Below are 61018 nucleotides of genomic sequence, written 5' to 3'. Positions count from 1 at the left end.
ATAGTTATGGGCTTGTAATTTATGAGTTGTTAATATCTTCTTATTACTGTAAGCTTATAAATAAGAGGTCTTACCAGGATCATGACATATACAAGTTGATTGACACGAATTCTATTGTCTTTTTCTACTTTCCAATTCTCTCTACAATTTTCTCTTAGTTATATAACACGTTATCAGCACGAATACTCTTCAAGCACCAATGAGCTTTGCCAATTCTAATTGAAGGTGACTCCAAGCTTATCATCGATTGCATAAACGACAATCTTGGTGCAGGATATTAGATTGCTTAGTTCCTTTTGTGATGAGTTTTCCTTCTAGCATGTCTTTTGCAAAGCAAACTTCACTGCTGATACTTTAGCTAGTTTAGGTCACAGCTTGAGCCCCTCCCACCTCTGGGATTGGGAGCTCCCTTTAAGTTGCTCTATTCCTTTTTATTTTGATTTATTGGGGCCTGCGTGCCCTTGTTGGTTCGGTTGTAAGGTTCCTTATTTTCCTATTTAAAAAAAATTATATATATGAGCTTGCCAATTATGTACGTGATCAGTGGTACCTAGAAGACACCTAATCGAGATGAATATTGAATTCCAAATAGATAAGTTTCTTATTTGAATTTCTATTACTACGTTGATATGCATATTCTTATCTTACCTAAGTATTGAAATTATATTTTGTTTTTGTTTTTGTAAGAGAATCATCATTTTCGTTAAAATCAAGATTTTGTATTTTGTTACTTATCAATGTGATATGAATTATAGTTTCTAATTCTTTTGACTGCAGAGACAACAATACAAAGAACAATGCAAGGAGAAACCAAGACCTGAAGATCTTGACTCCATCTCTTATACATTGATAGGAGGGTTTGAAGATGTTAAATTCTAATACAATTAATGGAGAACTAGAATTTACTTGGTTCTTATTCAGTCATGTAAGGACCAGAAGATCCTTAGATTTCAATCCTTATAATATAAATGTTTGTGGACTTGAAGTTCTCCAATTCTTAAAAACCAAAAGAAGACTTGAAGCTTTTGGATTCATTTTTCATTGGAACTAGAAGTTTCAACAATTTATTTTATTTCAATATTTTAATTTTTGTTGTATTTTATTTTTACTTAGTTCTTTTCTTTAGTTTCATTTTTATTTTATGCAAGGACCCGAAGTCCCTAAGTTATATAATTAAATAAAGATCCGAAGTCTTTTGGTTCTCAATCCATATAATATCTATATAAGGGCTCTGAGTTCTGCAATTCTCAGAAAGTAAATCAAGACTTGGAGTTCTTTGATTTTTCTCTAACTTGGAACAAGAAGTTCCAACAATTTATTTTATTCCAGTATTTTAATTATTATTTTATTTTTATTGTTTTATTCAGTTATTTATTTTTATTTCAATCATTTATATTTAAGGACCTGAAGTTCCTCATATGACCCGAAGTTCAAATATCTTAGAACCGAAGTTCTTATTATGTCTAATCCAAACTATAAGTTTCGGCCACATGTGCATTAAAATAGGTAAATTCTAGAACCTGAAGTTCTAATTGTGTCAACCTCTAAATCAATATTTCAACAAGTGCATGTGTATTATGATTTTGGGCTAAAAAAAATATACATCATGCTAAAATTATTATTAAACATAATACACCAACGTTATTTACTTTTTTGGTTATTTTTAACTCCAACCAATAACATTGTAGTGTTTAAAACAAATAAAAAACCAACAAAGTTGGCGCTTGCTTCCAAAAAGGACAGTGGGAATAATAGGCAAGAGCATTAGACATATAACCCTGCGAAAATTCTACCATGGGCCTGGTCCATCCATGTGCCCAAATTATGAACCATTGGATGAGTAAGTGGAGATGTGGGTTAAATCCACACCATTAAATGCTGGTAGCCGATTAAAAGGGTTGCTGTAGGTAAAAGTGAATAAAACAAAAATTAAACAATAAAAATAAAAATAAAACAAGAAAAGAAAAATAGAACGATACAAAGGGAGAAGGGCAAAGAAGATCTTGAACGATACATTAAATGTTGTGGCAGCCAACATGACATTTCTGTGAACTTGGTTCAGTATTTGACATACTGAGGGCTCCAGATTTATCCAATTGGGCTGAAATTTGGATATGTTATAATAGACACCCATTGGAACAACTTCTATCAAGGATGTCTCCTCATCCGACCTGGTTAATTTGCTGAAATGAGGCCTCCAAGATGACCTACGAAACTAAACTCACAAGAAGTGTGGCCCAAATTGGGTTTGTCTTTAAGCTCGTATTCCTCTTATGCCACTCAGCCTTTAACAAGCATGGATTGCATCGAATGTGATCTCTTGCTATCTTAACCTACAAAACAAAGAAAAAGAGGTAAGTGACTCAAAATAAAGAGAAACTAAGCAAAGTCACTAAGTAAAGAAGACATACGAATGCATGAAATTATGAACTTATCATCAACTCATATACAATTGCCAAATCGTAAAAACAAATTGCATGAACCCTATATAATTGAATTTTAGTTAGTCATATCGAATAAACTCAAAAAATAACATGTCAACTCATATTCCATTTATCAAACTGATTTTTATTGAACCATATATGAAATTGCATTCTCACCAGTCATATCAAACAAACTCAATTGGACAGTAAACTCATATGCCAATTGACAAACATAAACTAGTAATTGCATGACCCCTATGCAATTGTATTTTCGTGCTCCAATAAATTATCTTATATACATCCAACGAAATTCTCATGTCAAATTGCAATGCTACTAACTTTCATGCAAATTTTATAATTTAGAATAAAGTTACCAACCCAAACAAATTAAATTCAAATTTTGTACAAAACTCAGGTGAGGTTAAGTTTTATCCATAAACATAATTAACTTTAAAAAAGGTGAGGTTAGTTAGGGCTTAGCAAGAGATAAGTGAGATTGCTCAATACTATCCTTAGAAAGCTTCAATCCTAGTGATACCCAGTGCTTTAAACCTTAGTAAACTAATTCCTAAATTCCAGAGAAAGCTTTTGTGAGAATCCATAAATACTAGAGAAAAACATTTACCTGTTGCTTTCGTGAGAATCCCCTTTATCTTAACCTGAAGTGTGGTGAGAATCCCTTAATCTTGACCTGAAGCTGTGGTGAGAATCCCCCTTAATATTGACCTCTTGCTTTCGTGAGAATCTCTCTTAACCTTCACATGTTGCTGTAGTGAGAATTCCTAAATACTAGAGAAAGAAGCCTTAACATTTACCTACTATAGCAGGTTATGTTCCAGTTTGTTTATAAATCAAATAGCATGTGCGTTGCACATCCTCCATTAAAGAAAAAAGGCGCATCCATGCGCCTGGTGCACTATAGAATGTGCCATAACCTAGGATGGTAATTGTCTGATTTTGAATATTTTTTTTACTTTGGGAGATTTTTTTAATACAATTAATTTGTTTCTTTTGTTTTTCTTTTCAACAATTATATATTAGAGTTGTGTACTCTAATTTTTTAACATTGTGCTCCTATTGTTGATTGGCTTTTATATTATAATGTATTTTGAGGTTGACTATAGAAGGAAGCTCGTGGCATGATGGCTGGCCAAAATCCGGTTTCGAAATGCTCTGGTTGGAGTGTTGCTTGTGGTTGGTTAGTGCTCTTGATATGTGCTATAGTGTTGCTCTTGGGATAGTGGTCTAGGCTTTTAGAAATTTAGAATAAGTGGTTGAATTGAATGTTACTAGGCATTTTTTGTTTTTTATCTAGGCTTTTTATCTTCTAGCTACTGGGAGAATAATTGGATTAAATTGAATCCAATATTGTGTGAGCAATCAATGCATGCATAGTAAGAGTGTTTGTTTTGGTCCTTTTTACTAGAATTAATTAATACTATAGATTCTAGGCTTATAAAATGGATCGAGCTGGGCCAGTCCGACCCTAAGAGGTGTGAACCCAAGTTCTAACTTATAATGCCCATTTTCGGCCCTAGGAAGTGAACGGCTCGAGCTGGGCCAGCCCTATATTAAATATGCTAAGCCTATGCCCTACCCATGAGCTAAATATTTTTGGGCTTTTGTTGTGGGCCTATATGGCCATCTTGTTTTTTGTCTTTTTTATACATTACTTTCTCAATATTTTAATCTCAAATTGTTTTAAAAATAATAATAACATTATTATTAAACACAATACACTAACGTTATTGACTTTTTGGGTTTTATTTAATACAAATTTATAAATAAACTCAATCCTAGACATTTATTTATAAAAAAAACCCAAGCACTATTTAAACATAGAAACACACTCAAAATCAAGTCCAAAGTCAACTTTTTGGGTGTGTTTATAAATGAGTTTTGAGTGTGTGTAATGATGAGTTTTGGGTGTGTTTATAAAGTGTTTTGGGTGTTGAGTTTTTTTATAATTTCAACCTCCATTTTGGGTGTTTTAGTGAAACTCCCTTTATTTAACTCCAAGCAATAAAGTTGACGTGTTTAAAACAAATAAAAAATCAATAAAGTTGTCGCTTGCTTCCAATAAGGACAATGAGAATAATGTAGAGCAGGGCATACACATTGGACAGATAACCTAGGATGGTGATTGGCTGCCCTTGGCTTTATTTACAAGCCTAGTCGACAAACAATAGTACCCAATGTGACCAGACTTTTCACACATTATAATTAGTAAATGATGTTGAAAATACCTGAAGGATGATTAAAAGTGCCTAGAGAGGGGTGATTATGCCAATTTAAGATTATAATTAATAAACAAAAAATAAACTTCTTTAGCTGGATTGATATGGCTTATCAATCTTAAAACGTGTTGGGCATAAAATAAAAGAACACGCAGATAATTATTTTACGTGGTAAAACCCCACCTCTAGGGAAAATTCACGGGACTCCTCATTCCAACACAAATCCATTATAAAACGATGATTACAAGAAGTACTCACACACTTATCCTAGACACATTCTAAATAATGTTTATCGACTTCTTCATAACTCAATTTCTGTCACGGGATGATCTTCGACACTCCTTATATTGAACGCAATACTTGTTACGATTGCTTCAAGCTTGCCGGAGGAATACCGCCACCACGGTCTTGGTGCCCTTAACCGTATGAGTCACCGAACAATGCAAATGAATGCAATATGAATGATTAAAGTGTTTGATAAATCACCAAGTAAATATGGAACACTTAATGTGATTTATCTCAAATAAATGCACAGTAACTTTCTTAGGAATTTTATATGCTCAAACAAAATATGGGAAAGCTACACAAATAAAGAAGCACATCATATTCTTATACAAACCGCAATCTCCTTTTTGTAAGAGAAGAGCACCAAGCCACGCGCTCAATCTCTTGCCATTAATCATATTTGATTCACTTAGAATCCTACAACAATTCGTCAGCCCATGCAAACTTCCTATCATGAATATAAGATTTAGATGTCTAGTGAATCACAGACCCAAACTTCCTATAAGGTTCTAAGTACTGATGCCAAATAGGAGACCACAAATTCTATTCAATCATGAATATCATATTTGATCCAATATGGACTTTAAGTGATTGACGCCAAATAGCCACTCTTTTATGAAGAAACAACATCTCCTAAAACAAATTAATTAGACCAAACAAAGATAATATCTTAACTTAAACCAAAATAGAGTCCAACTAGAAAAGTAATCTCAAGAGATAAAATCTAATCCTATTAAAAATAAGATTAACATAAAATACCTGAGTGAAAAAACTCCAACTATAGGAATCCTATAATGAATGCATGATTATGTCATGATTTACCTAAAGTCAAGTTTCTCATATCAATCAAGTCATGTCTCAGATGTATGGGGGTGAATGAGTTGTGCCAAAACGTCCAATAGATAATAATCATACACTAATTCCCAACCTATACTAGAGTCTAGGAAATGACAATACAATTTTCATACTAATAGATCTACTGTGTGAGGTGACTTTGTTAGGTTCAATTCAAAAGTTTCTAATAAAGCATTTAGTCTGTGGGAAAGGGAATTTGAGAATGGAAAATCATTTCCACTTACATATTTTGTAACTTCCATACTTGCGACATCGTAAAAACAAAGAGTGAAAGTAAAAAGGTTTTTACAACTGTGATGTTCTAATAAAATTAAATCCAGCTTGATTTTATTCTTCTATTTTCAGTTACGATGCGGTTAACGAATTTGCACCATATACATGTCGTAATTGAAACTGTTATCATTTTCTAGATCACAATTTAAAGGTCATTTCTGCAAAATGGGGTTTGGAAATGGGAAATCTCATGTTTGGTAAGTCTAAGCATGGGAAATGGTTGCCTGATACATGAAAAAATAGGTGTGAAGATGAAACCCTCCACCCCCATGGGTTTCATTTTCCCTTCCCATGGGAAACTAAAGCCTGCACTAAATGCACATTTTTTTGAATTACAATATAACATTAAATGTATTTTTTTTATATCTAATATGGATATAATTGAAAAATTAAATAAACTTTGTTTTGCATTCTTTCGCAAACCAAACATGGGAAATGAAATATAAAGTATTATTTCCTAGCTATTTTTCTAGGATTACCAAACATGAGAAATAAATCTTTCATTTCCCATTACTTGGGAAAAGACATGAAAAATTATTTCTCATCATTCAAAAGCTATTAACTAGCTTTCGGACTCTTGATACTGACCAAAAGACATGTTGGGACTTAAAATGGTGCTTCATGAGGTTATTATAGCACAATTTGTTTTCGGTTATATGGTTATTTTCATTCAAAAATTGGCCTATTAAAAAAATAATAATAAAGAAATTTAGATATGATGGGCCATAATATGATATATGGGCTGCATGTGATTGGGTTAATGGGTCTGGCCCATAATATAGTTGGGTACACCGGTTGCTTAGAAGCATTCACTTCATTTCTATATTGTTACAAGGCCATGGATCCTCTACAGTTAATCAGTTGTTTTCTCTTTGATTCCTTCTGTTTTCGTCAACTGTTTTCAGTGTCATTTCCTTCCTATATTGATGGTGACCACTGACCACCTTGGAATGACAGATGCCTGAAATCTTTTAAGAGTGGAAGCAAAAAAAAAGTTGCAGAGAAGGTGTTTGATGAAATGGGAAAGTCTAACAAATGTTAAGTTTTACTTCTGGTGTACTCATTCTGCAAACCGTCTTCTTTACAAGGCTTCTATTAGTTACTTCTGGTATAATATTAACAATCTTTTTTCATCAGAGGTCTTCAGGTTGGGAATTTATTGGCTGCATTGATTTGACTTCATAGTGGATGTCAAGAGGAGACAAGGTATGATATTAGTCTTTCACTTTTCTTATCAATGCAGTTGTAGGGTCTTGTAGTGGCTCATGATAAAGTATGGCCTCTGTATGTCCAAGTAAAATGAAGGAAATGAAAACAGAGAGCTCAAACATGAAAACTGAAATGTATTTCACTAATACAAAAGACCCTATAACCTTATTAACTCTCATAGCTAACTACCTCATTTGGACTAATATTTGACATAATCAAGAGCCTTGTTTTTAAAAGAATCTAAAAATCTATTTACTGCCTATAATTATTCATCTGCAATTTTTGTAAAAGTAAAAAAATCATTCTTTGGGATATAAAGAATGCCTAATTTTGAGTAAGAGCTGCATAAAGAAGCACATTCCAAGTATCAGGTACTCCGGCTAAACACCAATGGGTGCAGTCCAAGCCCCTGTGCCCACCAAGGCCGTAGACAGACGGGTGCCCATCTTTTCTAAGTTGTGAAAGAGTTGTAACGTTCAGCAAATGGACCGGCTTTGACATGGTACGTAACACTTTCTCTACTACTTTCTCTGCTGGATGTGCTTCTCCTGGATAGTTTGGACCTGGTAGTGGTTCTGACTGTGCACTGCAGTTATTTGCTTGAGGATCACCCCACTCTCTTCCACTGAGAGACATCAAAGATTGAGTTTAATTAGAAACTATAAGAAACGGAAGTAAGATAGTAGCTTGGCTTAATTAGTAGTATAGATAAGCTGTAAGTATCAACAGATGTCATTGAAGAAGTAATAACAATTAAGCTAAAACGCTTCCTCCGAACTAATATCTGCTTCAGAAACTACAATATCCTTGACGCTGGTGTCTGTTGGTATTGTGTTTGAATGATTTTAAGTTACCTAAATAGCCTTGATGCTTAACCAATGTCTAGGAATCTAAATCTTAACTAGGCACTTGTGTGAAGGCTATTATTATACATTGTTGAGATACTTACTTGCTATGATCTGGAGAAACACCCTGAAAGAAGACCTTGGTTTTGTTAGAGTCCACATTGGAGTCTACCCATGTTGCCCAAGTGTTCAGTGCCTTCTCATATGCAACCAAGCGATCCATGTCCTTATAAGTTTCATTCCCCATTTGAATAAAGTTCCATCTGCACCACATTTAAAAACAAAAGCTCAATCACTTGCAGAACATAGAGATAGTGGCAACCAAAAGCTCTAGGAATGAAACCAAATTGGAGATAGGAAAGTCAAATGGGGTTCCTACGGTTGCTTTCTGCCGGTGTGAACCCACCAATGCCACGTGTTGAAGATCAATACGTCGACTCCCGACCACAGTTTGTCATCTTGAGTTGAGATTGAGTCAAGTTTTAGGATTCGACCATCAGGTGTGCGCACAATGTTCACAATTAAGGCATTGCGGGAGAACAACAGTTTAACATTGTATTCCTGCAAATTGTAAAATAGGTATTCATAATGTAAGTATTTTGTTAAACCTGTCATGTAAAACTAATTAAAAAGTGTTCAAAACTTAAGAAAAGGAGTGGTTGGGTCTCACTTTTTCAATTATCTGATAAATAAATGTGAATTATGTAGGTATTACATTGTTTTTCATGTTTAGTAACCTAACTAGATATGTCCCAGTACTCATTTAGAAATGAGAAGCTACATGATGACCTCATATGTGCCCAATTCATTACTTCATGATTATAAACACTCAATGTTGCATTAAAGTCCAACTTGGAAGAGATCTAGTTTGCTAATCATCATACTAAATAATTTACTAGTTCTATATGGGTAGCAATCATTGTCATATGGACCAAAGTGCAGCAAATATAATGATTTCGCAAGTGAACCGAACAATATCATATGAGAAACTCTCAATTTTATGTCTGAACATTTTCTTCTAAAACTATTATATATATATATATATATATATATATACAGGGAGTTTCAGTTAAGGAATCTCTCAAATAAACTTATTATTTGAGGAACACCCTTATAGGGCCCACTATGTATTGCATTTCACTAACTCAAACCATCTATTTTGTAGATACTCATTCAAAGATCATCTCTACAAAAAATCACTTGAATCTGACATTATTTGGCCACTCAATTGAATTATTAAAATTTTAGTACTTTCTTAAAACACCGTGTTCATTGATTTTGTAGGGCACAGTTGAATATCGAAACGGTTTCCGGTTTGTCTAATTTTTTGCACATATGATCTATGAATGTAGACTCAAAAAATAGATGGTTTTGATCGTTGAAAAAAAATTCACTCCTCAGATAAAATTATTTTAGGGACCCCTCAATAGAAGGGATAAGTCAAGTTGAGAGACAGTGATAATCTCACCGGGAATGTGAATGTGGAGAGTCCTCCAGTCCTGACCGATGTGTATTTGGCCTTTGGAACAGATGTATAAAGCATGCAGGTAAGTGACTGCCATTGATTCAAACTCAACGAGTCCCCAATAAACATGATGCTTTTCCCTCTAAGTTCTGTCAACAAACGACTGCCATTGAATCTGCATCATAAAAGCATTATACACAGATCAATATCATCTTATAAATCAATACCAAAGTTTTATGATGTCTAAAGTAGATGCTAGAATAACAAGATGTGTAAATTGCATGATTTGTATAAATGTATCATCTTATGTCACAAGACTGTGAATCTCAATCAGACATTCAAATTCGCACTTGCCATATGGTCAATTTGGCAACTTAGTATTGAAAAAGGCAATCCTAGAACTAGAAGTTCTTTACACCTTGCATAGAAGTATGCAAGGAACCAAAGTGCATGCCATTTATTAGAATGTGAAATGCTACCCACCAATCTCAAATATGTATGGTAATGATGAAAAAACCAAACCAAAATACCCCACACACAAAATGATACAAAAATATATATATATATATATATATATATAAAATAAAAACAAAGATCCAAACTCGAAGAAAAAATTGACGAAGTTTCATTTGAATGTATAGCCCGCTTTGACACTTTGGTGATAGATATAACATGTATAAATGCATTAAATGTGATGTAGATTAAAGGTATACGTACCTTGGTAAGCTGCAGGCAGAGGGCTGCCATCTATATTTGAGGTAGTCTCTATCAGGGCGACCATTCTTTACGCAGTCAAACACCTTCTCAAGGAAGGGGCAGCTAGGCGCGGCATAAAGAGGATATGAATCATCAAAAACCCAGTTGCCTTGAGAAACATCACAGCCGTCGATATCACTCCCTACAAGTCCTCCATGCACTTCTTGATGCAGAACAGAAAGTACAAGCAGTACTAGCGTAGCACCAACTGCAAAACCATCCATCATATCAGAGAGACTAGAAGGTTGGCCCAACTCACAAGGTAATATACCTATACATACATATATATACGCACAGAGAGAACATGAAATGGAAGAATGTACATGTGTGGTGAATGTCATGGGATTTTTTAATGGGAGTTTCACTAAAACACCCAAAATGGGGGTTGAAATTATAAAAAAACCCAAGCACTATTTAAACATATAAACACACCCAAAACCCATCATTACACGCATTCAAAACCCATTTATAAACACACCCAAAAAGTTGACTTTGAGATTGATTTTGGGTGTGTTTCTATGTTTAAATAGTGCTTGGGTTTTTTTATAAATACATGTCCAGGATTGGGTTTATTTATAAATTTGTATTTTTTAATTTAAGTGCTTGTGGTTGTAATTAAATCTTCCATAATCAGAAAGGAAATTATGGAGATTGGGATTTGGTTTCTTTTCTGGTATTGGTATATATGGATAGAGAAAGAGAAGTGAAGGAAGGAAGTGAAAGGGAGGGAGAAGGAGTTTCAAAATGGGTTGGTGGAATTAGAGAGAATGTGGATATGTAGGAGGGGACATATTGTAGCTGTCATAGGTTGGTTCTGGTGGGGCAACAGTCACCAAAGGGTTAGCCCAAATATTATAGTCAATTAATTAGCTGTCCAATTGTTACACATATTATCATTCCCAAAATGATCTACTATGTGTTTGCGATGTGATAGTATTTTACTTGTTAGAAATAAATGAGTCTTCGAATGAACAAATAAAATATTTTCATAAACTCAAAAATTCTACTATGATATATATATACAGTCCCGATCTCTTGGACTACAGGGGTCAAAGAGATTTGTAGTTACTCACCATTGGATGTAAATTCAACGGTTCACTCACTCTTGCACTCATTTTAAGAAACTTTTTGAATCGTTAGATTAACATCCAACGGTGAGTGACCACAAATCTCTTGGACTCCTGTGATCCAAGAGATCAGGGCTATATATATATATATATATATATATATATATATATTGTGGTTGTTCTTCCATTTTGGCTATGTAAAAAAGAATTTTGAGTATAATATATCTCTCTTTTGATGTCTTAGAAAATTGATTTGGGGACTATTAAGGATAATTGTTTTTTAATGCCATGCAAACAGGTGACCTGTATTCGACCAGAAAAAGAAGATGGGACCTGTAGTAGAAGCCATGACTACTATAACAGAAAAAAGAATTGCCGTGGAAGACACATAACCTTTTTAAAAGGATGGAAAAAGAAAAAAAAGATACGTACTCATACTAATTTCACTAAACGTACGCATTCTTGCAAAGCTTCACTCACTCGATCAATGCACCTTCACCTTCTCAAAAGAAAGGCTCGAAGTCGAAGAACTACTATGGATGATGATATATATGAAAGATGAAAACAATAGCAGCCCCTGCCTGCTTTTATATTAGCCAATTCCAAACTCAAATAGAGTTGTTGTATAAAAGGGTAGGATCAAAAGAACTATGTGCTATGAGTTTTGCACGCATTGATTGAAACATTTTCAAAAATAAAGTAAACCAATCCAATAATTAATTGGATTTACAATACGGCATCCATGTCAATTAGAGAAATTATAGAATACTACAATAGTATGGTCACGTGTTATAATATGGGTGGACGACAAGGTTTATTTTCCTCCTTTTATAAAATAGTATCAATAAATATCCACTTATATTATAACATATGTACAAAATATACCACGTGATCATACTACCGTAGTATTCTACAATGACTTGTCAATAAGGAATCGAATTAACAATCCTACGCCACTAAGGAATCATCTTTCTTTCTAACCTTCATTTTTCTTTTATTATAATGTACGGGGAGATTGAACTCGGTGCAAAAGGACGAGCACAATGTCTCGGCCAACTGGCCTAACTCACATATGTGAGAAATTCTTGTCTTTTAAGTTACTAATAAAATGTGCACAAAACACCAATATGTGCTAAAATCCAAAGTTCGCAAATATATATATTAAAAAAATCTGCAGCGCATTGTTTAAATAATTTATTATAAAACTCTTCGAGCATTTTCTAAGAAATAAAAGTTTAATTCAACAAAAATAAATGCAAATACGAATAATGTGGAAGTGCTTAGCCACCTAAATACATGATGGTGTAAAAGTCTTATAACATTGCAAGCATTATAACAAGGGAGACTTATAAATAAACCCAAAATGGGTACAGTATTTATAAAGAATGACAAAATTAAAGTGGTTGGACCATAATGCCCTTATATCTAAATTTCCTAGGGAATCCTTCTGCTTCTGCTAGCGGGATGAAACCAAAATGTTTCTTCTTTTCATATGTTGCTTTGTACTGGCCGTATGGAGCCAAATAGTTTGGCGACTATTCTGCTGGATGGATTCTTCATGTGGTCTTCATGCATCCATCATGTTATCTATGTTGTGTAGCTCTTCTTCTCCTAAGCTATTCCAGTATAAGTTGTCATTATCTTCTGCTGTAATTTGTTCTGCTATCTGATTGTAGATTTCATCAAAAACTTTTGCTCCTGAGTGCTGATCCTGTATTCATATATATCATCTGGTCTCCTGGATGTGGATTCTGAATACACCTTGATAAATTTGGACTGGTAGAGGGTCAGACGATCATCATTAAATAACTGTTGCTCGGCTATTATTGCTCCTCTGTATTGTTGGATGTCTTGTTTGGTAGGCATTCCTGTTTGTGCTGATTCTCCCGGACTAAGTAATTCATCAAAAGAAATAATAATCCTATGTTGTGCTAAATCTGGGTAAATGCTATCTTTAAACCACTCTAGGGGTATACTAGTGAAATCTAATTTTACATTTTTCCAGAGAGGCAGATAAAAACTTATAATTTCTTTAAATTTTTCGGAGAATGAATCTAAATGCTTACTACTTTCAACATAAAGTTGACCTAGATAACCAAATTTTGCTAAAAATGCTGGAGTAACTATGATTGTTTTTTGTTTATGCTCTAAATGCAATTCTCTATATTCAATCATGTTAATCCTTGCTAAGTAAATAGTGTAATAGGAACAGTTTTTGGTAATAATGGTGATGCCAGGATGTGGATTACTTTTTAAATTGAAAAGAAAAGATTGAATGTACAGTTGAAGAGATGTATTTTGCTCATATTCTAATTCAATTATGTGACTCTTAACATCTACTGGTAAAAACTTATACCTTTCTCTAGCTAGAGTTTGAAGAAAATAGGGATTTTTAGATTTTTGCTCAAGAGAAAATTCACTATTATGCTCAAGTAAGTTGGGCTTATTAGCCTCTTTTTCTTGTAAATTATGCTCAATTACGGTGGGCTTATTAGCCTCTTCTTGTAGAATTTGACATCTTATATTAATAGTTCTAAAATGCCTAACTATTGTATCATATTCTCCTTTTTGCTCTGTATATTTTTCCTGCAAAAAAGAAAGGTGTTGTTTTGCTATTTTATAATCATAATTATATGCTAAAAACTCTTGCTCAAGTGCTCTAATAAGCTTTTCATGCCCTCTTCTCATGCTTTCAGTATTTGTTCTAATATTCCAAAAGTTATCTAAAAGAACTTTTTATATTTTCTGCTAATGATGCTTGAGTACGATACTTTAAAGAAGGATTTCTAACTTCTTGTACTGATATTCCATTATAAAAATAAGTATTTGCTACTGATCGTGCTTGATTACTTATGCTTAATGGATTACCACCAGGTGATGGTATACCATTATTTTTGCTGCCAGATGAGGATGGTCCAAAATACTGCATACCTGTTTAATGAATAATACGAGATAAGATATCGGCTAATGCATTATCCATACCTTTAATATGCTCAAATATCGGCCTAAATCCATTTCCTGTAATAGAATCAACAAAATTCACCCATCTTCGGGCTGCTTGTTTATTAGTAGTAATTTTATTATAATGAGAAACAATATTTTGACAATCTGTTCTAATAGTAAATATTTCATTATGTAAAAATAATGAAAATGCTTCAAGAGAATTAATGACTCATAAAATTTCTAAGTCAGTGGCTGGAAGTCTAGCCTGTATATCATTAAATTTTCCTGATGCATATCTACAAATTTTTTCTTTACTAATTTCTACTAATTCTTCCGTATTATATTTAAAATTTTGTTCTTCTATGTTAATACTATTGTAAGACTCTAATATATTACTTTGATCAGTTGTGGTTATACCTTTCTTAAAAAATGTAATGTCTGGAGGTGTATATAAAAATCCTCCTTGTAAACTTTTTAAGAAATTTAATCCTAAGATAAAGGGATATGATCCTACTGGGGATATAAAGGTTAAGGGTAAATTAAACTGTTGTCTTTCTATCCTAATTGGTATATTATTAATACAATGTGTTAAGTATACAGGTCTTGTATCAAACTGTATGATTCTTACTGGTCTAGCTAATTTTTGCCTATATTGTTCTGGCACTAACTCTTCTTTTATTACATTTTTTGTGCTTCCTGTATCTATCATGGCTGTTGTTTGAATTTTATTTTCTTTTGATAATTCTAACTCACAATTAATTGTTATTAATGAACTAGTCTTCTGTTTTTCTATACTAGGGCAATTATTCTTTTGACTATCTATTTCAACTGTATTTATTTCTATTGGTCTATTATTAAAACAAGGTTTACAATAAACTATTGTCTTAGTGTAATATTTTTCTACTACTATTTTCTTACATTGATTACATTCTTGAGGCCATCCTAAATTAACATATTTAAATTCTTCATGCTCTGTTTGTTCTTCAAACATACACATATGTTCATCTAATTCACTATCGGAATTACTAGAGTAATCTAATTCTGATTTTGAGTCTAAGGCATTAACACTATAAATACTTTCATTATCACTTAAATTGTCATCTATACTATAGATTGATTCTAAGTCCTCATCGTCTTCTAATTGAAATTGCTCAATTAATTGTAATTTTTCTCTAGGTTGTTTTCCTAATTTGGGACACTTAGGTCTAATATGTCCTACTTCACCACAAAGATAACATTTACATGTACTTTTATTAGGTACTTTATACTTTCTAATCCATGGTTTATTTGTTCTTTTCCTAAATTGCTTAGGGATATATTTTCTTCTTCTAAAAGTTTTGGAAGGTTGTATTCTAAAATTTTTATTTTGTTGTTTATAAGGTTTATATTTTCTATAGCTTTTTCTATATGGCTTCTTCTGCCTAAATTTCCTATGACATCCATATTGTTTTGGTAAATCTATATTTTTACATGAGTAAATCTATATTTTTACAACTCATGTAAAACTGTTTTCTAATTTGTCTTTTTGCTTTTATCTGACTACATTCTGATCGTAATATATCATATACATGTTGTATTCTTGTACCTATGGATACATCTAATTTCCTAGGGTGTTTTTGCCATTCATTCCAAATTCTTTCTCCTATTGGTCCTTTAATTTTTGTCATATAAGTATCTAATAGATTAAGATCATCAATTCTACCTGTTCTACCTAAATACTTGAAAAAGTCTGAAGTATATTCACTAATATATTGTAAATCACAAATTTGTAATTGTTCTAAATTTCTTATGGCTGTAATTTGTTCTTGTTCATTTCTACCATCTAATCTATTATGGTCTAAAAATTCATATTTAATTAATTTAACAAAAGCATCTATATTAAACATTTCTTTTGCTGCTTGATGTTCTATTGGATTTTTAGTTTTCCATGCTTGAAAATAATCAAAAACCATTCCATCTAAAGTATGCTCAAAGTAATCTAACATATCTTTATTATTACTAAAATCTAACATTAATGCTGCATGTACACATCCTTTTTCCCATCTTTCTATAGTTTTTTCCCAATCCTGTGGGTCTACATGATCTAAATTTAATATATTTCCTGCTAAACTAATTTGTTCAATTCCTTTATAAGGGATTCTATTTTTTCTTATTCCAAATGCTTCTTGTTGAAAAGCATTTCTACCTATTTCTTCATTATTTTCTCTATATGGTTCATTAGTTTGCCTAAGATTTTGCTGATCTGTTCTACTTGCAGGGGTTACAGATGGTCCGGATGAACTATATTGGTCTTCTACTGGCATGCATTCTACTTCAATTAACATATTTTGATATTCTTTTTCTCCTAAAATATGTTCTAATCCTATATTTAAAATTAAATCTTTCATTTCTTTATCTGATAATCTATGTAATCCTAACTCATAAGTTTTATATTTTGCTATATATTCTTCTTCATCTAAATTATCTATGTCATCGATGAGTTTATCAACTATATTATCAAAATTATGCTCAATCATGTTTATTTCTAAGTTATCAAATGCCATATGTATTTCTTCATCTAATTCACTTTCTAAGTCTTCTATATCATTTATTTGTTTATAATTAGTAAATCTTACTACTGCTTCACCTATATGATTTTCAAAAATTTGTGCCTTATCAGGTTGTTTATTTTTTGCTACTTGTAAATTAGGTAAAATCCATTCTGTTCCTTCTAAAAAACTATTATCTACTGGTTTTGCCTCTATCATATTAACGTGTTTACTACCAAAAGTTTGTACTAAATTTTGGAATTCTACATTAAATTTGTAATTATAAGTATCTGAAATTTTTCCTACATACATAAGACTGGTGCTTAAATTTTTGTACTCACCTTTCATATTATAATTTTTTGTCCTTATGCTAATTTTTATGTGTTTACTAAATTCTCTAATATTCATGACATAATTGGGAATACATCCTATGACTGCTAAGTTTGTGCTAAGATCTACTTCTGCTGTAGCTATAGCGGCTTGCTGATGGTTATCCCATCTGTCATCATAAATGTATACTAGTGCTTTGGTTCCTACTTGTGCTCTTGTGAGTCCAGCTATTCCTATCATAATTGTTCCTATATGGATTTGTTGATAGTGTGATTTTTTAAGGTGTTCTATTGCTGTGTTACTAAGTAAATTAAGAGTTACTTCTTTATCTATACAACTAACTTCATGTTGACTGATACTACTTACAATACGATGCCTATTTTCAAATCTTCCTAGTTGATATAAATTATATTTATTTTTCTGTGATTTTTCAAAGCCTTTTCTAAGAAATTCTTGTGCTTCTTGTTCACTAGGGTATATATCTTCTGTTCTAACTATTTCTTTTCCTTTTCTTCTAAAGAGTTCCATTTACTATTATCAAATGGATTTATTCTACTTTTTCTTTTATGAGGATTATTTCCTAAGGTTAAGTTTTCTAATTTATCAACTAAGTCTTTGGGTAGTGTAGAAGTGGTATTGTGTACTACTTGATTAATTTCTGTTATTTGTTCTTCTAATTGATCTACTTTTTCGGCTAAATTTAAAATTAATTGGATAAGTAAATTATTTTGTCTAATAGGGATATTACTACTTGCTACAGATGTTGTAAATTCTGTGAGACCTACTTGTTCCTTATCTAGTTGACCAACTTCTTCTAATGCCTTTATATATTTATTATTAATTTTAGAAAATGTCATCAAACTAAAAGTCTATCTATTTTACTATGTAACTTTTCTACTTGTTCAGTTAATGTTTTTTGTACTAATTGTATTTTTTGCACTTCTAATTTTAATTGTTCAATAATTTCTAATGACTGGAGTTCTATTTGTTTTGGCTTACTATCTATAAGATCTATGAGGTCTTTTATTTCTTTCTTACTAGGGAATCTTTGGATATTCCTATTATTATCTTCTAACTGGGATGTTATATAGTCTAAGTTTTGTCTAATTGTTTTTAAGGAATTTTTCTAAAAATATTCTAGTAACTGTTGAATTATTCTATTATTTTTGGTATGTTCAAATTTTACACTTTCTGCTTGACTAATCAAAAGGTCAATAATACTATTTTCTAAGGGATTACTACTACTATGTAAAAGATGTTTATGTTCTTTTTGTGGAAAATAACAAACTAATGTATTATTATCTAGAGTTAATTTTTTCTTTTGTTGTTCACTGATTTCTAAATTGAGGTATTCTATCATAAAATTTATCTAAGTCTACCTTTTTCTTTTAAGATGCCTAAATGCTCCTGAAAAGCTTCTATTGATTCTTTACAGACTTCTAAATGATATTGATTTCTTGTTATGCTATTCTGGACTTCTAACTTTCTTCTAGGATAATTATTTACTTCTGGTGATCTTATTAATTCTTCTAGATTCCTAATTTCTTTTTGGTATTCTACTTTCCGTTTCTTTAATTCCTGCAACCTTTCTTTTATTCTAATAGGTGTCCACCAAGGGCCAAACATGCAAATGGTTTACTGTTTTCAACTAGTGATTCTGGTAATTAACAAAATTTTAACAGGTTATAAAACGTTGGTTTTTATCAATTGTGTTGAGTGACTTCTGTCCTCAATTGTGTTGATCTGACTTCTGTCCTCAAGGTACTTTACTGGTATAACTATATTATTAAGGTGCTAAACTAAAGCTCTGATACCATTTTTGAACGGGGTCTCGGTCAAGGTTTTCTAAAGGCCAAAATAACAACCAGACACCATGCCTAGAACATGGAACTAGAACATGGAACTGCAAAGACGCCAACTTAAGGGCTATGGAGCAGAACTCAGAGGTCCTCTGAACTCAGAGGTTCCTTGACAGATATCTAATTATTGTTATGGCAAATATCAAACATGACCAAGTGCTCAAACACAGTACTGATTGTCAGTTTAGCAAGATAATAATATAATTATAAACAACGTTTCCCTATTTTGGACAAGAAGTCTACTAAGAAAACCAAAAATAAAAGAGAAAAAGACTTACTTAATTGCTTATGTTGCTGGAACTACTGTTATCACCGTGTAAATGGTGAGTTATTGATGATGATGGGACAGTATTAATGGTCAAGTATGTAAGTACAATGAATGGAAAAGAGAAAGTATATGAACAAAGGAGTTTTATTAATTGAAGGAGGAAATCGAGATTTTTTCTTCTCTGTGTTACTTCGTTCTTCGGAGTTACAAACTATATACACAAATTACACCGACCTCTACCATGGCTAAGGATGAAAAGAAAAGAAGAAGCTAAGGATGAGAAGAAGAGTTCTTCTCTTTCTGAAACTTTTATCTCTTACTCTCTGAAGTTTCATATGAACTTCACATGCACACACTATACAAGCCAAAGAATTCACATGACGATTGTACAAGCAAACAAAGTTTAAAATTATGGACTGCTACACTGTTGCTGCTGCTGCTGGTACTGTTACTGCTGCTGCTGAAAAAAGACAAGGACTTCACATGTTGCTGTCGTCTTTTGTGGAGAAGAGAGACCTAGGGCTTGCATGTCTTTGTTATTCAAGATAAAGGGCTTTCGTGCCATTTTGAAAATGTTTTGGGTTTTTTTGAAAGCTGCTTGTTTCCTTTGGGTTTTTCTCTAAATTTCGATTATAACAATGGGTCATGGGTATAATGGTCTTTTTATTCAAACTATGGTCATTAGTAGTAGAAAAAATTTCGTTTGATGTGTTATTGTAATACTACCATCTGGTGTTACTAAATCATATCTTATAACATGGGTGTGACAAATTTATATTTTAAAATATAAATATGTTATAAAATTAATGAATTAATAATACAACATGACAATGTTACGGTCATCTAAAACTTTCTTTGGACGAGACCTGTAAACCAGTTGCTTTCTTATCTCTCAAAAGAAAAAAAATCTTCGGACCCATCCATGCATAACCATGTCACTAAAACTGCTACAAGAACATGGATATCCATGTTGTTTGGCCCTAGACTGTTACATAGAAAAGTTTTTATTATTCTACAGTTAGGAATATTTTGTTAAAAAGAAGTTATGATTCAATGAGAACTGAAAGCCAATATGAAATATATTGTAGACTTTTTTTTTATCCATAGGTTTGTTAAAGGATTACGTGATTATGTGTTGAATCAAATGATTGTCCAAAAAGTACAGAATAACATTCATTTCTCTGGGTTCTTGTTTTGTCATAACGGTATAGAAGTAATGCAGCAAACACCAAAACAAACCCAAATTTTTTAGAACCCATCATTTCAATCTTCATTTCTAGACCCACTATGATGATCCCTCAAAGCCCAGCTGGTATTAGGGAGATCCATTTATTTATATTACATCAGTTGTTTTCTCTTTGATGTTCTCATCAAGCGTTTTCAATGTCATTTCGTTCCATGACCAATCTTTTGGTGAACTTGGAATGGCAGATGCCTGAATTAGGTGCGATCCTACCCTAAGGGCAGGGTAGGCAGCCGCCTACTCCATTTTTTGCCAAATCAAAATTACTCAATATCCATTACAATTAAATTTCTTCTTGTCTATTCAAATCCAACCCACCAGGAGTGGTCCTACCCTAAGGGCAGGGTAGGCAGCCGCCTACTCTTTTTTTGCCAAACTAAAAATTACTCAATATTCAATACAATCAAATTTCTTCTGCCTATTGAAACCCAACCCACTAGGGGCGATCCTACCCTAAGGACAAGGTAGGTAGCCGCCTACTCCATTTTTTGCCAAACCAAAAAATTAACCAATACAATCAAATTCCTTCTGCCTACTCAAACTCAACCCACTCAAATTTTCCCTTTAACAAAAACAATAACTCAGCCCACTCAAACTTTCTCCTTTAATAAAAACAATAAAAAGCAATATAAGCATGTGAAAGTTGTATGGAGAATTTTTTCAATGTTGACGAACATTGTGAATTTTGTTAATACTTCTGCTAAGTGCCGTAATGAGTTAATTTAATTCGAAAAACTGAACTCAAAAAGTTGTTGGATTCTGGGGAACTTGAGACAGGTAGATAACTTAATCAATGTCGTAGTTTGAAATGAGTTGGAGCCACTCATTGGGGATCTTACTTTGCCTCTATTACAAGTTTGATGAGTTTATTTAAAGAGACTAAAATACTTCTCCAGGAAATCAGTGATTATGGACCTAACCAACAATTTCGTGGCGATGCAAAGAATAACTATATTGTTATGATGTCTTTTGAGTTTGTGTTTTCATTTCTTTTGATAGATAAAGTTATGGGATTGACCAACTTTCTTTGTCAAGTGTTTCAGACAAAAACTCATGATATTGTAAGTTCTTTAAACTTTGTTGAAAACATAAAATCACAGTTCTAAGATATGAGGGCACATGGCTGAAATAATTTATTCATGAGTGTGGTATCAGTTTCTGAACAACATGGTATTGATGTTCCTGATATGAGTTTCGTTATATAATGGGCACACATCATTTTTGTCAACAAAAAGATTTTATTACAGTTGAATATTACTATCGCGTTGATGTATTTAATAATGTGATAGATTGCATGTTGAGGGAGTTAAATGACAGATTTCCAGAACAAATAGTTGGACTTCTTATTCTTAGCTCAACATTAGATCCTTGTAATTCCTTCAAATCATTCAATATTGGGCATCTATGTAAACTTGCTGAGAAATTCTATCATGCTGATTTCAGCCCAAGTGACTTGAAAGCTTTAGAAATTGAGTTGAGGTATTTTCAAAATGATATGCATCGTCTTCCCTGCTTTAAGGACCTCACCACTCTTCCTCAGTTATGTCAACAATTGGTGAAAACAACTTTGGCAGAAAACTACCATTTGCTTTACAGTTGATTCAGTTAGTGTTGACTCTTCCTGTTTCTACAGCAACAACGGAACAAGTTTTTTCATGTATGAGAATTATTAAGAATAGACTTTAGAGCATCATAACTGATGAATTCCTTGTTGATTGCATGATTATTCTCCATATTGAAAGAGAGTTTGCTAATAATATCGATAATGAAGATATAATTGAGGAATTTAAGATTTCTAAGCCTTGTAGGGTAACGTTTAAAATTTAAATAGTTTAGTTTTGTGTTGCATTGCATTTACTTCTTATTTTTTTGTTAAGTTTTTATTTATGTATAGATATGCATATTTGAGGGTAAGGCTCATTACGTCGCCTCTGACTAGGTGTATCTTTTTATTTTTATGAATAAAATTCACTCGTACCGTCGAGTTTTTAAGGTAAGTTTCACCTACTTGACTTTTGAATCTTGAATTCGCCATTGTCCGAATCCTGTAAGAGAGCCAAAAAAGTTGCAGAGAAGGTGGTTGATGAAATGGGGAAGAGAAGATTTGCCTCTAACAATTAAGTCCTATTTCTAGTTCACACATTCTGCAAAGCCCTTTTTCTTCTTTATAAGTTTCTGAATATAAGTCTTTTTCATGAGATGTCTTCAGGCTGGGAATTTACTGGGTGCTCCTGTTGAAGAATGGACAGTTGGTGGAATTGCATTGATTTGACTTCATAAAGGATGTCAAGAGGAGACCAAGTTATGAAGAAATTAATCATTCACTGTTCTTATTAATGCAGTTGCAGGGTCATAAGTTCAATCTGTACTGTACACGGATGGCACGCTTGCATACGGCCATAAATTCAAGGAGCACGCCAATGAGTTGCTGCAGTTCCTGCGACCGCAACCTTGTTGCAGGCTCACCAGACAGGAAAGCAGTGCACACACTCGGTACCCCGTTGTTAACCTGCAAATAGAAAGTAGAGAAATCTGATCAGTTATATATAGAGATATAATTTGAACGGAGTAAGCAACTGATACAGTATTGGTTCAGAAAAACGGAGTTTTGAGAACAAAGTTCAACCTGAACTGCAACACTGACTTGAAGAATTCCCTGTAGGGTCTGGAAAAGTGGGAGTTGATCCCCTTTCAGAACTGCAAGGCTCTTCAAGTTCATTTTGTAAAGCAGCTGTCCGACTTTCAATCATTCCCAATGGCATTTTCTACTGGGGGAACTCAAGCAATTCCGATTTGGTAACCAAAAGCCTGTTCACGAGACCTAGGAATGAACCTGAAGATTCCACTGGTCTTCCAATCCACCTTGAGTCTTTCCATTTTTCGTAAATGGGGTATCAAACAAGAAACGCTCAAAGACTCGTGCACAAACACTACCGGTGGAAAGAGAAAAGATTCTCTCCCTTCTGCTTCCCAAATCTTCGTCTTCCATGACTGAATCAACAACAGTCATCTGCAGGTGGCAGACACCAGGCTGCAATTCATCTGCCTTTACCTGCCTAGAATCTGGAACAAGTTCCAGAATTCTTGCACAAAAATGAAACAGCTCACCTTGAGGAAATAGCTTATTTCCGAGTTGTAGGTACTTCACAGCAGAGTCAACAGTAAGTTTTGATGCACCATATCCTTCTACCTACCTCAGCTGCAGAAGTCTCAGAGCAGATCTCATTGCTGATCATTGGACAAATTTTACTTAGAGCAGTTATGTAATCTTTAGAGAATAAAAATAGGCTACTAGCTAAAAGTAAACAAGTGGCAACTGTTTTACATCTCAAGTACTGCAGAGAGAGAAAAGATTGGTATAATTATGCATCAAGCCATACACGGAAAGTAATTTCAATTTTACTATACACTCAGAATAGCCAAAATCTAGAAAGTTTTCAACATAATTGCTTTCAAGTTTTTTACATGGCAGCGGGGTTTTGCTCTTCTCATAACTCAGAATAGCCAAAATCTACGCAATTGTTCGAGTTTCCTTACCACCCTCACATCTCACCACGCCAACTGGATCACCGAAAAAGCAAGAAATTGTTTTTACCCAAAATCTCCACATTGAGCAGTTAGCGGGGTTTTGACTACAATTGAACAAAAACTGACGGAAAGGGGTACACATACACGCCCACATGTACATAATTGCCTTTTGATAAATTATTGACTTTTTCAACTTTCACATTCCAATTGACTAAAAACATAAATCTCAATTTAAAATTACCCAACGAAAGTGGAAAAAAAAAAGTCCAAGAATTTGTCCAAATTGCACTAGTGTCAGACCCTAAACACATTTAGTCCTTCACAATCTTTTGAACTACAACTAAGAACAAAGTATGTAGAAGAAGGTAACAAAAACCAAGAAAATATGTCAAAATGGAGAGGGGAGAGAGAAAATTAGATTTGTTAGTTAGAACCAAGGTCTAAAATATCGATGGTTTCAGAAATATCGGTAGTTCAAAAACACGGAAATTTCAATGGACATATCGGGAAATTATCGATATCGATAATATCGGTGAGACCAGTTTATACTGAAAATATAATATTAATAAAATATCCACATATTATAACATAGGTGAATTAGTAATACAACATTATGGTGTTCCCATCATCTAAAGACCTCAAAACAAGTTGCTTTCTTATCTCTTAAAGAAAAAAAATCTTTTATTTCGATCCATCCATACTCCTACGTCACCCCCGAGCTGCTCCAAGAAATTGGGTCTTCATGTTGTTTGGCCCCAGACTACGACATTGAGAAGTTTTTTCTTATTCTACAGTTAGGAATATTTTGTTAAAAAAAGTTATGATTCAATGAGAATTGAGAACCAATATGAAATATATTGAATTATTATTATTATTATCTACAGGTTTGTTAAAGGATTACATGAGTACGTGTAGAATCAAATGATTGTCCAAAAAGTACAGAAACATTCATTATCTGGATTCTTGTTTTGTCATAATGGTATAAAAGTAATGCAGGAAACACCAAAACAAACCCAAAAGTTTTAGAACCCATCATTTCTAGACCCACGTGGTCTTAGGCAGATCCACGTTATATATACCACAGTATATACATAAGTGAAATTTTAACTGCCACAGGCACAACTGAGGAACTTGATTGAAACCAAGAAGAATAACTGTAATTCAATCAATCCTTTTTTTTATTTTTCTTTTGTAGGAATGATTACTTAATCACTGTTGATTTTGTATACATAAGTACATGTTCGAGATGATGAACATCGTTTATAGGTATAATGTCATTTGCTGATCTGATAATGAGAATGCCTTGGCCACCAATGCTTCTCAAAGTTTAGGAACGATAATTTGTAGGAAACCATCCCTGCACCAGTAAAACCTATCAGAATCAGTTTCTTGTGCTTAAAGTCAAAAAAAAAAAACATTAGAATAACTACTACATGAATTTACAATGAGTTGAAGACTCCATGATCTGCATGCATGCTAAAATCATGCCAATATACAAGAAAGCTTCTCGAGGCCATTGATTTGGAAAACTTAAAACGCAACAAAAATGTTTTGCAGATCCTCATATGTATTGAACATTTGAAATCATATAAATCTGCACATTGTTTTATTGACTCGAGGGAGGGGGGAGTTTTAGATGCATGAGTGGGGCAGTGTTTGATTGTCATATGTAATATCCGAATCTAATGGTCGTTTTGAGAGCCGTTAAAACGCCTGAGTATTTCAAACTCCATGGCTAGTGTATGAAGTACTAATCCCTTAAAGCCAGAAAAAACATACATAGCAATTCATATGAATGTGGTCACAACATGGAAATATAAGCATAATATTTTGACATTTGATATCTATCGACAGAAGACATACTGAAAGTAAGTTCTTAAAGGCTCCCCAAGGCAGAGAGTTCAGTTAGAACTTTCCATATTGAACTACTGGTTGACATATCACTAGCATGTAAGAGGAGGTGCCTCTTGGAGTATTAAATATTGCTGATGCAATACAAAAGTCTACTTGTCTCGAACAGCATTTTATGATTTTTCTAATAAGCCTGAACTTCTTGTTACAAATCTAATTTAATAGACCAGACTAAAGAAAAAGTTTTCCATTGAGGGATAACCAGTGCAGCGCATCGAGAAGCAAAAGCATAAAATAAAGAAGGAAATCAAGGAATACGGTTGAATGAAATTCTGACTTACAAAAAATCAGCAGAGACGCTGTCCTTGTTCACATTAGGAGGAAGCGGCCACACAACCTCATAAGGCCCTTGTGAAATCTCTCTTTTATGGTATGTAGGAACAGAATCATTTGAACAACCTGCCACTTTCCAGAACCAGGTGGAGCGTTTACCTTTTACAGTCAACCTGCCACAAATTGGCACTGAGATCAGGTACAATATTCAATTCAAACTTCTAGTGAAATTGTTCAAGGCATCTTACTTTTGATCATCGATCTCCACTCTAATATCTTTGATATTGACACCTGGAATTTCAACTGTTATAACATAGTTGCATTCTGATTCTGCAATATCCATTCTCGGGGACCACTCAATTCCTGAGCCAAAATCAAGAACAAAAAGTTCAAAAAGACTTCTCTAATTCTTGCTTCTTTTTAAGATATAACTCTCCCCCTCCCCTAAAATTCACACCAAAGATATTGCAAGACTGGTTCTTTACAAGCCGCCATACACTGATAAGTGCAAAAATATCTAATGCTTTAAAGAAGATTCTTCCTAGTCTTTAAATCATATTCAATATCAAGACTTGTTCTTTGATATTTGCATGTTGCTACAGGGTTGTATTAGTGAATTGATCAGTACATCACAAGTTCATTTATTCGGACATCAAACTACTAACCATTTGGTTCGGCAGAGTGTACTTTCTTCTTGGAATATAGATGTTTCTCTCCACTTACTGTTCTGCTTGGTCTGGCAAACTTAGGCTCGGGAGCAGTTAATATGCTACCTTGCGCCAGGTTTTGGATCATTTCTGTAGTTGGTAAGTTCGGTCCTATCCTCGAAGGTTGAGAGAACAATGGAGCTTCAGAAGTATTGTAAAAGCTTTCATTTGCAGTAACCTGCCAAAATGTTTTAAAATCAAAGACTGCAACACTGAATCATTACCTAGAGACCTTTATAGACATATGTAATCGAGTGTAGCAAAATACAAGCACCTCTTTAATCGAAGCCTGCCTCATGAACCTAGTTTGAGAAGCAGATGCTTGCCGCGCAAAATACATTTTATTGTCCCGCCTAGCCACAGAGTTTAAACTACTGCTGCAGTTCTGAGACAAAGAAGACAAGTGGACTGATCATTCAAGCCAACTGAAATTTGCAGGAGAAAACAAAAGGAAATGAACTTTTCAGGAAAAGAAAAACGTGTTCTGCAGTTGTCTATCTCTTGAGCATTTGGAAATCCAGATTGATTCTAACCTCTAGGTCTTCCTTCCAAACACAATTCCCTTACACCCTCCTTTTGCCTAGTTGTCCACTAGCTACTGTGTGTACTTATGAAAATCAGCTTTGTGATAAAACCACACATTTCTTATATATGATGTTTAATTTCAAATGCTAAATAGAATTTTTGCAATGTTTCTGTTGCTTAATTATGAAATTCATGCTCATTTGAATTTACCAATTGATTTGCTTTACTTTTGATTGCGAATAAAATTCCATACATAAAAAATAATACTATTCAAACAGTTAGTGTCACAACTAATTTATAAATTTCCCACCAAAAAGGGAACTAACTTCTAAATTTATATACGTACAACGGTACAAGAAACGAAGAAATGCCCATCAACCCAAATCATGACAAGCCAATTGGTGGAATTAGTTCCTGCCGTTTTCTTATTAGATTTTCCCAGGAACCAAACAGAGGGTTGGCCAAGAAACGTGGAAAACTTACCATGGGGAGTACGTGAGTTGCAGATACATCATCAATGGGTGCAAAGTGGGCAGCAATTGTGCTGATTCTGCGCCTTGCAGTTTGAGCCTCCATTGTTGTAGCCTCAGCTCTTGAACTTCGCTAAGCTTTGTGGCGAACAAATTTGGCCGAGGAGATGAATGAATATCAAGTGACTGAGTGAGTCGAAGTGAGATATTCTTGGAGGAAGGGATAACAGGTGGGGTCCTTCAACAAAGATTCATTAGATGCCACGTGGCAGAAGATGCAAAAAACTCATATTCTCAGATTTTTTTTTTATGCTTGATCAGAAACAGACAAGAAGATTTTTTCATTTTGTGTAGGACGAAGGAAGAATTTGATACGACTCCTCGCCGGTATGTGCTAGGGTTTTTATTTTTCTCTTTGTAATTTTGATTACTCAAAAAAATATTTTTTTTTCCTAAGGATTTTACATACTGAAAAGTGTTTTACATACTGAAATATATATATATATCTCATGTCAAAAGACCCCAAAAAAAAGAAAAAAAAAGAAGAAAAAATTAGACGCGTTAAAGTATCGTATACAAATTGATGTTATGTAGTGGTAGTCTAAGAAACTAGTTAAAGTATCTTGTACAAATTGATCACGATTCACGAACAATGCCTCATCCACTTCCAATCTAGTCGATCACATGAATCATATAAAAAAAAAACAACCCGGCGTTCCTCAATATTTTCCATCTTCCAACTTATGTCTGTCTCTGGTCCAATCTTGGTTCTTGTGTAATTTGACCCACCATCCCTTCACCATATTCTTTTCAGCCTCACTGGTACTGCATACATCACCCAATGATTTCTTCTGTTTGCAAAACACATACATCCATGGGCGGAGAATTCTTTTGTTAGATACTCTAATGTTCATCCTAAATATTTAAAAGCCTTGGATAGCCAAAATCTCCAATGAGTTTTGAGCACATGTTGAGATCCAATGATTGCAAACGTATACTGGATATTATATATCTTTATCCTTTTATGGCTTGCTCTTGTTCTAAACTTAATTTGGTTGATTTCTAGGCCTATTTCTTTGCTTCTCCTCTTTTCACTCCTATGGACCAATGCTGGATATCCTCTATATGTTATCTGATGTTTGGATTACTCAGTTTCTAACAAGACCTGCTGGTCATTTTGATTGAATTGGTTTGTTGGCCAGTTTTAATTCCCAAGCTCACGAGTCTTACAATCCACCCCTTTTGGGGCCAGCATCAAACTAATGCTATCTTGCCCAAAAGGCCTCTCTTTGATGCCGGCGATGGTGCATTTTCATCCGACTTACCATTTTCGCTCTTTGTCATCAGTGTGTTTTCTTTAATGTGCTTCGGCTTTTCTCCCATATTGTGCGTAAAGTAGCATGGTTCTTCAAATTTGACTAGCTCCTTTGCCGTTTCAACCGTTTTTGAAACTCTGTACTCCTTCACAAAGTAACGTCCTAAGGCCAATGATCAGTTTATTCTTGTCATGCCCTTCAAGAATGGCAAAATCCTCCTGGTGAATTTTGATGCCAAAATCCTCCTTGTGGTTGTTTTTCCTAAGGGATCAGATTTCCTTTCATCTTTCTTGGGGCCCAGCGTCCTTGCTCACACATTTATGGTCGAGGTACAACTTTGATACCATTCTATCATGACCCAACTCTACTGGCAAGATATTGTCCGCTTTGGGTCTCCCTCTCACGTTTTATTTTTTGGCTCAAACTAGTGTTATCTTGCCCAAAATACCTCTTTTTAGTACCGGTAATGGTGCATTTTCGTCCTACTTCCCATTTTCTCGCTCTTTGTTGTCGGTGGCCCTAACATTATATTTATCTGTTTAATGTCTTCTTTAATGTGCTTCAGCTTTTCTCCAATATTGTGTAAAGCAGCATGGTTCTTCAAATTTGACTATCTCTTTAGTCGTTTCAACTGTTTTTGAAACTCTGTACTCCTTCATAGAGTAACCGATTCCCCCGACCATGATAGCCACCTCCCAGGCACTAAAAAAAATCCCATAGTCCTAAGGCCATTGATAAGTTTATTCTTGTCTATGGGCCTTTCAAGAATGGCAAAATCCTCCGGGTAAATTTTGATGTCAAGCACTCCTTGTGGTTATGTTTCTGATTTCTTTTCATGTACATCTTATATAGGATTTCCTTGTCCCCATTTAAGTAATTTTGTCCTCGTTGTTACAATCAATCAAACATACAAAGTTTATATATAATTTCTCAAAACAGTGAGCTCTTCCCCTTGTCCCCAAGTTCAAATTCCCTTCCCCGTGGATAAGATTAATTTAGAGTAATTTAGATTATCATTTATATCAAAATAACCAAAACAAATTCAAACAATACAAAACAAAGAAAGAAAAGGAAAACTCAAACAAAGATCCTATCTTTAATAGGATTGGGTTGTGATGGATTGTAATTGGAGTGGATAAGAAAGATATGCTCAAAAAAAAGTGTTGAGTTGTGATTAGGAACACCCACAATCCTCATTGACTCATTTGCTCTTAATTTGCAGCCATAATTAAACCAGATAATGTAGTAATAAGTGAAAAGAAAAAAGGAAAAACAAAAAAGGTGTGGTGTGTGTGGAGAAGGAGTATAAAGAGTAAGACTGAAGACCATTTCTCCTCCACTTGTCTTCTCTAAAGTTGAAAGTTGAATGAAAGGCCATGGCAGTCAACGCTGGTTTGCTTTACAGGCATGTACACTAGTTCTCCCCCTGTAATAATAAAATACCAATATTTTCTCCCATTTTTGTCTCCTTTGTTGTCTATACGACCATTCAAACTTCCAAGTCCGTGTCTTTGGAGACTTTCAAACCCAACAAAGAGAGACACTTTGCATATATATATAAAAATGAAACAAATCCCACGCATCGACTCAATATATTTCAAACGCGATGCTTTAGACTGCTTAGAAAATTCAAAGAAAGTGATCCTTTTCCAACTCTCTCTCCGTCTTCTCTCTTGCTTTCTCTGCAAGTTGCGCGTCTAGATTGGGTTAGAAAGTCAAAACTTCTGCACAAACAGAGCCAAAAGTTCCTTCGTCCTTCTCACAATCTCTGGCTGCTTTCCTGTGTTTGCATAATTCAATCATATAATTCACAACCCACTTGCTGGATTGGGCTAAATCTTTCATTTTCTTTGTTTTTTGATTTTTGGTTTCATTTGAGGCAATCCCAGTTTTGGGTTTAGCAGAGGAGAAGCTCTCTTTGATTGGCTTGGAGTTTTGTTGGGTTTTAAATTCCCCCAAAAGCAGATTTGGATGCCAGTTTTGTTTTAAATGAATTTGAGAGATTTCAAACTACATACTCATATTGATAAATTGTGAAAAAGAAAATCCAGCTTTCAAATTCTTTGGATTTGATGCTCTCAGGGTCTACTTGCTATTAGTTGATTGAGTTTGAGGTAATTTCATAACTTTGTCAATCTTGGATTGTAGATACTGCCTTCCAAGGTTTCTGGGTTTTGAAATTCAGGTTCAAAGAGTTCAGCTTTTCACTAACTTCAGCCAGATTGAAGTTGAGGATATTTGATCCAATTGCCAATCCATATAGAATCTGTGGTTTAAAGTTTGTGGGACTTGTGAATTATGGAGGGGACTCAAGGTGGTTCTAATGCACCAGCGCCTTTTCTTACAAAAACATATGACTTGGTGGATGACCCCTCATCCAACCGCGTTGTGTCTTGGAGTGAAACTGGTTGTAGTTTCGTGGTTTGGGATCCCACAGAGTTCGCCAAAGAAATGCTTCCCATGTATTTCAAACACAACAACTTTTCAAGCTTCGTGAGGCAGCTGAATACATATGTGAGTTCTTTAGTGTTTCTTTACTTTTGGAGCTTATTGATTTATTTTCAATTTTCTGTCTTCGTGTCTTGTTTTTTTTTTTTTTCCTTGGGAAATTATCCATTTAGATATAGCATGTCATTTTCTTTTGTGCTTGATTTTTGGTGTCATGGGTTAAACTCAAACAAATGATAGACTAGTCGCATTACAAAATTCAGAAATGATTAGTATTTCTGCAGATTATATGTTTTGTTTGAACTTTCTTGTAAAGTTTTGTGCTTGTACACGCTTTATTGGCTTCCAAGTTCCAACTAGGAATGTTTATTTTGCTTCGTAAATCTATCTGTTTATCTGGTCTGTTGGAGCATTTCTGACTTAACTCCGTTAGCAGTTGCAAGCATGCTAGTGTTGTTTTGGTTTGTTTATAACCAAAATTTCTGGATGCTTGTAGTTGTTTGTCTGTCAGAGCTAATCTTGATTAGCAGGTGGTCCTTAGAACTTGGTGGAGTTCATAGAATCAAAATGGAAAAGCGTTTAGTTTATGAGAAGACTGGAATATGGCCGCCACCATTAGCTCCTCTAGCTCCGAGCCACGAAAACTTTTTCAATATATGCGAAACAGGCAAAAAATTCTTAGATTGGGAACAAGAGTAAATGGGGTCTGAACTGTGAAGCTGACAAATGGACAAACCTTGTCTTGGAGAAGGGCTCTTTGAAGATGATGGAGAATTCCATAAACACTTCATTTGATTGGCAATCGCAAAGCAGTGGTTTTTTATTCGGTACCATTTGGATCAACTGTGATAGTTCATGGCTCTTATTATTGAGGATGCTGTTCAGCCTGAAAGGACATGATTTGAAACTTGATCAATGAGGTTATTTAAAAGGCTTGTATAGCAGTGTTTATTTAGCTTGAAGTGCTGAGAGACATTGAGTAGGTTGGTTTGCAGTTGGCATACATGGTTGGGCCTCACTGGAAAGGTTTTCAAGACATGCTACCATGTTGGGGCTGGATTTCTGAGGTAGATTATAGATTAGGTATCTTTGTGGTTTGTAGGTCCTTGTGTTTCCTATGCTGTGTTACTATTAAAAATTCAGGGGCACAGTCTTATTTTAGAGTCGTATGGTCACCGCTGCTAAGAGGAGTTCAATAATTGGGGTTATTGCCCTGGTTTGCTGAGATTTGTTGGAGGGATTTTCAGGGTGATGGAGAAAGTATACTTAAGCTATAGAAAGATTATACATTCTCTCCCATCCAAAAAGGGAGGTGGGCTGAAGTTGAAGAGTTTGTTGAAATTAGTTTTCCTATACTACCTGAATTTTTCCCTTCAATTCCCAAAACCTGAATTAGATTCTGTCTAAACTTACCTTTATTTTCTATTTAATTAAAGGAAAAAGGGTTTTAGTTGCAATTGATTAGGCTAATGCTACTGTATGGTTGAGAGATTAGAGAGCTTATCCAGGGAGAATTTAAACAATTACTCAAGCGATTTTCGAAGCTTAAAATAGTTTATAATGGTCTTAACCTGTGTGCTTGATTTTATATAAAAGCCAGCCATCTAGTATTGTCTAATCTAGCACCATCGGTTCAGTTTTTTTGGTTTTTCTATGTTGCACCTGCATTTTGTTTTTCGGTTATTAATGTGTGTATGGTTCTTAATTGTTGAAAGTTTGTGTTCTGTACGAGCAGGGGTTTAGGAAGATTGATCCTGAACAGTGGGAGTTTGCAAATGAGGAATTCTTAAGAGGAGGAAGACATCTGCTGAAGAAAATTCACCGCCGCAAGCCAATTCATAGTCATTCCATGCAGAATCATGAGTATTCTTCAGTTCCTTTAAGTGAGACAGAAAGGGAAGAATATGAGAAGAAAATCAATAGACTGAATCATGATAAAAGCTTGCTTGAGTTAGAGCTACAAAGGCATCAAAGAGAGAATCAAGAGTTTGACTATCAAATACAGATATTACAAGAACAACTGCAGAAAATGGAACATCAGCAGAAACAGTATACATCCGTCTTGGCTCAACTACTGCAGAAACCAGGATTAGCTTCTATACTTATGCAAAAATCAGAAATCCATAACAAAAAGAGAAGATTGTTGACATCTAGCCACGTTACTGATGATTTCAAGATGGAAATTTTGAATTTTAATACGCAGAACGAAAACCTGGGTACAATTTCAACTCCCATAATAAAGTTGGACCAGCTTGAGAAGATGGAGTCTTCCTTAAACTTTTGGGAAGATTTTCTACATGGGATCGGGGAAGCAATGCCTGAAGAAGTAAATGATATTGGCTTGTTATCTCAGGCCTCTCCCATCATTGTTACAGAAATACAAGACCCTGGCATGAATAGCAGGCCTTGCTCACCTAGATCGCGTTTATCTTCGCCAAATTCAATGAATGTTTCATCCCCAGAGGTGGTTGGGTCTGCAAATTTTCTTGACATCCTTGCTATAACATCAACATGCCACAATGTTGATTTCAGGCCAAAATCTTCAGGGATTGATATGAACTCTAAGCCCGATACTGCTTCTGCGGCTGAGGCCTTGAAAGAAATGGTACAGGAAATGAAAAATGCCGAGCCTGCTGCGGCAAATGATATGTTTTGGGAACAGTGCCTGACAGAGACCCCTGGTTTAGATGATGCGCAGGAAGTACAGTCAGAAAGAGGGGATAGCGATGGCGGAGTGAGCAATACCAATCCAGCTATTCAGAAAAAGCTTTGGTGGAACACAGATGTAGATAACTTCACAAACCAAATAGGGCGCCTCACTTCAGCTAGTTGACCGGTGAACACTTGACGTTTCAACGTTCAGATTTATACTATATAAACTTTAAGTTGGAATTACTTAGTCCTGTATTTTCTAGATATTCGAATTTTTCTTTAGCTCATTCTTGTGGTGCATATTTATTCTTTCTGATATAGCTTGGACTTAGAGATACAATAAGCTAGAGACACAAACTTCTTCACTATTGTATGTAAATGATATCAGGTTTCCAGGAGTTTCTATTGCTGATATATATACCTTTCCTTCTTTTATGATTTGAATGTAACTTCACATTAGTGCTACATTTAACTGATTTAGACCTTGCTAGCTTGGAATTGGTTTCCATTGACAATTTATGAGGAATGAGGAGGCTTTCTTTAGGCTATGGTTCCGATGAAAAAAGACGATAATTTTTCCATATATGTCGTTCAATGTGGTCATGTTTGACTTAGAATTTTTTTCCTTGTATATATGGTTCAACATTGTCATGTTTAATTTAGAATTTTAGAAGGTTCTTCACTGCATAAGGTTGGTGAGGGTTCTGTGCAGTGCACCATCAGAAGGTAGATGCTCATGACATGCATGCTTACCATGATAAGAACAAAGTGAGAGTAGAGTAGCTAGCTCTTCTAATGGAACATGTGTGGTTAATTACATATAGAATAATCACAACAGAATGAAAATTGTGTTGAAAATATTAATTAATTATACTCGAAATAATAAAATAAATTAAAAAAACAAAGTGATACATCGTGATACTAGTAACAACCATCTCCTCTCATACCATAGTGGGAGAAATCCAATTTGCCCACAACGGTTCCATCCGCAAAGTACTTGAGCGCCATAGCATTTCATATGATCCGTTTGGATTTTCCAAGTTGCAGACACCAAAATATAGAAAAATCAGGTAAAGCATCAAGGGAGTATATGGAATTTGGACGACACCCCGGAAAGTCTGAAGGAGAGACAGACATGGATCCATACAAACACAAGAACAAAGCATCAGTTCCTATACTCTCAATCTCATCTCATTGCCATTGGGATCCTCCATCATGCCCAGAAGCACACCACATCTTATGATCCGGCTCAAAAGATTATGAAGATTCTGAAATGGACCTATCGACGAGCAATAGATCTCCCCGTGACGATTCGACAAGGTAAGGATAAGTGAGTACACATGGTCTTGTAGCTTTGGTACGAATAATAGTCGCAGGATCACTGGCCTTTATGATAAATTACATCCATTATTAACGTGATCGTTAATTTACAATATCAGTGTTGTTAGCCAATAGCCTGTCTCTCTGGGAATTTAGCATGGTATCAAAATGAGGTTATTGTCTAGGCTTGAATTACTAGGCCTTTACCCTTACCCCTTACCTAACATGTGGTGTTCACATGTCGCAATGAATGTTTACCCTTATCCCTTACCCAATACATTGGTATTCACATGTTGGCCTTGAATGTTTGACTCCGATATAGTGGTCCCACATAAAGGGGTGTGTTGAAGAATATAAGTCTCACATCATAAACTTTACTGAATAAAATACAAAATATAATGAATGGTTCCACTACTAATATCACCGAGGCCTTTTTGTGATAAAACCATAAACTTACTGGGCTTTATAGTTGGTTAAATTAGGGACAATATTGATGTTACTAGTAGTGGGTCGTTGTGGCAGTCTCTGCAGCTTTTGTGCACTTTTTAAAGTATCTTAAGTAGCAATCTGAATATCAAAGCCGACAAACCCAATCCAACTAAGCGCTTCAACATTGCCCATCTTCCCTGAAGAGGAGAGTTGGATATGGGTTCATGAAAATACAGTTCCGTCTTCACAAAATTCACATCCATAGTAACCAAAAACTGTTTAGTGGGAGGATGATAGCAACAATGCCCTTTTGATGAGGAGAGTAGCAAATGAAAATGCACCACAAAGCAACCAGGTCAAGTTTATCTCTTTGACTTTTTGTGGAGGTGCACAAACGCCACATAACCAAAGACATGTGGCGGCAAGGTTAAGATGGAGGGCAATGAAATATGCTTCTCCAACTCATCCAATGTGGTCTGAAATGCAAGGACACGAGAAGGCATATGGTTGAAGAGATAAACAACTGCAGAAACTGCACTATCCTAATAACTACGAGAAACACATCAGCCAATAAGAAGAGCATTCGTCATCTCCAGGATGTGGCAATTTTTCCTTTCGGTAACTCCATTTTGTTGTGGTGTATGGGGACATGAAGTCTCATGAAGGATGCCATGCTTTAGAAGGTAAGTCTGAAAATTGTGGTTGACATACTCAGAATCTTAATTTTAGTAGAAAACTAATTCTACACCATCTTAAGAAAGTTCTGGAACATGGCAGAAACTTCACCCTTTGTTCTCATTAATAGAGTTAGGTCATGTGAGTACAGTCATCAGTAAAGGTAACAAATCATTTAAGGCCTGTAAAAATAGTAATTGGAGAAGGGCCTCATACATTGAAATGGATTAATTCAAAAGGAAAACCACTTTTATTGGAACTCAAAGGAAAAGTAACTCTATGACTCTTGACCAGAATGTAATATTACACTGAAAATCTTTATCACTAAAACCATAAAATAAAGACAACATCAAACTCCCCAAATACCCAAAAGAGGGATGACCCAATCTAGAATGCCACAACCAATTACACCTTTTTTTTTCGTCAACAAAGCCCTTGGTAAAATTCTTTCGACCTTGGTTGATGTTGCCATCTCTCCTCACTACTACAAAAAAGGCAAAAGACGATAGAATTCACCGTCGTGTATTAGGTTTTCAAACCGTCGTGAAATCGACTGACATCTATTTGGGTGTCAAATTACGAAAATCGTTGTTTAGAGGTAAAGATCGTTAATTATAGGAGAAAAGACGACTATTTTTAATAAAACTGTCGTGTATTGTATGTAAAGAGGACAATTTTTTATGAAAACCGTCATGGATTGTTTATAAAGACGACGGTTGTTTCTTAAAAATCGTTATCTTTACATTCAATAGATGACCTTTTTAAAAAAGGTCATCTTTACTTAACAATAGACGACCATTTTTTTTAAAAAAAAACCGTCATCTTTACATATAATAGACGATCCTTTTTTAAAAAACCGTCATCTTTACTTATTAATAGATGACGGTTTTTATAAAAACGTCATCTTTACATATAATAGATGACGGTTTTTATAAAAACGTCATCTTTACATATAATAGACGACGGTTTCATTATAAAAAGCGTCATCTTTACATATAATAGACGACGATTTGTATAAAAATCGTCATCTTTACATATAATAGACGACGATTTTTTTTATAGAAAGCGTCATCTTTACATATAACAGACGACGAGTTTTATAAAAAGTGTCATCTTTACATATAATAGACGACGGTTGTTTTATAAAAACCGTCATATTTACATATAATAGACGACGATTTTTTTATAAAACGCGTCATCTTTACTTCATAATAGACGACCATTTTTTAAACAAACCATCATCTTTACATATAATAGACGACACTAGTGGATACCACAAAATCTTATGTTATATTTAACGAAAGTATAAATAAACTCTTAATTGTTAGTGAATATATTGTTTTGATGGCATACGCATTTTAAGAAACTAGTTTCAACGATCCAACCGTCAAACTTGTTTGTTTATACTTTGAGATCATATACGCCAAAAATTGGAAAAAATAAACATTCAGAGATCAATTAACGAGACAAAAAATTTTGACGATTATAAATGAAAAATCATGATTTAACGGTTATTTTAACTCCGATTTTGATGATTTTTTACCACTACACTCCTTGACCCCATATGAATACAAGGACTGAATTTGATCTTCAATTTAAAATATTTACACTAGTGGATACCACAAAATCTTATGTTATATTTAACGAAAGTATAAATAAACTCTTAATTGTTAGTGAATATATATTTTTGATGGTATACGCATTTTAAGAAACTAGTTCAACGATCCAACCGTCAAACTTGTTTGTTTATACTTCGAGATCATATACACCAAAAATCGGAAAAAATAAACATTCAGAGATCAAGTAATGAGACAAAAAATTTCGACGGTTATAAATGAAAAATCATGATTTAACGGTTATTTTAACTCCAATTTTGATGATTTTTTACCGCTACACTCATTGACCCTATATGAATACAATGATTTAATTTGATCTTCAATTTAAAATATTTACACTAGTGGATACCACAAAATCTTATGTTATATTCAACGAAAGTATAAATAAACTCTTAATTGTTAGTGAATATATTGTTTTGATGGCATACACATTCTAAGAAACTAGTTTCAATGATCCAACTGTCAAACTTGTTTGCTTATACTTCGATATCATATACACCAAAAATCGAAAAAAATAAACATTCAGAGATCAAGTAATGGGACAAAAAATTTCGACGGTTATAAATGAAAAATCATGATTTAACAGTTATTTTAACAAACCATCATCTTTACGTATAATAGACGACCCTTTTTATTTATTTATAAAAAGCGTCATTTTTGCATATAATAGATGACCCTTTTTTATAAAAAGCTTCATCTTTATATATAATAGATGACCATTTAAAAAAAAAATCGTCATCTTTTACTTCATAATAGATGACGGTTTTTATAAAAATCGTCATCTTTACATATAATAGACGACGGTTTTATAAAAAGCGTCATCTTTATATATAATAGACGACAGTTTTTATAAAAAAACATTATCTTTACATATAGTAGATGACGGTTTGTATAAAAATCGTCATCTTTACATATAATAGACGACGGTTTGTATAAAAATCGTTATCTTTACATATAATAGACGACGGTTTTTATAAAAAACGTAATCTTTACATATAATAGACGACGGTTTTTTAATAAAAAAGCGTCATCTTTGCATATAATAGAAGACGGTTTTATAAAAAGTGTCATCTTTACGTATAATAGACGACGGTTTGTATAAAAATCGTCATCTTTACATATAATAGACGACGGTTTTATAAAAAGCGTCATCTTTGCATATAATAGACGACGGTTTGTATAAAAATCGTCATCTTTACATATAATAGATGACGGTTTTATAAAAAGCGTCATCTTTACATATAATAGACGACGGTTTGTATAAAAATCGTCATCTTTACATATAATAGACGACCTATTTGTAAAAAAATCGTCATCTTTACTTCATAATAGAGGACCTTTTTTTAAACAAATCATCATCTTTACATAAAATAAATGACCCTTTTTTAAACAAACCATCATCTTTACATATAATAGACGACAGTTCTTTCAAAACAACCATGTCTTTACCAATAAAAGGACACTTGATTTTTAAAAGATGACGCTTGTCATACCTGCTGTAGTTGGTTTTTGGTCAGATTTTAACTCTGAAGAAAACCTTTTTAATAAGACGACGCTTTTTATTTGTGTGCGTTGTTATAAAAAAAATTCAACAGTACCTCCGCTTAGTTGTTTAAGTCACTTATCCACGACGGTTTTTTATTACCGTCGTTTTTTTAAATACAAAGACGGTTTTTTCTTCTACCGTTGTCTTTTTTTGGTCGTCTTTTTCACTTTTTGTAGTAGTGCCTCCTTCGTGAGGATATCTTAGAAAGGAAGAAATATGGATACATTAGTACCAAATAGTTAAGTTGTTCCATTACCTGCTTGACGTGCAATAAATTATTAGAGAGAGAAGGCACAAGTAAGCAATGGTGTAAGGAGAGAGACAATGGTGTAAGGAGAGAGACAGAGTGAGTTCTATGACTGGACTAGAAACATCATTTTCATTGGCTACACTACTTAAATGGGGTGTGGTATGATATTTAAAATCTCCTTGATCAAATGTCATATGATCTATGGCCCCTGAATCAGTGATCCATCCATAATCGGTATGTAAACCAGATGATTGAAATGTTCAACTTGCATTACCTTGGGAACTCAAACTAGAAGGCATACTTTCTTGAGTAGGATTAGATGACATGAAGGAATGATGTGGCTGAACAGTTGTAGCAAAACCAGGTAGTGTATTATATCCGGCTAATGGAGGTGTAGCTATTGCCAGAAGCAGTAGGTGCGGCACCTATAGAAGGGCCATTGGCCTTCAGAATAGTGTCGGTCAGTGCAACATGTCAAACTCTGTCTTGATGCTTCTTCCGATGTTTCAAAGCATCCCACCAATCAGGATACCTATTGAGTTTAAAGCACTTATCTCTGTTATGTTTGGTACTGTTGCAGTGAGTGCAATGGAAAGGAACGAGGTCTGAGGTTTGGGAAGATTTCTAAGGCTTAAGGTATTGATACCATGTAGTAAAATTGGCACCATTCAATTTGATACCAATCGGTGTAGCGGAAGTTTCCCGGTGAACTGTAACAACTGGTGCTACAGTGATCTCTAGATTAATGGCCAAGTCACCCATGGTATGGGGACAAGGTCAAAATGAACGGTGTATGAGTATAGGTAGGCTTGGCAACCCTATGGCACGGATTGTAGCTAGGCAAGGGTAGATGAAGGCACGACAACCCTATAGAACGGGTATGTTTGCGGCACATCCACAACAAATTTTCTAGAAGGAAACCCTAGGATATTCGCTCTGATACCTTGTAGAAAATAATTTTGGGTTAATTTTTGAATATATATTCAATTCTCCAAAAGAAGGTATTTATAGTACAATGGTGTAAACCTTAATAGAGTAAAAAGAAGGAAAGTCAATATTCATAATTATAAGATATATGTACAAAAGGGAAAGAAATAAAATAGAAAAATAATATTCGGGATCGTGGAGCCAAGTTTCTGTCCATTCTATCTTGAGACAAGATCTTCAGAAATGCGAGGGCAAAATTTCTATATGTTTTGTCATGAGACCATTTTCTATCTGTTTTGCTATTATAGTTATATGGATATGAACTCCAATATTTGACAAAAAAAACCCTCCATATTTGATTTTAAAATAAACCCAATATTTCGATTTTTCTATTCTTAACATACTAGTTATCGATAGAAGTTTTGGTGTGACCGTAAAAGTCGGTATTACAAATTTGCTCATATTATAACACATGTTTTGTGATTACACAAAAAAAATCTTTTTTCCCCAAAGTTGGGTCACGTTGGCAAATTGCACCAAACTTAATATAATGTTCAACGTTAGCTTATAACTAAAGCAAGCCTCAAGTCTTTGACCTACCATATTCAATTCAATTAAATTGGCGAAGGACGAAAGGCCACCCGATAAAGCAAAATCGTACCAAAAATATAAATATAAAACCAAGCTGATAATTACATAATTAACTAATCTATTTGTTTTTAATAATTATAATTAACGTTTTTGACAAATTAAGGCAAGCACCAGCTACAACAACAACAACAGACAAAAACACCCAAAACCAAAAACACGGCATTTTCAAAAGCCCTCTGACTCTGTACCTACGAAAACCAAATACAAATCGCAAATAAAATAAATTAAAATCACCAAACAAATCCCAGATTGGATCTCTCTCCTCATTCTCAGCTATAGATCTCTCACTCTCTCTCTGAGCCTATTGTCTCTTTGTGCCCAATTTGAGGTCAGCTTAATGCTCCTTAGCAATCTCTCGTAATCAGTTTCTAACTTTGACATTTCATATCGAATCTGTATGTGCACATTTATCTATACACGTACGTATTTCTGTGTATCTGATAGAATGAAACCAAATATTTTGGCTTTTGAGTGTCTGGGTTTTTCTTATGATCTGGGCTGCCTTGTGTGCGTGTGTGTGTTTTTATATGTATCTATTTATCATTCGTGTTTTATTTGATCTGAACGTTTAAAAGGAACAGACATCAACATTGGTTTTTGGGTTTGGATTCTGTAATGCTGTACGGCAGTTCTTTCATTGGGTTTAACGCTCTGTTCGGTTGCCTAGAAATTGTTTAAGCAATTAACAATTTTCTTGGAAAGACTTAGAAGGCCTCAGCTTAACTAAATCATTTATATGCAGAGTAGTTGATTGTTTTCCTTCAAAATTTTCTTTCCCGATAAGTTGGGTCTTGTTGATTCCAGTTTAGCTTACACTGGACATTTTAAGGTTTTCTTGATGGAAATTTTGAATCTGAATAGGAACTGTTGGAGTCTCCAATCAATGCCAGTATAGTGGAGCGCCTTTTTTTGAGTTCTGAAGCTGTTTCTTTGTATTATTGCTGAAAATTGTAGAAGGGCTACTTAGGAGTGAGTCGCCAAGATTGGAATTTTTTCTGTGTGCTAGATCATGTAGTTCATCCAAGTTGAACAATGCTATTGTCTGATTTTAATAGAACCAAACATATTCAGAGGCCATTGGGTAGATTGGATTGTGTTTTAGGGTATAGATGGCTCTAATTTAGAGTTTAATAGGAGATGGTAGAGAGTGATTTGGACACAGAAAAGGTTGAGTACACGGAAGCCAACTACGCTCAGAGTGGAAGCCAAGAATCAGGTCTTCACAGGGAGCCCTCATTCTCTCGCTGGTGCGATGAAGATGGGACAGTGCATTTTGATCATCAATTAGAAAACACGGATGCTAGTGTAGAAGACGACTCTGACTTTGAATTGCCCATGCTTCAAAGGGGTGAGCTAGAAAACAACATGTTGGATAGGGACAGAAACCATAATAGTAAATCTCAGAAGAGAAATGTGCGGTTGAACGGTGGTGATACCTTGGATGATGATTCTACTCACGTAGGTGGGACTGGAAATGAGGAGTATTTGCCCTTTGATATCGAGAATAGCTCTGAAGGGGAGGTACATGCTATAGATAGTTCTATGCATAACCATAAAGCATTACCGCCCAATTCGAAGAACCCGATTTCTGTTTCCAATGTGCTGAAAATGTTGTTCTTCGTACTAATGTGGTACACTTTCAGCCTGTTTTTGACCTTGTAAGTTCTCTCTACTTGATCAATCATCATATGTATATATTTTGTGAAATATTCAAGTTACTTAATGATGCTAAATTATTTTCTTCTCCGTTTTTTTATTGTTTCTGGTTTGTTTAGGTATAACAAAAGTCTGTTAGGAGATGATTTAGGGAAGTTCCCTGCTCCATTATTGATGAATACTGTTCATTTCTCAATGCAAGCTGTTTTTTCAAAGGGAATCACATGGTATTGGTCTAATAGATTCCAAACTGGTGGTTCTATGTCATGGAGAGATTACTTTGTGAAAGGTAAACTCATCATCCTTTTGCTTTGTTATATGAATTTGGTAATTGTGAAGTGAGTTGAGTTCTTTAAACATTTTTCCAAATAACCTAGTGCTTACAGCTTAAGTTTCAAATGCCGGTTGTTTTACGGTTTTTATTTTATTTTTGTTTGTTAGGATATATGTTTTTTATATTTTGAAATTAAGGTTTAAATAGGAACAATTATTGTGAATAAGATTTCTTCTTCTTGCTCTTCTTTCCAAGATTCAAGTGATATTTTGTTATGAAAAATATATAATCTATTCCATACCATCTTCAACCATCATAGTTGTGGCCTATTGTGATGCCTGTTGGAGTTTATACCTATGTTTCTGAATGGGTAGGAAGATTGTGTTTAAAGCTAGTTTTTAAAGCAATTTTGATTGAACTTGCGCCAATCCACACTGTGCACTAAGTTTTATTCATATCTGAAAGAGCAAAAGATTTAGATTTGTAGATTTTTTAGGGAAACTGTATTGGTCGACCTAGGTCATGAAGCATGGAGCTTCTCTCATAATCTGTGAAGCAACGTCATGAAGACAAGAATGACACAAATAGGTCAGCACATTGAAAAGAGTTGAGCAGAAGACAGTACGTACACATGATCCAGGACACAGAAATTTGATAACTAATTATATTTCGTACTTATTATTGTTTGTATAGGTTCTTATCTTTGATGCCTGATATTAATGTTAAATCAGAATACATTCTGTGGCATTTGATTTATCGTATAACCTCTCTTGGATGCCTGATGTTAATGTTCTTTACAAAATATGCTTCCCTTCTTATAATTTTGTTGTCATATACTTAATACTTCTCTGTTACTTAGTAAATTAACTTTTCTATCAACTAATGCTACAGATGGACTTTGCCTTTCACAGTTGTACCCACGGCTCTTGGAACAGCAATGGATGTTAATCTAAGCAACGCATCCCTTGTTTTTATATCTGTCACATTTGCCACAATGGTTGGTTACTTTCTCCACATATTCACATCCTAACATTTTTCATTTGTTATCAGTCAACTACTTACTGACTTCCTTTTACTTTTGCAGTGTAAATCTGCTGCTCCTATATTTCTTCTTCTATTTGCTTTTGCTTTCAGGTGAATTTCTTGCGAGTAGAGTTCTGTGACCTGTTTCCCTAATCATGGTGCATAGATATCTTTACCAGATGCTATCCAATCTTTGCTATAACTGCTATATCTGTAATCCAGTCTTCTTGTAACTCTATTTGTGTCCAAATGTTTCTTCTCCCTCATTTCTTATAGTTCTAAAATGACTTCTGGGTTAAAATTAGCGTACAAATTAACTATAACTTTATCATACATTTCAGTGTCTAGTCGCCCTGTATCATTGTGCTTACCTTTGGTTAACGTCATTTTCATTTTCTCTCTGATTGTGCCCCTTTTTTTCTTCCGTGCAATGCAAATCTTCTGCTTGGAAGATTGGAGGCACCAAGCGTTAGACTTTCGGGAATCATATTAATTATCTCCATCGGAATACTATTAACAGGTATTAAGCTTTGGCTTATAATCGTTTATTTCATTATGCTCTGATTTTGTTTCTTTTTTTTTTTTTCGTATGTGTATATTTTTTCGATTCTCGTATTAAAAGATTTCCCTTCCTTCCCCTTTCTTTCCTTCCTCTCTCTTGTTTTTCTTTTTATAGTTTAGTAATTGTACATATGTCTGTTTCATTCTCTCTCGTCAATCTTTTAATGTCCTTTTCTTTTAGATTTCATGGGAATGCAGTAATGCTCCCAAAATATGTGCCTAAGACGTAGGATATCTTGCCTGCTCAAAAGGAACTTGAACTGGACATTTTGTACTTCTAATCTTAATGAACTTATCTTTAGGCTTTTCTGCCATCTCTTTGTTGAAGTAACTCTATCCTAAAATCTGGTTTTTCCCTTCTTCATTATAATGTCTGCCATTATTGATGGAAATACCAAAGGGCCTTGACAAGTTCCATATCCTAAGACCGCTTTTTGTTCACATACAGTGAACTTATGTGCATTTTTTAAAATTCATTGTTTTTTTAGTTTAGCAGATTGTTTGCTAATGCTTAAACATATAGTTTTTTGTGATTAAAAGATCACAACTGAAACCTCAATTCAAGTCCTTACCATTGTTGTTGCCTGTTATGCTTCTAGCCCTTGTGGTTATTGCTTTTCTAAGAATTTTTTTTGGAGTGGAACTTTTAAGCGTTTATGATATTTCCAATGTTAATGTTTCCATATCTTCCCATTTTGGATTTTCTGCAGTTGCAAAGGAGACTGAATTTGACTTTTGGGGATTCATTTTTGTCATGCTTGCTGCTGTTATGTCCGGCTTCCGCTGGTGCATGACTCAAATTCTTTTGCAGGTATGCTTTCTGCGTGCTTCTGGTTTTTCTTTCTTTCAATTTTTTGGTTTTTATAACTACATAATCTTACGTATCTTTATTGGTTACTTTGTTATGCATTACGCTCGTGAATGGTTTCCCAAAATCGAAATAAAGAAAGAAGATTATGGTAAGTGCTATATGCTGTAATTGTAATCTCACTTTTGGAATGTTTGAATAGTAAATTTCACATATTTGTCTTCGAAAGAGTTCTTGCACTATGTATATCAGTTGCCACTATGATAACATCATTATATGTTATGTAAACATGTCAATGTGGTCAGTCCCTGCTAGAGTTAGAGCTTCTTATTCAAGTAATTTGTCGTTTTTGGCAAGTGCATGAGTTTTTCATTTTTTTAAATAACTTAAACAAATAGTTTAACTTGTAAATTCTATACTACGAGATTTCATTAGATTTTTCATATTCTATACTATGATATTTTATGAGATTTTTTGCATTAATTTTTTTTTTCCGAAACAAGTGCAATTTGTGAATACTTATAAGTCCTGAAGTATTTCAGTGGTATCATTATTATGTCCTAAAAATATGTGATTTATGGTTTCATGTTTATTTTCTTATGTGAAGATAAGTAATTATATTCACTATCTGTACTTTATTGTATTTGTGGGATAATCCAAGAAGTACTGGTTGAGTTTTGTCTATAATGTAATTATCGGACATGTTGCTTTTTAGCGTTAGTCATCTTAGACTCCAGTAAGATGGCTCAGGTGAAGCCAGCATACAATCTCAAACAGTTATAGTTGATTTAAATTTTGGGAGGCAAGGCAACTCAAATAGATAAATCATGGATATTTTTTAAACCACATTAAAGCACATAAAAGTTATGACTTATACTTCGTGTGAACAAATTCCACCTTAGCTTCCAATGAAGTCACCCAACTGAACTAAACCAAATTTAGAGATTGGCATTGGTGACTGGTATTTAGACAAGGGTTTGGCAACCAGGACTATGATTGTCAGCAAATTTGTGACCTCTGCAACTTTTTTTAGAAGAATCATATTTTATTAAAAAAATCATAATAAAGTACAATAAAAGTGACCAAGGAGTACATATTAGAAAAGGAATTATCCGATGTGTACTCCTTTTTCTAATGTGAAGAACAAGGAGTACTTATGAATAAAGGAGTACACATTGGACACAGCTACAAAAGGTTCAACGAAGAAATTATGATATCACTACCTTTTGCAACTTAGAGATGCAATTCATTACCTGCCTTGAAACAGTATCCCATATCTGGATACGTGTGATTTCGTGGAACCATCAGAGGCCTTGGTACATTTTTGGCTTGTTTAGTAAATATGAATCATGAAATTGATGCTGAAATCTGCATGGGATTAAGGGTAATGGACAAATGGTAATATTCTCTTGTCCTTTCGTTTTCCAGACGCTAAAAGATTAGGTGGTAATCAACTTGTTTCCATCATTTGGGTTGTCTGAAGCATGTTACTGGTGAAGTTATGGCTATGCATCCAGTTCAGTCACATGCAGTTTACACCTGGCTAATTTATTTTTGTCAATTTCATGATGACTAAAATATGAAATTTGATGCCGTAGAAAAGTTATGGTATATAGATGTATATATGAACAATTTTTTCTGAATCAGGACAGTTTCTGACAATCTTATATTTTCAAATATTAGTATATAGATGCTGTAAGTTTGCATAACTTACTCTTACAATAATTCTGTTGAATTGTTCTAGGTTTAAAAAATCCGCTTACTTTGATGAGCTATGTGACCCCAGTGATGGCAGTAGTGACTGCCCTTCTCTCTCTTGTTTTTGATCCGTGGGATGAACTTAGGAGAAACAATTACTTCAATAATCCAGCACATATCATTCGAAGTTGCTTGCTGATGCTGTTTGGTGGAACCCTTGCCTTTTTTATGGTAGGAGAATAGGGGAACTTTTTCTTGTTGCATATTGATTTCTTTCTTACTATTGCATGTTTTATGATAGCTATTGACTTTAAATTAGAGTATTAGGTGAGGGCTGTTGACTTTAAACTACAAGACTAGTTTACTTCAAGTTTTGCTTTTGTTTTAAATACCTTAAGTCTGTGTGTGCGTGTGTGTATATTTGTTCTCTCAGCTATGTATAGGGGATGAGATACATTCAATTTATCTCAGCTATTCATATATGATCGAATGGTTGAAAAACAGGTCCTCATTTAAGGATCTTATGCGATAATAATTATATGCGTGCATACATACACATATATATGCATTTATAAGGAATAATCTTGATTTAAACTGACTAAGATGCCCTTTTGCTGTAGGTATTAACAGAATTCATTCTTGTCTCAGTAACCAGTGCTGTCACAGTAACAATAGCAGGTGTTGTTAAGGAGGCTCTCACTATATTGGTATGTTCGGTTCTTTATGGTTGTCCGTTCTTTTAAATTTTGGGTTGTCTTACGTTCTAGACCTACTTGTTCTCAGCTGTACAATCTCATAGCTATTTACAGTTTGTTTCTTTAAGAATTACATGAGAATAAATAATGACTCACGAGTGCTATTAAATAGAATCATTTAACTATTGTCCATTGATTTCACTCATGTGAATGCTAGTGCTAGAAGTAGGAATTGATCATGAAGTAGCATCTTGTTTCGATATGGGGCATGCTATGTGCCTATTTATGTTAAAAGTTTTGTTGGTTACCTTATTTGTCAAACAAGATAGATTACATTAGAAATCCACTTTCCTGCAGCTACTGGTCTATCTGCTGCCTGCAAAAATTGGCTTGTAAAACAATATTGAAACGTCTACTTATGAGTGTATGTACTCTGGTAATGTCCAAAAAGGCTACATTGGCAGTAGTACACCCGTATTCACTTAGAGAAAGAAATCCTTTTCTGTTTATTTTATTTTTATTGTTCTCTTCTTTTCTGTTCAAAATGTGTCCATGGAACATATAGTTAATACAATACATGATGAGAGGAATGGCAAATCTGGATTTGCTCATCTTTGGTGCATTAATACAATATCTTAATGTTTATACCTCCATATCTTAGATTTCATAAATTATTTGAGGAATTGCATAAACAAGTTGCAGACTTGCGTCACTGCCTGAATTAATTCCCACTTAAGCAGATAAGCTTTGCTATCTATGCCCAAACTCTAGTTCATGATTTGCTAGCTCTAAGCTCTTGTGAGAATTTACACCAAAACAATTTGGTTACTCACATGTCAGATTTTGCTTCTATGCTATGTAAATGTTCTAGTTTGAGCCTCTGTTTCTATTTTGAACTCTGATTTTAGCTTTCTATGGATTTTAATGTATAAACATTGAAAATTATGTTAATTGTGTGGCATTCTTGTCCTGTTGATGCTCATCAGGTTTCTGTACTCGTAATATATATCTATCGCTGAGGCTGTCAAATTATGTATTGATTTCTAAACCTATGATTTTGCATACTCAGGTTGCAGTTATTTACTTCCATGATGAATTTACACGGTTGAAAGGAGCTGGGCTCTTCATAATTATGCTTGGTGTCAGTTTATTCAACTGGTACAAGTAAGTTCTCATTTGGTTGGGGGGAATCATTTGCTTTTTGCTTATGCTGTAGTATGTTTAATAGTGAAACATTCCTTTGAAAATTGTTATAATCCATTAATTTACACTTTATTTAAATACAAATGAGAGTGAGTAAGAAAATAGGCAGGAGGGCCAGAAAATTATGATGGTGGAATTTTTGTTCTCCAGTTTTTTAGTTGGAGAGAAAAGGATAAGATCGGAAGAGTGTTGGGAAGTAGTTTTCTGTGGAAGTAGTAGGACGAAACTGTACAGAACTTGCAAATACGCAAGCCTTGCTCTTGAATATTCACTATACCACATGTATCTCCATTTTAATCAGTTGTATTTTATTTTACAGATACGAAAAGATAAAGAAGGGTCAAACAAGTGAAGATGACATGGAGGAATCAGTCACGACAAATATTGCTGCAAAATATGTTATTCTTGAGGAGACGGATGAGCAAGATGATGGCAGGTGAGAGCTTTAGTAAGTCCATGCATCTCAATTTGAAGGAACCCAATAGTTGTAAATTCTCGATATCGAGCTAATACACAATTCAGTTATCAACTTCATTAAATACACAAAATATGGTTTTGGTTTAAAAATTTACACCAAATGTATGTTAATTGCACTAAATTTTACACGTAATATTGTCACTCCTTTTATCTGTATGAATCTACCTCATCCCTGCTTATGCATTTTTCTTTTTATTATTTATCTTTATATATTTGTTTTAGATGCGGCCATTTGTATTTCTGGTCATAAATTTTTTTAAATGATAGGGCTAAAGTTCCCTTAAGAGCAAAGTGGGGTTGCTACCTGGAACTGGACCTTAGTTTTTTTAATATATACCAATTTATATCCAAAAACTGTAAAGTTTCCTCTTGTGACGGTTGGTATCAGTCATATTCTTATTTGTGGCTGAGTCTCAATGTCAGTGATTCAGTCAATTGCTTGGTAAAATGTTATATTGATTCTGGATCAAAATACTGGTCTCTATTAACTGCTAAGCTTTGTTAAATTCTCATGCAGTCATTTGTATATTAGGCTATTTTGCTAATTTAACTTGACATTACATCAGGTAAATTTTCGCTGGAAAAGTTCATTGTCATGGATCTCGGTGAAGCTTTTAGCAAGAAGCACATTTGCTTGTCTCAATTTTCAGCATCTGTTCGTGTTCCTACTTCTTCAAGCTTTGCCCTTCGCAGAGTTCGCTCTAAATCAATACGAGTCGAGATTTTGCAGCTACGCACCAAGAATCAGAAGGGAAGCTAAATCTTAGCTATTAGTATATACTGAGTGTTATTTGTTAGGATGTGTGAGCGTGGATGTCAAAGTCAATAATGCTTCAGTTTTTTCTTATTATTTTTAAAAATACTTTGTTAAGATAGAGGGGATGGTGTTTGCACCTGCAAGCTACCCAGAGTTTTGTAATTTCCATCATGCTTGATGGATTGTTTCATTGCCCTTGATGTATATTATAAATTGGGCTTTTTTTTTTCTTTTTTTTTTCTCCATTTTTTCTTGGTATCAGAATAAAAATGATTTCTCACAAGAATATGAAATTATGATTTATCACCTATTTGGTGATTGTATTTATGTGCAGAAGCTGGGACTGCATTTGGTTTTATGAGGGCAGTTATCTTCATGGGTTACAACGGCGTTACTTTGGGTGTGCACATAATAGATAAGCGTGGATTTCTATCTGACATCCATAATCTGTTTTTGGACACTCACTTCTGCTGGACCCATCTTCAAATTTTGAACTTTTACAAATTTCTATGAGTAAATAAATTGTAAGTATATCTGAATCCGTTTGCACCATGGTTGAACAATCTTCAACCGAAATCGATCAAAGTGGCATCTGGCAAAGCTCTCAACATGTATGAGTTCTTTCTGAAATCTGTTACCTCTACAGAAATTTGAGATGAAATTGAGACTTTGGAAAAGAACACAGAAGGGAGAAATTTTTTAAAGAAGCCAAAATGGATAAAATTGCCCTTATTTATTTTTGAATTTCTTAAGGAATCTTTTATATTTGTATGTTTTTGGTTTGAAAGTTGAGAGGTTTTTCTGTCTTTTTTGAAATTTTTTTGGCTTTATGCAAAAGTGAAAGTTTTTTTGTGGCTAAAACCTAAATTTACTTTCAAGGTATTTTGGCAATTTATTTTTTGATACAACCAAGAACATGAACATTATAAACTACTCGCATACCATAATGAAGTTTCCTTCGTTCAATGAACTCCAAATTGGATCATGCCCATTACTTCACATATAAATTCATAACTATTGTCGCAAACATGGGTTGAGCCAGTTACTAGGGCAATGAGCCGGTCCATTTGCATCCAAGTTTGAATTTCCTCTTTATTATATTATCGTCTCTCTCAATAGGAAGTGTCCTATAATATATATATATATATATATATATTATCATATATATTATCGCTCCTCTTAATATATATATATATATATTTTAAAGACACTTGTAAGAGGACCTTCGAGTATGAGTGCAGCTACTTCATATGGTTAAGAAATAGAGAATCCTTAAAGAAGACACGCAGCATGAATCAAACTATAAAAAACTGTAACTTTGTTTTTCAACTCTCTTTTTTGTTGTTTGGTCTTGCTTTCAGGTTGAGGTGCTCAGGAATGAAATGAAGGTCTCTGTCTGACAAGACTTGAACAATGTTGACTGACAGGCGTTGTTTTGAAGTGCTCAGTCTCTCGTGAGAATTCAGAACTAACCACTTCCACTGTCCAAATTCCACAAACTGAAATTTGGGATGAGGACTTTTGATTACCTAAAGTTTACAAGAAAGGAAAATGTGCAGATTTGATTCTCCAATTTTATTTCTACCCAAAACTGCAAAGATTGTATCAAAGCAGCTTGTCAATTTTTTTATTTTTTATTTGGTCAAAGCAGCTTGTCATACCTGTAGATTCTTGAAGGACCTCTTCTACTTCATTTGCAGTACATGAAAGGGCACTCCATGACGTTCTTCTGTATTCGTAATGTACGTCTTCCCTGGCATGACCTCTGTCTCATTGAACTTAAACCAACATTAGTAGATTTTGGTCGTGGTTTTAACATGTATACAAATATGTGTACTTGTGTGCACTGGCGGACTCATGAATTTTTTAGCGAATGTGCAATTTTGAAAGGCTAAAACCTTTTTGTGATTGAACATCTAAGGTTTTTTTTACCTAGATTGACCTTAGATTCCTTCATGCATTCATATAATTCATGAAAAATTATTTTATGTAAAAATATTGACTAAGTATGAAAAATTGTTTTTTGGAATAATCATTTTCTCAAGATAATTTTTGGCGGCTTTTATTCCTTACACATCAAATAAGAAAACTTAATTTTATGAGATTTTAGTATGAAGAAGTATATATTGACTTAATGACCCATCATTTTTATCATAAATTGTATTTTGCACTAAAACCGATTTTTTCATATTTTGAGTTGGTGGAAATTTGATTTTCTAGTATTTTTATTTGAATCCAAATGGGAATTACTTCCTTATTTACATTGTAAACTTAAGTAAATGGAGAAATATAAAAATAAATGAAAGTAAAAGAACAAAAACATTTACTTAAATGTTACAAATGGAAATAAGGTAATCTGTACATCAGCTGAGCAAGAGGCAATTTGAAACCTTAATAGGTCCGCCACTACGTGTGTGTAGAAGATTACCATAATCTTATACGGGAACACAAAAGAAAAATAGAAGACATTATTTTTAAAATATAATAAAATGGAATGTCATACCATAGTTATTTGGTAAATCATGATTCTTTTGAACAAAAATCTTCAAAGATTACTGCAATCAAATCAGAAGTAGATACATTTATTTTCTTTGGCGAGAGAATCCACAATACGACTCTCATGCTTGCATAACATCTATTTAAAAATATAAAAATCCAAATTGTTATAACAAACTGCGTACTTATACGATGAAGAAAAATATTAATATAGGATAACTTGGCTATCATATAAGGTAATGAAATAGAGAATTAATATTTCCAAAAGGAAAGAAAGAATAATTCTTTTAGGAAAACCAAGGGTTACACATCAAAGAGGTAATTCCAAAACCCTAGCTTGAAAGGCTCACATGCCTCCTCTCTCTCTGGCTCTCACACCACCCCCATTTTCTTCCTAAGGCCTTCTCCAACCCTGGGGCTAAACCCAAAAAAATCTCAAAATTTGGCCCCATTTCATCTCCAACGCATGTATAGGGAGGAGAATTTTAGGCAGACTGAAATCTTGGGCGCTATTTGGCCCAGCTTTCCAGTCCAGGCGGAACTGCTGTGGGGCCCAACTCGCATCAAACCAAGCAGCCACGTGAAGACCCCAGCTACATGGACCACTTGTTGCCAACTTACCCATGCTGCTTGCGCCACTTGTCAAGCCCTGAACAATTATATGTTTCAATCCAATGGCTGAATTAAGTTGCTGTGTCAAATTTTTTTTTTTTTGTTTTTCATTCTACATATAATCAATGGACAGCATATTTTTAAGCAATCTTAATGGGAAAAATTCACATCCCATGGCTGAAATTTAAATTCAACGGCAAAATTAATTTTTATAATTACTCTAATTCAAATTCAACCCAAAATAATTTTGTGATTATCATTTATCTTAATTGTAATTATGGTTTATCTTAATATGTTTTTATTTTTAAGTGAAATTATATTATGTTTTGGATTTTGGATTTTTTTAGGTTAAAATGTTCATAAAATTAAATCATGAATGTTGAAATAAAAATAATGTGAAGAAAAATTAAAAAAATAGAGGTTAATCATTTTAAACAATTTAATAAATAGACTCAAATTATGAGTATGCATGGTTGGAGGAAAATACTTATTCCTTTTAGATTAAACTAACCCTAAAATTAACTGAAAAACTAATACACCCTAATATTTTAATTAAAATGTAAAATTAACTAAGTACACCTCAGAGAACTATTAAATACATTCTGGTACACCACCCTAATACTTATAAATATTTTATAGTTGATTTTCAGCTTGATTTTTTTAATAGTGCTACAAGTATTAGGGTGTACCAGGGGTCCATTAATTTAATCAGCTTTGACTTTTTAATGATAATCACAAAGCCATTCCTTTTCCTTTGTTCACGAGTCCATCTTATTAATGCATCACGACTAACAAATATCTGTAAAATCACTAATAATTAAATTAATGTATGCAATTATAAAATAAATATATAAATATTCATTAATTTACCTCGTTTGTGATAAATTCGTTTCTGTAGTCTAAAACACATTGTTTATTGATGTCGGTGTCTTGCTTAGATACATCTTCTGGATGCTGCAAAAAAATCCTCATATTTGTCATTTTTCGGTACACATGCTTTAGCCTAAACCAAAAAATAAAATAAAAAATAAAATCAAAGTTAATACCTCTTTTGATGACTTCTTCGAAATGTATGAAGCATCCATTCCAAAATTTCAAAAGTAACCCAACTTGCAAATCTGCATAATTTCAAAAGTACAAAAGAGGCTTTGAAACTCCTTATGATAGGAATCCAAATATATAAATAAATAAATAAATAAATAAGCAATTCAAATAGCTCTGAATGTCAACAACTCTGAATGTCACAGTACCTGAACCTCCTACACAGTTGGAAGAGGCTTTGTCAACTGAACTGCGTGCAAGACAACAATGTATTGCAGAAGTCACAGAGATGATTCATGTTAGTATTATCTTTGCTGATGATCCTATTAATGTTGCTTTTATTTTGATATATGCTATATAAAACTGGAATAATATCTCTGCAATGTACTAATAAGAGGCCAATTCATTTGTGTCCTTCCAAAACTGTTTTCTAATGGCTTGTTCTAAGCCCCACATTGAGGTGGACGTGCACGAATAACAAGACTTTTTCCCCCAAAGCTAGTGCTCTAAGGTGTACTTTTGGTTCACTAAAATTGATCAAGTTTCCTGTTTTTCACTTATAAGAACATAAGAGAAAAACAATAAGAAAGGTGCGCATGAGTGTCCAAAGAAAGTCATTGCAAACTTCATCAAATTGGCCCTAGTAGTACTAGTTAAGATATTTTTAATCATACACGCTCACAAGCCAGAAAAACTAAGTCCTAAAAGGGGGATGAAGATGGTGCCACCACAGTAGGGTCAAAGAGTTTTTCATTCATGTTGTTAGTGAACTAGGCGAAAGTAATATGCATAAATTCTATTTTTACAGTATATAAGTCAATTCACCATAATATTATTTTGACTACTTACTCGATTGAAATTATCGTGTCTTTTGTCAGGAATTCAATGATTAATCAGGCCTTCACATAATCTCCACCGCTGCGCTTCCTTTTGGACCGCGAGAAGAAGCAGATTTGAGCCCAAGTCTTCTTCTACTTAGCAGGTTGTGCTTTAACTTCTCTTTTCACGACAAGCTCAGTCATGTATTGAACAACAACCTAAGATGCACCAAGAAAGTACAGTTAGCCTTGAGATAAAACCTGCAGGACCTATTGTAATGCCTCTATTCTCTCTCTCTTCAAAAGTAACCCAATTTGCAAATCTGCATAATTTCAAAAGTACAACAGAGGCTTTGAAACTCCTTAGGGTTGAATACGGTTAGTAGGGTGCACTTATAAAATGATATTTGTTTCACAATTCCATATATCCTTTTTGGTAATTTTATATTATGGTAAATCAGTAATTCAATATATACTTTTGTAGTAGGGTGTACTCGGTTAATTTTAGGGTTCGTTTAGCAGTACTCTTTTAAAAATACCCACATCTCCTTGAGACCATTTCTGAATTGGGCATCGGAGGGCCCTAGACCACCACCACACCGGTGTTTATCCGATTTATTATTCTTGTTTTGCAGGAAATCTCTTGGAAGAACATTTAAAGTGGAGTGAAGATGTTCCATAAATCTACCTGGGAGGAAATTTGCTACCACAATAATTTCTACTAACATGAGAAGAACTTCGAAGTGTAAAAATGAAAGTAATTGTATAGTAAAGGCATCATAAATTAGAAAACTAACAAGAAAAAGAATAGAAAACTACCATTGTAGACCATTCTTTTTAAGAATTCATTATAAATAGGTTAAGAATTCTATGCCTGGTATAATAAAAATTTGCTATTGAAAAAGAATAGGTTAGACCATTAATACATATGTTAAATGATGACGTGGTAGACATGCGCTTCAATTTTTTTGCTGATGTGTAATAAATGATTAATAAAAAATTATTTATCTTTTTAAAATAATTAAAAAAAAGTAAAACAAAATCTAATAAGTAAAATAAGAGTAATGCTATACTTACCACATTTTTATCCACATTTCTATACCACATGATGTGGCATATCCATATTATATGTCACATCAATTAAATCAATGAAGTGTATTTTAATTAAGACAATTAGAAAAAAATACTAGAATAAATCATAAAAGAAAAGAAAATATTAAATAATTTTAATTGACGTGGGCTGTCCACCTCAGCGCATATAAGATGGTATATGGATGTGGTATACAAATGTGGTAAGTAGAATAAAGCATTATTCGTAAAATAATAACATAACATTAAATTGAAAAAAGTCAAAAACACAACCCATCCCCACTTCCAGCGATATCTGTGGTGGTGTTGGATGGGGATGGTTGATATCTCACGTACTGCATCCCCAGTCCCACCCCAACTCGACTGCCTCCTCCCACGCCCCCATCAATGAGCGAGTACAACTCTCTCTCTCTCTCTCTCTCTCTCGAGGCTTTATCTGTCAAAGATGACGGTAAAATTGACAAGGGAGGCTTTAAGACCCACCCCTTCTCTCCTGTTAGTAGGGGTGGACATGGTCTAGTTCGGTCCGATTTTCACCTAAAACCGAAATATAAATCAGCATTATTCATTTGATGTGGTATGGTCTAGTTATTGACTCAAATGACTAGGAGAACCGGACCAATCTGAACTTGCTGGTCTTGGTTCTATGGAATTGCAATTAATATCGTATCCGATTATATTTAGATTTTTCCGCATTAATTAATAAAAAATTTATAAAAGTATTCGGATATTATCTATTTATTTATTTAGAGGAAGTAGTAAATTTTCATTAAATTGTCAAAGGTTACAGGCTTGAGCGAACAAACATGGCCTCATAAAAATCTTGCCCAAGAAAAGTATTTGGATACGCTTTCATTGTTGTATATGGTTTAATACCGGTCTTGCCTAGGAATTGACATTTCTTGCAATACGATGTTGGAATTGACATGCTTTCCAATTAGATTATGGACTCGAGCAAACAAACGTGTTCTTATTGATGCCATATCCACTATGCAATTAATACCGTATCAATTATTGAGTTTTTTCCACATCAGTTTATAAAGTGTATAGAAGTATTTGGATACGCTTTCATCCTATTCAAAAGTTGTACATATTAAGAAGAGTAAATTGTCGTAGACCTCCCCAAATTAGGACCCCAATCGAATTTAACTTTATGAACTAAAAAGTCAGCTAATTTAACACCCAAATTAATTAAAATTGCCAATTTAATACCTGCCATTAGATTTTAGCACATTTCATCTAAAATTCCTTCGTACGTGGCATGTGAGACACATGTGCAATATAATTGGAGAATAGTTCTTCTAACCTGTTTTCCTCCCAGTATTCAGCTTCCCTAATAGTTGAAGCCAAATTCAAAACAGAGGAGCCCGAATTTCACAAATTCCACCATTACAGACAATTGTTATGACATACCCACCCATTGCATACAGTTGAGAAGGAGGAGAAGAAGATGAAGTGGTTAGAAAATGCGAAGGAACATGCCTAGAGCAAATGGTTCAGCCGAGTCCAAGTTCAAATACCTAGAGCAAGAGGTTCTCCGTGTGCGGTTGATATCTTACTCAGCTGGTCACATTCATGCTCTGATAACTGATTCGAATCACTCACAATTTTATTTTACTGGGTTTTATGGGCATCCTGATACTAAACAACGAAACCATTCTTAGGAGTTATTACGCAGATTATCTCACAGGATTCAAGGTGCTTGGGTGATAGTTGGAGATTTTAATGAGATTTTTCTTCCCAAAGAAAAGCAAGGTGGACGAGAACGACCTCAATTTCATATGAACAATTTTTGGAAGGCTTTGGATGATTGTAGGCTTAGCTTCACAAGATTTATAGGGTACCCGTTTACTTGGGTACACAGCTTTCCATATGGTAGTGTGGTGGAAGAACGGTTAGACAAATGTGTAGCAAATGGGGCTTAAACCCATTTGGGTTCGAGACTAGCAGAGAGATACAGAATAAGAGAGACAGGTTAAAAAATCAATTTTTAATTCAACAATGAATCATGTGCCTGACATGTGACTTTTTAAATAGAGATTTGGATAAAAATTGCCAAAAACTAACGGTGGGGGTAAATTAGCAATAAAATTTAGTACTAGGGCTAAATTAGCTGAAAAATTAATTCATAGTATAGATTTCAACTAGCGTGATAGTTCAGGGGGGATTCGGCACTTTACCCTTATGAAAGAAATGGCAAGTATTATGTCAAAAGTGGATATAGGCTGGTATGAAGGATAAATTGTGTGGAGGGGAATCAACTGTTGTTGGTTTGAATTCCCTATTCTAGAAAAAAATTTGGGCTCTTAAAATTCCAAACAAGATTAAATTTTTTCGATGGAGGTGTTTTTGGGATTTTTTGCGCTTGCGGTCAGAACCTTTTCAATCGGAAAATATTGTCCATGCCTATTTGTCCGCAATGACAATGCGAAGCTACAAGTGTTTTACATGCAGTATGGTCATGTGAGGCCGCAAAGCAAATGTGGTGAGATTCAATATGGGGGAATGTCTGTGACCTGTGGAAGGTCAATTCTTGCAGAGATATACTACATGCATTACAACTATCCTCAAGTAAGGAAGAACAAGGAATGTTTGCATATATTTGCTGGTGCATGTTGGAACATGAGAAATGGCTTTATTTTTGAAGGGAAATCCGAACCTGCACAAAAGTTGCTGCATCGTATGACTGTCTTTGCAAAAGAATTTTCTAAAGCAAAATCACTTCTATCACACAATCCAAGTGTCTGGGCCTAATTTGACACACCCAGTCCGAAAAATCTAAAGCCCATATTAATTTTGGACAGCCACCAGCATTCCCTAAATAAATGGGTCAAGATTTGCCCAACATTAGAGGCTCAGAATAGCGAAAACAAATCACAGGACCCAAGCAGTCTGGACTTTGCGATCAAATAGGGATCAAGGGCCCAAAATCCAAGAAAGCTCAGCCCAGAATCTGTCAAAACATGACAATAAACTTGGGCAGAAAGAAAGAAATCAGCCCATAGCTGGAAAACTCAACCTGGGCTTAGCATGATTAAAAGAGAAGAAAAGCCCAAAATTAGAGGCAGACCCACGTGATTGCTTGTAAAAAACTTTGAAAAGTCAGCATTTTCAATTGGGTTGATAAGAGAGTTAATAGAGGTAGGTATGAAAAAGACATCTTTGAAATCGCCACCAGAAGATCAAAATCCCTTTTATATACTCAGAGAAAATTCTACTCCAAAGAAAAGCACCATTTTCAAGAGATAAGTAGACTACGTTTTGGATATAAGAAGGAAGCAGGGAGTTGTTCAAACGGAAAATCAAACTGACCATCACAGTTTGAGCTCTTACAAAGAGCAGTGAAAATTTGAAGAAGGGTTAGGTTTCCTTTTAAGAAATACAGGGAAATGATTGCCTTAGAATTGACCATTGATCTACCAGAATTGATAAAACCCATTTTTTTCTTTGCATTTAAAAAATGAAAGATCTTTTGAGAAGTTTTGCGGCCCATTATTAAAAGAAAGAAACCCCACTCCAAAACATTTCTTATAAATAAAAGAGAGGGTGAACAGAGCGAGGACAACCAAAAAATCAATCAAAGACAAAAACTCAAAAAGATCAATTGATCTCAAAAAACTTCAAATGAACTGAAGCAACCAAAAGCTCATTGAGCCACAAGAAAGAAGCTAGCTACAAATCAAAACTTCCGGTTTGCAGACTTAGATAAATAAGCCATTCAAAACGAGATTTCTCTCATTACAAATTTGGTTCAGCAAAAGCCAAATCAAGCGAGTTTGGTTTTTACAAATATGAAAACCTCAACAAATTTATGGAGAGCCTTGATCAAGGAACAAGTACCACGGTGCGGTTGAATCCTCAAGTCCAATACGCCCATTCAAAAAGCCTTCAGGCTTGAAATAGATTAAAGCTCCAAACTCGAGTGTTGGCATCGATTTATAGCTGAAATTTACTGATTGAGCTTGTTGTCCAGTTACACA

At 34.1% G+C, this 61018-nt stretch overlaps 4 protein-coding genes across 7 annotated transcripts; 2 read left to right on the top strand and 2 right to left on the bottom strand.

Moving 5' to 3' along the window:
* Positions 1 to 7141: 7141 nt before the first annotated feature.
* LOC103328296 (protein trichome birefringence-like 43) lies at positions 7142 to 10587 on the bottom strand. The gene is made up of 5 exons (XM_008230683.3): positions 10310 to 10587; positions 9596 to 9767; positions 8507 to 8688; positions 8232 to 8390; positions 7142 to 7907 (listed from the first exon to the last, which is right to left on the bottom strand). The coding sequence occupies exons 1-5, from the start codon at positions 10573 to 10575 to the stop codon at positions 7607 to 7609; spliced, it is 1080 nt and encodes a 359-aa protein (XP_008228905.2). The 5' UTR covers positions 10576 to 10587; the 3' UTR covers positions 7142 to 7606.
* Positions 10588 to 25274: 14687 nt separating this feature from the next.
* On the bottom strand, positions 25275 to 28185 carry ACD32.1 (alpha-crystallin domain 32.1). The gene is made up of 6 exons (XM_008230656.3): positions 28014 to 28185; positions 27280 to 27390; positions 26964 to 27183; positions 26547 to 26661; positions 26307 to 26471; positions 25275 to 25471 (listed from the first exon to the last, which is right to left on the bottom strand). The coding sequence occupies exons 1-6, from the start codon at positions 28104 to 28106 to the stop codon at positions 25435 to 25437; spliced, it is 741 nt and encodes a 246-aa protein (XP_008228878.2). The 5' UTR covers positions 28107 to 28185; the 3' UTR covers positions 25275 to 25434.
* Positions 28186 to 30823: 2638 nt separating this feature from the next.
* On the top strand, positions 30824 to 34851 carry LOC103328257 (heat stress transcription factor A-4c-like). Of its 2 annotated transcripts, none has more exons than XM_008230657.2 (2): positions 30824 to 31830; positions 33500 to 34851. In XM_008230657.2, exons 1-2 carry the CDS (start codon positions 31615 to 31617, stop codon positions 34595 to 34597), a joined length of 1314 nt encoding a protein of 437 aa, XP_008228879.2. In that variant the 5' UTR covers positions 30824 to 31614; the 3' UTR covers positions 34598 to 34851. The 2 variants fall into 2 exon arrangements, with proteins under 2 accessions (XP_008228879.2, XP_088905992.1); XM_089049866.1 differs by lacking the exon at positions 30824 to 31830 and adding an exon at positions 31893 to 32831.
* Positions 34852 to 41960: 7109 nt separating this feature from the next.
* On the top strand, positions 41961 to 51289 carry LOC103328258 (Nucleotide/sugar transporter family protein). 3 transcript variants are annotated; one of them, XM_008230658.3, is made up of 13 exons: positions 41961 to 42158; positions 42692 to 43488; positions 43606 to 43775; positions 44672 to 44757; positions 44845 to 44894; positions 45236 to 45303; positions 46055 to 46155; positions 46291 to 46303; positions 47897 to 48081; positions 48471 to 48557; positions 49615 to 49709; positions 50068 to 50184; positions 50792 to 51289. In XM_008230658.3, exons 2-13 carry the CDS (start codon positions 42968 to 42970, stop codon positions 50793 to 50795), a joined length of 1497 nt encoding a protein of 498 aa, XP_008228880.2. In that variant the 5' UTR covers positions 41961 to 42158; positions 42692 to 42967; the 3' UTR covers positions 50796 to 51289. The 3 variants fall into 3 exon arrangements, 2 of the variants coding, with proteins under 2 accessions (XP_008228880.2, XP_016649529.2); XM_016794043.2 differs by having other exon boundaries at positions 50068 to 50196; XR_016125961.1 differs by lacking the exons at positions 50068 to 50184; positions 50792 to 51289 and having other exon boundaries at positions 48481 to 48557; positions 49615 to 49705.
* Positions 51290 to 61018: the final 9729 nt, after the last annotated feature.

The sequence above is a fragment of the Prunus mume genome, linkage group LG4 (genome assembly GCF_029339155.1).
Source record: "Prunus mume cultivar Tortuosa linkage group LG4, ASM2933915v1, whole genome shotgun sequence".
NCBI lineage: Eukaryota > Viridiplantae > Streptophyta > Magnoliopsida > Rosales > Rosaceae > Prunus > Prunus mume.
Note: the sequence above shows the minus strand (reverse complement) of the source record. Positions and strands in the feature narration are given on the sequence as shown.

Bases quoted from the DNA above. Each gene is read 5' to 3' on its own strand.
- LOC103328296 (XM_008230683.3), bottom strand. From the start codon at position 10,575: ATGATGGATGGTTTTGCAGTTGGTGCTACGCTAGTACTGCTTGTACTT. The intron at 8,689-9,595 runs GTGAGATTATCA...TACAATTTGCAG, and splicing joins TCTCCACATTCACATTCCCG to GAATACAATGTTAAACTGTT. The intron at 8,391-8,506 runs GTAGGAACCCCA...AATGTGGTGCAG, and splicing joins CACACCGGCAGAAAGCAACC to ATGGAACTTTATTCAAATGG.
- ACD32.1 (XM_008230656.3), bottom strand. From the start codon at position 28,106: ATGGAGGCTCAAACTGCAAGGCGCAGAATCAGCACAATTGCTGCCCAC. The intron at 27,391-28,013 runs GTAAGTTTTCCA...TCTTTGTCTCAG, and splicing joins CAACTCACGTACTCCCCATG to AACTGCAGCAGTAGTTTAAA. The intron at 25,472-26,306 runs GTAAGTCAGAAT...TTACTGGTGCAG, and splicing joins AGCGTCTCTGCTGATTTTTT to GGATGGTTTCCTACAAATTA.
- LOC103328257 (XM_008230657.2), top strand. From the start codon at position 31,615: ATGGAGGGGACTCAAGGTGGTTCTAATGCACCAGCGCCTTTTCTTACA. The intron at 31,831-33,499 runs GTGAGTTCTTTA...CTGTACGAGCAG, and splicing joins TGAGGCAGCTGAATACATAT to GGGTTTAGGAAGATTGATCC.
- LOC103328258 (XM_008230658.3), top strand. From the start codon at position 42,968: ATGGTAGAGAGTGATTTGGACACAGAAAAGGTTGAGTACACGGAAGCC. The intron at 43,489-43,605 runs GTAAGTTCTCTC...TGGTTTGTTTAG, and splicing joins TTCAGCCTGTTTTTGACCTT to GTATAACAAAAGTCTGTTAG. The intron at 45,304-46,054 runs GTATTAAGCTTT...GATTTTCTGCAG, and splicing joins CATCGGAATACTATTAACAG to TTGCAAAGGAGACTGAATTT.